Source organism: Neovison vison, chromosome 1, assembly GCF_020171115.1.
Source record: "Neovison vison isolate M4711 chromosome 1, ASM_NN_V1, whole genome shotgun sequence".
Classification (NCBI taxonomy): domain Eukaryota; kingdom Metazoa; phylum Chordata; class Mammalia; order Carnivora; family Mustelidae; genus Neogale; species Neogale vison.
The window spans coordinates 44,887,526-44,959,614 of NC_058091.1; the positions used below are offsets into that span (position 1 = coordinate 44,887,526).

Genomic DNA, 72,089 nt, shown 5'->3' on the forward strand with positions numbered 1-72,089 from the left:
TTAAGGGATGATACTTTGGTAGTTGATAGTATTTGGTGTCCACTGATAATACCGAATATATAATATTATGATTGCAATCAATGTATGTAGCTTTAAAGGTATTAAATGAAATTAAATTAAATCTAAACTTTTGATGGGTAAAGATCAGCAAGTAGTTGGGCATTTTTTTTCTTTCTCAAGAGTAAAGTGAACTGCTGCATTTTTGACATTTGTGATCCAGTTCTTAATTTGGTGGTTTTTATATCCGCCCCAATCCGGATTTCCCCAAGTTGACATCTCTGCTTCTTGGAAGGGGGATGTCAGTAAATTCAGAACGCTCTGCTGATGGGCAGTACCCCTGCTGTGAGCCATCCTTTGCCAGTATAGAGGGTCTGACGTCCTTTCAGTATAACCAGCTAGGAAATTAAAGGAAATGTATTTGCTTCTCCACATGTTTATTTTTTTGTTTTTTTGTTTTCCCTTTATTTCTAACACATCAAGATCAGTTCTTTCTCTTAGAATCCCAAACCACAAATATCTCCAAAAACGTATATTTCAAAAATTAAATCTACAGATGTAATACATACTGTGAACCCTATAAAATGCGTTTACAATGCTGACTTAAAGAAAGAAATTTATAACTTTCATATGTACCTTCCTTGTGCAATAGGCAACTGCCATATGTTTCCGACTTTCATAATTCAGTTTTTCCTGGACATCTGTAGCAGGTAGTGAGTGCTTCTTAAAGTACATTTTATGTAATATGAGAAGGAACCTGCACCAAAGACTAAAGGTTAACATAAAAAAGCAGAAGTCTTTCTAGAAATGCTAGTTATTCTGAATTTACATCACCTATTACAAATGGCCTGAGGTGGTTTTTTTCCCTCCCTCTTTCTTCATGAGGCTGGATTTGGAAATGCAGTATTGTACATGCCAAAGATTCTTTACAAACAGCATTTCTGAAACATCAAAATGTTTGGATAGAGTTCCTCTTGTTAATACCATTCTTTAGGTTTTTGCTTGAAGATTCTCAATTTGGCTCTTCCTGAAAACCCGGGTTGGAAATATGTTCTGGGAAGATTATTTTATTTAAGACAAAGTTTAATATTTTTGTATTTCTCCCTCTATTTTTAGAGGGAAAAGAACTGGATCTTCATTCTTTCATTGATCTCAGTTGTTCATGATATACTTCTTAAGGGATGAAAGAGTCCACACAGTTAAAAATGAAAAGAAAACAAAACCAGAACTCATGCAGAAACGTCATAGTTTGTTGTCAAATTTTTTGCTCACGTATTTAAATTCAGGGTTCATTCCCACTGCTAATACTATTTTTCAATAGCCCACTTCTTTTGGGGGCAGTTCCTGTGCTACCTTTAAATTACTGTTAAAAATCTTTTCATTCAGCTGAAATCGAAATGTCTCATCTGTCAGTACAAAAATATGAATAAATCCCAGTCACATTCTTCATTGTTTATACTTTCAGCAGATTATATAAATGTGCACAAAATTTCCACTGTCCAAGAACTTTGGTATCTACAGTTGTGAAAAATGAGAACAGGGCCAATTTACAGCCAATTAGAGTATGTAATAAGTTTCATAAAAAGCTAAAAACCCTAGCTAGTAATTCTTAAATGGAACAGAGTTAGGGACGCTCAGTTCCATTTTCAATTCATTTTAGTAAAGCATCAGGCTAAGATAATCTTTGTTTATAGGGAAATAGTATTACATATTTAACTCAAAGAACATGAAGGTACATATTTTAAAAATCAATTTAAACATAATTTTATATAGCATAAGCTACTAAAATGTCCATTAACTATCTGAGGATATAATTTAATTTCCCCACTCACTGTCTCAGTTTGATTTATATCTAAATCAATCTGTTGCAATGTTGATATCAGTGAGGTCCAACTACCTACCCTTGTGTATTCATTTACATCTAGATGTTAATTCCATTACTTCCTTCAAGCCACCTTATATTTGAATCAGGTTTTAGTGATAGAAAAAGTGTGGCCTTCTTGGACATTTCTGTTACTAACCCCTAACTGTATGGCTGTGGGAGGAGTGTGGGTCAGTGAATGAGGAAGTGAAGCAGCGATTTTTTTTCAACACAGGGTGAAAAATAGTTGCAGTATATTCTGGAGGCAGAGCAGATGCTGCTGGAAATAGGACATGAATGGGGAAGCTCATGAGCCCAGTGCAGTGAGTTTGTTCTGGGCACCTCTCAACCCTGGTTTTGGTAGTTCAGAGGCCCATTCTCTTCTCTTCCTTCCTTTCCCTTCTCCAAGCTGGAGAACTTGGAGGTTGGACGAAGGGGGAATGAAGACAAGATTAACCTCAGAGCTCACTTTCCCTTGGCTTTACCAAAACTTGCACCTCCTCTAAGACTCAGCGAGAAATGAGCCTTGATTTGAAAACCAACACTACAGGAGAATCTCTCTGGGTTTCCTGGAGCCCTGAAGGGCTCTTCCATAGGCTGGTGGAGTTCTTTTGTAGACAGACTCAAGTCTCAGATGATCAGAATTATGGAACAGACTGGTTGTCGAAGAGAAGATGGTAAATAGGCTCCAACCCGTGCGAAGGTGCTGTCTGTGTGTGCTATTTGCGACAGAAGCTGCAGTGAGGAATTGCGGTTCTGTATTACTTTCTCCGCTGGGCCTGGGTTTGCAGCTGGAGCCCGCGACTCCGCAGAGAAGCCCATGAGAGCGCAGCCAGACAGACCCTGGCTGCCTGCATTTATTCCTGTAGACTTTGGAATCTTGCAGATTATAATTTATTATTTTTATTAACCAAAATCAGAGGGAGAGGCACGAAGACGAGTATGTACAAGAAGGAAGGGAATGGGAGGAGACAGCGAGCCCTAGCCCACGTGTGTGGTGCGGTCCTGTGATTCCCGGGCGGCTTCTGGCATCCCTGGCCCCCAATTAGGATATGGCTCCTTCCCAGATCAAGTTACAAAGTAACACAGACAAATAAGTATCCCTCTTGGGGCTTGGATTGGGCCTTCCTTCACCCTGACTCTCCTATGTATTACTCTATTTCTTGCTAGGCTAGTATTTCAGCGAATAATAAAATGTCTTTCTATGCGTGGGAAGGAAGTCCAGATCTTGCCTGTTTGGAAATTCAGACACTACATGGTGCATCTCGAGTTCAGGGAGCAAAACACAGACCCTTCTGTATGCCAGGGTAAACCTCCTTGCGTCGAATTGTTAGTCTGGGAAATCAAACACAAGTTTGGAAATTTACAGCGATTGTCAAGTGCAAAAGAAAAAAGAAAAACTAAAAAGAAAAATTAGTCTATTTAGAGGATGAAATCCTGGCACATAGGACTTTAAAATTTGGAATTAAAAATAAGCAATTGCTTATTAACAAAACACAAAAATAGAAAATAGAAAACAAAATACAATAATATAAATAATAGTTATCTAGATAAGAAACGGTAAGCTATATCTAAACATAGATAATAGAGTCTACAGAAAGAATGAGCTTCAAAAAAGAATCTTTCTAAGAATCCAACTTTAAACTGCGAAAGAAAGAAAAGAGAGAAAAGAAAGAAACAGGAGGAAACCAGACATGCCTTTTAATCCTCCCTCCCCGCTACCCCCCACCCCAGAGTTAACTTTGCTATCTGTTTGGATACAGCCCACTAGGTACCATTCTCCCAGATGTGGATATGCAAGGCTTGTATGCCCTTTCCCTTCTCGCCAAGTCTCTGAGACAGACCTACTCTGATAATGTTCTTCCCTGGGTGGCTTTTATTTGAAATAGAGCCTGGCTAGTCTTGCCAGAGGGCTGACAGTTTAATTTAGTTTTAATCATTTCCTTAATGTAGCACAACCTGGGAAAAGACATTTTGTCTCTTAAAGTGACAGGAGGCGCATGCTCTCTGTACATAGGCACCCCACCACGTTTACACGTGCGCAGGTGCACACACGCGCATCCGCGCACACAGGCCCATACAGAGAAGTGCACGCAGAGACAAGTGCGCACGGGGGTACTCACGTGCACACAAGCACAGACATGTGCACAGGCACACACGTATTCCACCGAGCTTTTCTTCTGCCAATTCGCGTCCTGTCCCGTTTCTTTTGCTCTGTCGACAAGCAAAGTGCAAGGCCCTGGAATGGCCCCGACACGCGCAAGCCACGCTTTTGAGAAAACGCCTTCTAAGGGCGTTGGCTTTGCCTTCACACCGAAGGCCAAGAATCCTCCTGCCTATGAACTCTGGCCTGCCTTCCCTCCGGCTTCTGGGAGGGGTGGGGCGACCCCTGTCCTGGAGCATGGGTCCTAGTGCGGTGAGGTCTCCGACTAGCTGTTTTGCCGGCTCGGGTGCAGCTGGTCTTGTTAGGTCCGGAAGCCCGGACAGATTAAGCGCGAATCCGGGGCGGGGAGCGGCCGTGCGGCTCTATCGCTAGGGTTCCCAAATCCTGGTCTGGACCTGTACTGAACAGACCAACGCTTCTTCCTGCCCTGAACACCTAGCGCAGACCTGGATTATTCGTAAGGGTCACGTTCTATCTGACATCCTGGGTGTCTGCGAGACTCAGTTTTCCAGCTTGTAGTCTTTGTAGACATAACTACTCCGGTGTCTGTGAGCTCCGGGATCTGCGGTCCCTTCTGCCCTGGGTAAAGGTGAAAGAAGTGGCAGAGGGACAGAGGAGACCTTTGAGCTGCATGATCCTGAGGGCGCCGTGGCAGGCCATCTAGTCCCTGGTATATCAATTTGAGCTGCAGAGCATATAAATGGACAAGAACCCACCTACGAGGCAAGCTTCACGTCTGGAAAATGCGTTCGTCCCAGGCGGCCTCAGGTTTCTCAGGAGGAGCCGCTCCTTCTCGGGCGGCGGGACCGGTACAGGCCTGTGGTCCTGGTGACTCCACCCATTTGCTTCGCAGCCTTCTCCAAGGTCTCAAGGGCCATCCCAAGGCTCTTTGCTTCGCTCCTTCGCGTCTGGGCCTGCAGCCGGGCGCTGGGACCTTGCAGGCTGCTGGTGCGGGTTTCAGACGCCCAGCACGCGGAGCTCTAGCTGCAGCCTCCAGCGAAGTTTGCAACCGGTCCCCCGCCCAATATCCTTCCACTCCCACTCCCAGCCTAAGCCCTCCAGGTGGACTCTTTGCTCTCCCAAGCCTGCTTCCCCTTCCGCTAGCCTACAGAAATCGGGTTTGCGCTTACATTTTAGGCTGTGTTACCCGCCTGGGGCGCCCTCCGGGGTCTGCCCCGCTCCAAACTGTTTGCAAAGCCTTCTTTTACAAATGCAAAACACATCCTTCCAGTCGAATCTGTTTGTGAGTTTAAAAGAGCCGTCTTCCTCGAGGGTGTTACCCAGGCGTTTTTGACTCAGGCTGCTGGGGCCGGGTCGGGAGGCGAGATCGTGGATACGCCTAGGCACCTCCTGCTCTGGTCCGGGCTCTTCTCCTTACCTCGGAGCAACGGCGCGCTCCGCCGGAGCTAAGGTAAAAAGATCACAGTGGCGAGGCTACTCTTTATCATTCCATTGAAAGTTTAGCGAGAAGTCAGAGGTAACAAGTTGTGGAGGTTGAATTGAGCGCGAGAAAAAGACAACCCTTGTCCTGTCTTTTATACTAAAAATCTAAGAATAATATGTATCAGGAATTTTCTTCTGCACTATATTTGCTCTATTTACACCAAAACCATTTTGGGGGTTAATCCTGACCCCCCCCCCCAAAATCGAGTTGAAACTATAAACTGTATGGATGCATGATTGATGTTATTCAATTAAAACTTTTTAAAAAAATTTTGCTTTAAAGAAACAAGTTGGCTCTTTAAAAGCCTGAGAAAAGTAGTGGCAAATTGTTTAAAGGAGGACAAATATGGAGTTAGGTTAAGTCACAGAGACATTAAAAAAAAGAAACTGCAATAGAACTTTTATTGTATCTTAAAACATTTCACCTTGCGAAGTTTTTAGGAGATTTAAAGCTAAATCTTTATTGTTGAAGACATATAGAAGTAGCATCCCACGATTTAACGTTTTAAAATTATCATCATGCTTTGAAAGGAAAGGGAGGCTCTGAAAAGGGTGTGCTTTTACAGACTAGTAAATATGAGGGACTAAGCGATAATATAAAGTTTTGCTTTCTTAAATATAAAGGATTTAAATATACCGTGAATTCCCACACGCTTCCCAAGAAAAAGCCACTAAGTAAAACAGAAACATAAATAAATAAACAAGTCTAATGCCATTCTTGGCAGAGTGGGCGCTACTAAATGCGGGAATGTTTAAATGAGAAAAGACGGGCCTGGTGGCTGTAAATTGTCCCCACTCAAAAATGTTCTGAGTTGTAGCAATATTAAGTGATAAAGGAGTGGGACTGGAGTTTAAAGTTTCTTGGAAGTTCTTGATATTCTAAATTGGTGATATTTCGCTTTAAAGCCAGGAGCCTCACCCTTCCTAGGAATGGGTGAGGAAAACTAGAAACTCGGGCTGGAGTGGGATGTGGCAGCCAGAGAGACTGACCGGGTTCAGCGCCCAGGGCTGGCACTTCCAAGCCAGACGGCGGCGCTTTTCTCTCTCCCCCTCTCTCTCTCTCTCTCTTTTTTTTTTTTTTTTTGAGACCTTGTAAGGAAGTGGGCGCGGACTGTGCGCTGTCGGCGCCGCCTGATTGGCTGGACTTCCAGGTGATTGACAGGCCCCCAGACTCCACCCTCGCCACTTTATTGACACTAATGAGCAAGTTCTTCCCACCGCTCTCCTGCCTGGAAGTGCTGACAGATCAAGGCAACAAATTTCAATTACAATCCCTAATTTGTGTCCGCAGAGTGTTTTTTACCCATGTTAGTCCTCTCTGGCGCATCAGTCGAAGCAGATCTTGGAGCAGCAGGAGGAGGTGGAGGGGGTGGGAACGAAGGAGTGCATCAGTGAGAGAGCGCGCGCGAGAGACCGAGGGAAGGAAACTTGGCGGGCGCGTCGCTGGTTCCTCGGATCCCAACACAAGCGAGAAAGAGGAAACGCCAAATTTGTTTTTGCCCGCGGCAGGGAAGGGGGCAGATCGGCCTGCGGGAGGCCCCGAGAGTCGTTCAGATTTTGGTGGGAGAGTAGAGCGAGTGTGTACGTGTGCCCGCTTGAGTGTATATGCGTGAGGGGCGGGCGGGCGCCAGGCGGCGGGGATGGCCGAGAAGCGGAGGGGCTCGCCGTGCAGCATGCTAAGCCTTAAGGCGCACGCCTTCTCCGTGGAGGCGCTGATCGGCGCGGAGAAGCAGCAACAGCTTCAGAAGAAGCGACGAAAGCTGGGCGTGGAAGAGGCGGCTGTGGCGGTAGATGACGGAGGCTGCAGCCGCGGCGGTGGCGCCGGGGAAAAGGGCTCCTCCGAGGGAGACGAAGGCGCTGCACTCCCGCCACCGGCCGGGGCGGCATCCGGGCCAGCCCGGAGCTGCGCCGACTTGGAACGGAGCTGCGGCTCCCGCGGAGCCGCGGGTGAGTCGGCCCTTTCCCGCCTAACTTCTTCCCTGCGCGTCCCTCTCGGTCCCGCGGGGCCGCACGGCCGCGCGGAACCTGAACTTCTGCGAGTTAAGGGCGCGCGCGCGCGCTGTGCCCCTCGGTGCCTGAGGCAGTGCAGCACCAGCGCTTTGGCCTTGGGTGTCCGCGCGCGAAGCTCACAGCCGCCCTGGCCGCTATCGCCGCTCAACTCAGGTCGCCCTCCAGACGGTAAAAATGCCGCTCCTAGCCCCGCTTTTCGGGCTGCCGCCGCCCCCTCGGCGACCCGCGCCTTCGGCCGCGGCTCTTTGAGGCTTTCGGCGGTGCAGGTCTGTGCCTTCCGCATCTGCCTCCCTTGGGGTTCCAGCCAATGGGTGCTCTTTTTTCTTTCCTAACTTTTAAAAGCAAGGGGGTGGGGGGAGCGACGGCATAACCCCCCCGAAACCGGAACGAATGCCCTAAACAGTTTGGGCAAACCAGGAAGAGGGCGGCGTATTTGCAAACGTGGTTTCCCGAGGGGTAGCTGAGCCCTTCCCTTCCCCTCTGGATTCCCGCTGCCGAGGCCGTCGGCCCGGGTGGGCTTGCTTTTCGCGCTCTGCTCGCCCCTTCGTTGCTTGGCTAGGGAGCTAAGGGCGGTCGGGGAGTTTGGCGCGAGCGTAGGCTGAAGAATTTTCTGGAGGATGCCTCCGCCCGGGCCCAAAGCGAGGGGCCCCGGACGCCTAACGGGAAAGGAGGCCCAGGCACTTCGCACGGGGAGCCGGACGCCAGGCGGTTTCTCTGCGTGCGCTTCGGGTGGCCGGTGTGTCGGGGTCTGCAGTGGGGCTCTGGACTCGGGAATCCATCTCAGCCTCAGTTGGCCACGTATCCAAGACGCCGGCGACGGCGCGAAAACTTATTTGGGGCCTTGACCCGGCAGAGGCCGGGAGGGAGGGGTGGACGCGGCCCTCATGCCTCCGCGGTTCACGGTCCTTGGAGGCCTCGCTGGCACGTCGAGTCCCTTCGGCTGGCAGAGCGTGTGTTTACCCCGGGCCTGTTTGTTAGAAGAATCCGAAGGCACGAAAGTTTCGCCTTTTCTCCTGGTCCTTCTTCGTCTCCCCAGCCGCCCTCGGGGGTCAGTCTCCCCACCCGACTTCCTCCACGAGCCCTCACCGTTACCCCTCTTTGCCTTTGCTGCCCAGGCGGCTGTGAGGACGGGTTCCTGCAGGGCGCTTCTCCGTTGGCGTCCCCGGGGGGATCCCCGAAGGGGTCCCCAGCGCCTCCCCTGGCACGGCCAGGGACCCCGCTGCCCTCGCCGCAGGCCCCGCGGGTGGATCTCCAGGGAGCAGAGCTCTGGAAACGCTTTCACGAGATCGGCACGGAGATGATCATCACCAAGGCGGGCAGGTAAAGGGTGATCTGTCGCCAACGCCCGGGCCCTGGCCTCACCTTATCCCCCAGATGGGTTAGGAAGGAGAAGGGTCTGCAGAGCTGTGGAGTCTCTGGTTAGCATTTTTGTACAGAGAAGACAAGGCCCGGGTTGTGGTTCACTTTTGAGACTGGCGTTGCCCGCCTACAGCAGAGTGCAGTCGGCGAGGCGCACAGCCCCGCCGCAGTCTTGGGCCTTAGGGGAAATCCGCGTGGCCGCCGGTGCCGCTGCGCCAGAGGCTGCGGCTGGTATTCCGTGTGCTGGGTAGTCTCAGATTCGTGGTTATGTATACGTCCGTCCAGGCATGTGTTTAGGCTCTAGTTATCTTTTCTGGAACTACTGAACAGATGACTTCCCTTAACCTTCCCCACCCCTTAAAAAAAAAAAAAAAAAAAAAAAGAAACCTCAGTTTACTCTTTAGAAAACTATGGTTTGTTTTTTTTTTAGATTCCAGACTTCCAGGCTGGTTCTTTATCAAAAGATTTCCTAGCAATGTAAGAACGTGATGTCTTGTGCTATTTTGATATTATACTAGAATGAAAACTTACTGGAATCATCAGTAATACATTATAATCCCTGCAAAAATAATTACCCATTTTTTAAAAAAACCATTCCGTTTGTAGATCCAGTTACGTGGTTATATATATTTATTTTTTTCTAAATGAAATCCAACACATTCGTCTTAATTTGCTGAAGAATACTAAGAAAAATTGTAGGAAGTTATATGTATTTTTTGAAATTGTGAAATTTGCACATTCATTAGTTAGTAAAAAATAGATTTGTTGGCCAGATACTATTAATCTGAAGGAAGCACGGAAATTTTTGCATTTTAAAGTTTTCAGTTCGTTTAGTGCAGTGAAATCTATGAATAATAATCTTCCTTAAAAGGAGCTTTAAAAAAGCACAGCAACTCTTTCAGGGAGTACACATGGCAAAAACCTGGATAGCATAAAAGTATCCAAACTTATTAGAAATTACAAAAACATATTTTATTGAATCCATATGCTACCTTCTACGTTTTCACAGAGCTTTTATTAATGATCCAAATTCAGTCTTCAACAACACAAAGCAACGGTTGTCTTATAAAGGATGTAGTTAAAGACCTTTACTCTTTATCTTACAGGTGCACTGAAATAACACTAAAACAGCCAGCATATTAAACTGTTCTCATGCCTAGTTAGGAATAATGGACTTTCTTTTCTCTGGAAGTGGTTTTTAGTGGCATTATTGTTATAGAAAAAGTTTTTGATAAATAACAGTGCTAAAATTTGTGTTATAAGGTTAAATTAGCAAAAATTAAGTTAACTGGAAGGGTCTTAGACATAAATCATTAGATGGAAATTTAAAAAAAAAAGAACTGCTCTATTTGTTTTTCATATACAATAATTTGCTGTTAGATTCTTGCTACTGAGTCTTTTCTAAAAGATAGCCTGTGTACTTTAGCATCTCCTTTGATATGCAACTCTGGGAAGCCTAAAGAAATGTAGATTTTTATTTGTTTTAATTAGCAAAGTTTTGAGTAAGTGTGGTTAAATAGGAAAGTATTTCCAGGGTATAGTGGGGGAAGGAATGATTTGGTAAATATACATTGTGTTTAGTTTCTGCTTTCAATAAAGAAGTTTTACTATACCTTTCAAATTTAGAGCAACTTTTGCACTTCACCTTTACCATGCTGCAGACAGGAAGTCCTGTCTCAATAAAGAACATATTGTTTGGTTATAGCATGGCACATTGGCTCCTTGTGGTTTTTTATAACCCTTTTAAAATTTCACATTATAATATATTTTATCACTTGTACAAATTCAGATTTTCTATTTCTACTTTTGGAACATTTTTATAATTTGTATTATTGAAGTAAATATGCTCATTGATTTTTATTTAAAAAACAAACTGCTTTTTTCATGCTATTACTCCTTCAGCGTAAAATTCTTTTTAGCTGTACTGACATTTCAGTAAACACAGTGCATGACAGGGTGCAGCAAATTACATTTAAAAGCTTCAGTTTTGATACCTCCTGTGTTCTGATTCTTTGAATTAACGTTATCAAAGTGAATGCTCTAAATTTGTCCATATGAAAAACCGAGAGGTTTCCAGAGGTTTTTTCGCTTGCTTATTCATTCTCCTTGCTTAATCACAAACAAAAACAAAACCCATACCCTGTTTCCTCCCCCCTGTATGCATAGGCGCATGTTTCCAGCAATGAGAGTGAAGATCTCAGGACTAGATCCTCACCAGCAATATTACATTGCTATGGACATAGTGCCAGTGGACAACAAAAGATACAGGTACAGTGATCTGATGGATACAGCATAAGAATACGCTAGGATTTTCCAGGCTGTGCCTATTTCATCTGTGACAACCATGATGTTTGTTTCCAGAAGCCTGTAGAATTTCTAGATCTATAACCCAACTCCCCGACTGTACCAGTAGCCCACGCGGTGCCTTCTCTTACAGTAAATGTGGAAACTTAATTATTATTTTGCTTCTAATGGTTACAGAAATGTCCTTTAAGTATTGAGAACTTTAAATAGAGGCTAGCTTAGGGTTGCTAAACTGTGTCTTTTAAAATGATTCACTTTTCAATTAGAATTTTGGAGGAAATGTTAAGTTTGTAGGTATAGGTAATATTCAATGATATGTTTTATTTTCTTTGTGATTATTTTGAACTTTAAATAAATTCCCTTTTTCTTGTTGTGTTCAAAAATCATATTGGCAGTTTTTTTCCTTTAATTTTTATGAAATTCTTGAATTTAGAAAAATAAAATCTCATAATTCATTAAGCTATTAGGACATCTTTAAACTGGCCATGAATTTGTTAATTTACTGTTGGTTTTTGGTTAGTAGTTAACCACAGTAGATTAAAAAAAAGAACATTGTAAGATTTAGATTTTGAAAGAGGATGTATTTTTTGGATATCAAGTAAAGTTGGAAAAGATACACATTCTTCAGTTTCAAACCCACCTTTGCTCTTTTTCTTTTGCAAGTAAGCAAATCAGCAACTTTCAATGGACAATGCTTTTTACTTTCCTGAGGAGTTAAGAATGCTGACATTTAAAAAAGGAAATTTTGAGTAGAAGATCAGAAGTTGCTGGCTTTAAATTTTGGTCTTGTTTCTTTTCTTTTCTTTTTTTTTTTTTTACTTTTTATAAACAGCTAGAGCATTTATTAAGTTTTTAAAGGAAGTCAGATTTGATTTTTATCACTTTTTAAAACTTAGGGAGGTCCTTGTTTGAAACAGGCTTACCAGTGTCAAAAGTATACAGATTTAATTAGTACAGGCACATATGGAATACTAAAAAAATGGGTAATAAAAAGACAGTTTTATTGTTTGTGTTTTGTATTGTATTGCTTATTTTAATTAAATAAGTCATTAGAGTTTGCTAAAATTATCTATTACAAGGCAGAACCTAGAAGGCACTGTTTAATCTCAAAATATACTTGGTTTAAAAACCTTTATTCTAATCTGGGTTTTGTGTTGCAAAAGATAATGTAATTCTTAATGAGGTTAGACATTAGTCCTTTCTCTTCCAAATTTCTTTCCTGTTTCTCCAAATATCTTTCATTTATTTTGGATGGTTTATTTTACATAGTTGATTCTTATTATTCTCACATAATGCAAGAAAAATGTCAAGTATTGGTATTAAGATGTCAGATTTTAAAAGAGCAAACTGTAAATCATAAATTTGTTTTCACTTATAATGCTTCCCAAGAAATTTGGTTTTAGCAATTGTATTTAGAAAGTTTCACAGAGAATTTGTAACATTTAGCGTTTATTCTCTTGGTGGGTATGGATTTTCGAACTTTTGAGTATGCATACTTTCTCAAGGTTTCGATAGAGCATCTTACTCTGTTTATTTTGGGAATAACTATAGTACAGTTTTTCCTTGCATTTCTAAGATTTGCATTTTATTTTCTAACTTTTAGCTGTAGTAAAAAATAAGTTTTTGGTTTATTCTCTGCTGTCAAAGAGTGGTATTTGGTCAAATTAAAAGTGCTTGTGATTTGTTGTGAGGCAAAATTAATATTCACAGGAGCTCGTGCACTTAGGAACTTATTTACTGAAATTACACCATACCAATTCAGGGAAGTTTTTAAAAAAATTATTCTCAATTTTGTGATTATGTATTTTTTCCCAAGAAAAGGAATTAAAGAATAGAAGGGATACTGAGCTCAAAAGAGAGTGAACTATGTGACATTAGTTGAAACAGAGGGCCTCACCAGAGATGTTATGAAATTGTTTCATGCTGTTTTTTAAAAGAAATGACACATGTAGAATTCTCTGAGAATATCCACAGATTATTGCTTTAAATTGTATGTCATGTCTTAAAATACAAATGGAAGGAAAACACCTAGGTATATAACTTCATTTTATACCCTTTTCTAAGTGAATCATCATATACTAGTTTCTAGCTTTTGAATTAGTGAATTTTAAGTTAATAATTAATAAATGATAACCTGAATATATGATTAAATATTACGATATTACCTGAAACATTGTTATTTAAATGTATTATTCTTGTAGAGTCAATATATTTGACACATATAAACAAACAGAAGAGGATGTTTGGTCCCTTAATTAGAAAAATAATATTAATCAGATATACCTTCATTTTCAAAGTTTGACGTATATTTGATTAGTGATATTCGCAAACTAAAGACTTTTCTTATAAGTGTTGAGAAAGAGAAATTTAGGAGATAAATTTTTGGATTATACAAAAATTTTAAGTTAAACTTAATGTATTATCTCCAATTTTTATTTTAATAGAATCAGAAAAATATTCTAAATGATCATAGCTAAAACTCTTTTCCTAAGAAAATGAAAGTTATGGAACTTTTGACAATCTCCCCTTGCCATTCTATCATCTACCTAATTCGTTTGTACATTGCCTAAAATGGAAAGTGGTCTTAAAGAAGTGGGACACTTAAAGGTATAACTCTCAAGTATTTTTGAGATTTACTTAAAGGTGAGGTTGACAACTTTAAGCTTGACAGCAGTAGTTTCTTCATGTCAATGGAATATCCAGATGTAAAATGGAAAATCCCAGAATTCAGATGGAATGTCTAATGTGAATAAGTGATTCATAAGAATTAAGGTACTTGAATTTATGGGGGTGATAGTGTGCATAAATCCTTAACACATCACTTACTCTGAGAGGTCAGAAGGCCACTGCTGCCCCAGAGAGTTTTTGAAGAGTACTTGAAATCTTATTTTATATGTATTGGATATAAAGAGCAAATTGTTGTTTTTCAGACTTAAAAAGAAAAGATACACAGTTTGTCCGATTCAGTGGACTTGGAAATTACCAGAAAACAATAGTCTGTACACTGAGCCTTGTCATTGCCTTGTAGGTATGTTTACCACAGCTCTAAATGGATGGTGGCGGGGAACGCGGACTCCCCTGTGCCACCACGGGTGTACATCCATCCAGACTCACCTGCCTCAGGAGAGACTTGGATGAGACAAGTGATCAGCTTTGACAAGCTGAAGCTCACCAACAATGAACTGGATGACCAAGGCCATGTGAGTAGATGGCCTCCCTCATGTGCCCCCATGGAGGGGGGGGTCACCAGACCTATACCCTGTTTGACCAAAGGGCATGAATTTCTCTCTGAAGTTTGTTGATCAGCGTGTGTCTAATCTGTGCAAAATCAAAGTTGTCTTCACAACAGAGAGGATGACTGTTGCCAGAAGGGTCTCCTACGAAACACGTGATAGGTTAAAACTAGATACTGCATTTGTATTGAAATCATAGAATCTCAGGCAGACATTGTTAGCCAAAACATTTGTTTGAAAGGCTATGAGGTGCTAATTATTATGCTCCAAATGTGAATACTTGACAGTTGGGCTAACAGGGAGGATGGTTTATTGTGTCCTGCCTGCGTTAGGCCCTTTTCCTAGTTGAAGCTCATTGCTTCTCAGTAATGGCCCAGGCTTACACTATTTGTGTATTTCATCTGCATGTTCTCTGCTGTTTTGTGATGGCATCTGATGTGTCTAAATATGTTACAATAATAATTTCTTTTAGTCTTAAACCTGCAGAAACATGATTTTTTAGTCAAAGTCAGTCATTCCAATAATAGAGTGATTTTAACCCCTTATTGTTTTGCAGTATTATGCCTAGGCAAAATTTCTACGTTATTATGTTAATATAAGTAACTCTGGATACATGCTGATTTCCATCGTAAGCCAGCATTTCGATTAGGCGTTTGTTATTTGAAAGGGTTTTGGTTGAGGCAGGATTGAAATACCTTTTGTAGAGTTAGTGCACGTCATACATGCCAACTAGTTCATTTCTCGAAGGGTGACATATAGTATATTTATGAGCAAATCTTTTAAAACAAAAATGCAAACTGTCGTGAACTAGTAATATAGTTACGATGGGAAATGATTTGCAAGTTGCTAGACAGGGTTTAAGGCCAATCTTAAACAATTGGCCTTAATAAAAACATCCAAGTATCAATTTCATTGTGGTACAAATTCAGTATCTGGATTTTTAAGATACATCTATCTTACATTGCTTTTGTCTGTTGCCTTTTATGATTTAAAATGAAATCACAGAAGTATCAAAGGAGATTTCATTTCTGAATCCAACTCCATGCCCTATATTTTAGTACATTACTTCATTTTTTTTTCTTTATTTACATAGTCAAGTAGTAACAGTTGCTTTTCGCTTGACTTCAGGGAAGGAACACTAGTTTCTACTGTTTCATTGAGGGAGCTGGCTGTATTTTGCCAGCATATTCATTGAGGGGGTCTTTTGTTTTTGGAGTAGAAAATTTAAAAATAATGCCATTAAGTGTGATTTATTTTTAAAATCTTAAATATCCTCTACTTTTCTGAGTTCTACAGTTTGAGGACATATCTTTTAAAGAGGTAACTGGGACTAAAAAATATACCTGTCATAAATAAGGTACACGTCTTTAAATAATTTAAATTGGGGTGCCTGGGTGGCCCAGTTGGTTGAGCATCTGCCTTCCACTCAGGTCATGATCCCAGTGTCCTGGGATCAAGCCGTGCATTGGGCTTTTAGCAAAAACAAAAAGCATAGCAGGGGCGCCTGGGTGGCTCAGTTGGTTAAAGCCTCTGCCTTCGGCTCAGGTCATGATCCCAGGGTTCTGGGATCAAGCCCCACATCAGGCTCTCTGCTCAGCAGGGAGCCTGCTTCCTCCTCTCTCTCTCTGCCTACACATGTGATCTCTGTCTGCCAAATAAATAAATAAAATCTTTTAAAAAAAACAAAAAGCATAGCAGAAAATAGGCAAAATTTAGAGAAATGTGTCATCTATCAGTTAAATTTTTCTTTTAAGGTTGTGGTGCAGGTTGTAATACTTTAATACAGGGAGGTAATTAATGAGTGTAGAAACAGAGAGAGAGAGATATATACCTGTCCATTTGGGAAGGAAGGAAATTGCTTTTACACCTGGTGAAAATGTATGAATCAGTTGATGCTAGAGGAGAATGTAGGAGGAAAAATGCTCTTTTCCTTTATTTATTTAAAACATGTATTTTTTGAGACTTTGTAAAAGGTAGTTTAACATAAAAAGCCATAGTCTCTGCCTTCAGTGATCTAGTCTAGATGGGGAGGGAAGACGTGAGCTCAGATAATCCTGCTGTTGGCTCGGAGAATTACCGACGCCACATTACCCCAGTCAGGAGAGACTGGGAAGGTTTCATGAGAAATGTGTCTATTGTATTTATTTACTCCATTTGATGACCCCCAATGAGGTTAGATTCGAGATTAGGAATTTGTTTCTTAGTCCACTGTTGATGTGATTCAGCATCTCGGAAGACAGTAGTCCTGTTCTGGTGGGACTTTCTAATTCAGTTTTATCATTAACTGATGCGGAAACCTCTCAGGGACTCACCCCTCTGCCATCATATGGTTGAGAGTCTCCTGCCCCCCGATATTAAAGGAAGCGCCACTAATTTCTATTTAATCAATCTGTAGACTTAAATGAGAAGTGATTTTCTAATTTACTTTCTAACTTGCTTTCTTACTTTTTTTGGACTCTCAGTTCCCAGTTCTCAGCGCCTAGGTGGCTCAGTCAGTTAAGCATCTGACTCTTCATTTTGGCTCAGATATGATCTCAGGGTTGTGAGATCAAGCCCCATGTTGTGCGAAAGGTACAGAAGCATTAAAATAGTGACCTGAGAATGGCATGTAGACATGGGATTTTTATTAAACACGATGTGTTTAATGTAGGAATCAAGTCCTCACAGAGCTGTGACTGGACCTAGACCTGTATGAAACATGAACTTATAAGACATTGAGTTTCCCTCAGTGTGACTTCATCTTCCCAAATACCAGGGATTGCTTAGAGAGGAATATTGGTGAGAATCTCGAGTGGAATGTCCTATCAGTCCACAACTAACCACTGAATGTTGTAAAGACTTGAACATCTCTGCTTACTCCTTGGAGAGTCTGTAGTCAGCTTTCTGTTGGATTGTATATAATCTAAGCCTGGTCCTTGGGCTACCAGTGAACAGACAGTTAGCATGCTTGGATAAGCTAGCTCCTACTGATCGTGTGCATGCTTCCCTTTTCATTTGGAATTTATTGTCTGGAGGGAAACATTTAGATGAGCATTTCCCTAAGAAATTAGTAAGGGCGCCAGGGTGGCTCAGTCAGTTAAGTATCTGACTCTTCATTTTGACTCAGGTCATGATCTCAGGGTTGTGAGGTCAAGCCCCATGTTGTGCTCTATGCTCAGCGGGGAGTCTGCTTGGAATTCTGTCTCCCTCTTGAGGCCTCTATCTCCCCCCCCACCCCCCCACACCGTTCTCTCTCTCTCTCTCTCTTAAATAAAAAAAGAAATCTTTAAAAAAATTAGAAGACATTTAATGGTGTCTTTAAACCTTGGCAGGTCTCATAGGGTTGAAATACAGTGCTGGGGTGCTTCGGAAGGAAGCATGGCCAGTCTGCCACAGTCTGGGGACTTTCTCAGCTGCTGAGGAGTCAGTGACATAGAGTCATCCCAGCTCTAAGTTTGTCCTCACCGTCTTCCCCTTTCTCCTTGAGAATCAGGTGGGGAGGGTTGATATCACAGGGGGGATTGCCAAGATCTCCTTGATGTAAGGAACTTAAAATAGCTTGGAGATCCAACATGTTCATGTTCATGAGCATATCAATTTGGGTCTCTGAGGCTTGGTTTTCTCATGTGTTGTGTTAGAACCAGAGAATTCTGAGTGAATCAGGTGAGCTGATGAACTTGAACATGCATGTGTATAAGGAGTGTTTCACACACTGCGCATGTGAAACAAAACCAAGACCATCTTGCTACAGAGCTTGTGATCCAGTGTTACTGTCTTGACCCCTGCCATTTACAGTGAGTCAACACCAGGTGTCATCAAGAATACAGGGAGCCAGGGAGCTGCTCCTCCTTGGCCCTTTGCTTGACTTGTTCCCACACCGGCGTTTAGGACATCTAGAAAATTTCCAGAGTCAGGAGGTGATGTTTCCTTATTGAACTGTTCTGAAAGACACAGCTGGTTTGTCTGTCAACTTCAGGCACTGTAGGCCCTTCACATTAAACATAAATAATATAGGGGCACCTGGGTGGCTCAGTGGGTTAAGGCCTCTGCCTTCAGCTTAGGTCATGGTCTCGGGGTTCTGGGATCGAGTCTCGCATTGGGCTCTCTGCTCGTTGGGGAGCCTGCTTCTCTCTCTCTCTGCCTGCCTCTCTGCCTCCTGGTGATCTCTCTCTCTCTCTGTTGGATAAATGAATGAAATCTTAAAAAAAAAAAAACCCAAAAAGCACAAATAATATCATGCTTCTTTTGACTCAAAACTAGTGTCTTTATAGTGGATAAAACATGTATTAACTTGCACAGGGGACAGCATTCTTGTGTTTATAAACATTAGTCTATGTGACTATCTGTGTTACGAGGTAATGCCAAAAAGAAAAAAAAAAATCCTTCTTTTAAATGGAACAGAGAGCATAGAGCAAGCAGATCAGAAAAACTATTTGAGTTTCAGTGTTATCATTGTGGTCTCCTTATTTATAAGGCCTGTATTTCTCCTAGTTCTGCTTGTTTTATTAGCTATGTTATTGACCACTCATCATTACAAGTTTGATAGATCATTAAAAAGCAAATAATGTCATTTTATACAGGAGAACTGAAGCTTGCTTAGCATTCCCAGAAAATATCTGAGGTATAATAAGTTCCTATAGGTAATATTGAAAGCCTGTTATTTTGCTGGAAAGATCCCCAGATTACTGTCCGCAGTTGCCCTTTAATGTGCAGACCTAGGCATACATCAGCTATTTCTATACCCTACCCCAGTATACACCAACTTATGTCATTTTGGAAATTTTGTAAGGACAGAAAGAAATAAAATTTAAGTATATATAGCTATATGGAGAAATCTGCTTGAGAGAACAAAGACTTCATAAAACAAGAACCTGTGTTCATTGACAAGTAAACAGAAACCCAAGTCAGTTTTTGTTTCCCTCAATCCAAGTCAATTTATTCTAGTTTTCTGAAACTATCTATGTACTTATTTTTGTTTGACATCAGGTAGCTTTCTCCAGTTTCTCTTCTACTGTGGAATTTTCTGATCACTAGAATCATCAGAATAAATCTTCCACCTATGTTTTTGAGACTTTTACCTGGCACACGTAACCAGATGTTCATATTACGTTATGACCTGGTGTAAACACACACAAAGAAAACAGATCCTGTTTTGCGAAACAGTACTTATCCTGGGGCGCCTGGGTGGCTCAGTGGGTTAAAACCTCTGCCTTCAGCTCAGGTCATGATCCCAGGGTGCTGGGATCGAGCCCCGCATGGGGCTGTCTGTTCAGCAGGAGCCTGCATCCCCCTCTCTCTCTGCCTGCTTCTCTGCCTACTTGTAATCTCCGTCTGTCAAATAAATAAATAAAAATCTCAAAAAAACAAACAAACAGTACTTATCCTTTCTATAAGGAACATGCTTTATGTTTCTACTTTATCATTTTGTTTATTTAAAAAATTTCCAGTTGCAACCGTTTCAATTGATTTTTGTGAGCCACTAATGGTTTAGTGAAGTTCTGTCCTTTTTTTAGACCTGAAAAGAAACTTCTAGAGGTTCCACAGTCATGTGTGTACCTGCAGGTGACCAGGAGGGCTATTGTATTCTCTTATCCTTCCCTTATACTTCTGTTGTCTCCCATCGAGCATGGTGGTCTGTTGTTTTGTTCTTTTACCCTCAAATTTTCTATTAGTGGAAGAGATGCTCGCATAGCAGATCTAATGACAGTGCCCACCAGACCTGCCTGATGGGGGAGAAGAATCCTCTGGTGGCCGCAAACACATTCTCCACATATAGGGTTATTTGTTTTGGGCCTGACCAAATATTCAGAATTTGGCTTTGTGAAACTGCCCAAATCCTGAAAAACATGAGGTAGTTCAACCACTGTGTTTTAGACTTTGTTTAAGGATCTGTCCTCGACACTCCCAACTCCCCAATTCAAGTCGTGTAACTCAGGGAAGTCACAGCTCTGTTAATTAAACTCATTGATGAATACCTTAGTGTGGACTCCCAGGAGCAAATAGACAGTTTCACTGGGTAAGGCTATTTTTTTTTTTAATTTCATCTCCTATACCTTGAAAATATAAAAAGAAAAAGAAAAAAATTCACCCATTATCCCATTATCTAGAGATGATCACTGTATCTTTTTGTGGGTCCTTTTTACTGTCTTCATATCATTGTGATTGTTTATAAACAACTTGGATCACTTAAAGTTTAAAAAGAAGCATTTTATTTTGTGGTTAAAAATGTCCCAACCAGCACTTAGTAATGGCTGAATAACATCTCTCCCATTGTGTGGATTTTCAGTTACTGAGTAACTGAACCGAGTAACATGAGTAGCCAATCTACTCATGTAAGTGGTTTATAGTTTCTCCACTGTTGTAAGATGGTACGCTGCCCATCTCTCTGCATGGAGAGCTTTTTTTTTTAGATTTGAAATACGTTCTTGGATAAATTCTCAGAAGAAGAATCATGGGGTAGAAAGTAGTCAGATTTCCCTAGAAGAGTTGAGTGCAGCAGTTTTTCCATGCTCAGGTGCCTGGGTTTTGGAAGTTTCCCTCTGATGCAGACATGGACACTGGGCTTCTCCAGGCAAACCAGGGATGTTGTAAGCCACACACAAGGCAGACTCTTGGGTATCCTTAGAATTCCTTTTGCCCTTGAATAGACATGTTGTTGTCACCAGTGGAGGAAAAATGTTATCTGAAGAAACCCTTGGTGCACAAGTACTTGTTTTTAGGTGATGGGTTTGATGGAATTTAAATAATCATTTCAATCTCATTTTTAGTTTTACTGGTTTGGACTCCTATATTCCAGGTGGCTCACTGTAAATAAAATGCTGATGAATTTATTCTTGTATTTGCATAAACAGAAAATTAGATGTTAAGTTCATGGGTTCATGGTTGTACACAGTGTTCCACCAAAATAATGATTTTTTTCCTTTTGTATTTTCATGCATATTTTACAAATAACTTCTTAGCTCTCCGTTTCCAATTTTGACATGCTTTGTTACATTGACACTTTTACATCCTTGGAAATTTTCATTTCCAACTGGGATTTATTTTACACATTAAATACTTTGTCATAGTGTTGAGATTGGGCAGAAGTTGTTGATATATTTGGCTTTCTTTCCTTGACACAGATCATTCTTCATTCTATGCACAAATACCAACCACGGGTCCATGTCATCCGTAAAGACTGTGGGGATGATCTTTCTCCCATCAAACCTGTTCCATCTGGAGAGGGAGTAAAGGCATTCTCCTTTCCAGAAACTGTCTTCACAACGGTTACTGCCTATCAGAATCAGCAGGTATTGTTCTCAGAATCACTATCTTTCTAGACTTTTTGTTTCAGGTGTCAGTGGAAAGCTAGCTATCCTTTTCACTGTATCTAAAGTTATGAAGTGTCATAAAGTAAAGCATTTGCCATATAAGACATCCAGGATGTGTGTGTGTGTGTGTGTGTGTGTGTAAACAATTTTTTTTATTCACGGTTCTCCAAGTAAGGCTACTTCTAGTGAGAATTTCTTTAGAAAAGAATGTGTCTCATGATGAATAGTATAGGTTTGCTTTCCATTTTGGGATGTTGAATCATGATGTCATAATTAAGATTAAAAATCATGAGGGGGCTTATGGGTGGCTTTGTTGGTTGAGTATCTGACTCTTGATTTTGGCTCAGGTCGTGATCTCAGGGTCTGAGATTGAGTCCCGAGTCAGATTTTGCACTGGGGAAGGAGCTTGCTTAAGATTCTCTCTCTCCCTCTCCCTCTGCCCCTCCCCTCCACTCACTCTCTCTCTCTCTCTCTCTTTCATTACAAAAACAAACAAACAAAAAACAAAAAAAATGTATATTGCTAGGAAATAGATATGTAGAATATGAAACCTGGATTGTATCAGAGAGCATAAGATTTGATAATTCACATTGTCTTAAAACTATAACCCATGTATTATAAGAAATATTTCAGAAACATTTATCTTACATAGTCATTTTGGTATATATACAAAAATGGCTATTTCTTCAAGTACGCTCTAATTGTGAGAGGATGACACATATGTTTATAGCCTGAGAGATCAGCAGTGGTGGAGTAATCTTTTCATAAAATTAATAATAATTTCAAAAGTGAAATATTTCTTTCCAATATATGTAAGAGTATGTATTTCTTTAAGGCTGAGTCAAATAGGTGGAAAACTGATTTAGGGCAATTTAGTCCATGCAATTAAGGCCAGTTTTCATAAAAAATACTGATGTAGTTGAGGCCGATGTGGTCTGTGGTAGACTTTTTTTTTCTTTTTTTTAAATTTTAGTGGTCAGGAGAAGTATTTTAGGTTCTCCACTTCTCTTTACATTTATTTACATCTCAGTTAAAATTTAAGGCTTTATAATCTCTCGGCTGTGGTTTTTGTTGTTTTAAAGCTTATGAGGAGATTTGGATCCAGTCCCCTGCATCTTCCTTGGGGGCTGGGAGGCGCATCTGCTCTCGTCCATGCGCAGCAGCCAGCCCCACAGCTGAAGCCGTCCAGTCCTCTCTCTCAGGCTGTTATTCTTTTACATAGGCTTTGAGGAAGGAGCATGAAGTTAACCTTTAGAAGGATTGGATAATTAGGAAAATATTCTTAAAATATGTTAGATGCAAAAATGACTTTTTTTTCTTTGAGGAAAAACATAACACATGAGGAGAAAAGAGCAGAGACATTCAGTGCCTTTTAAGCAACCTCAGTTTATCTGTCTCTTTTTTTGTCTCTCAAACACAAACAGATTAACAATGTCAAATGTATATTTTTCTCCTAGCCTCTGTGATATAATAAACAAGATGCAGTGGGCTTGTTGGTACATTTTGGTGACTAATACCAATGGACAAACTGACAAATCTATTAATAGGGTAAAAAAATTAGAAGAAGGGAAATTGATAATGACCAAATGCAATGATGTTCATTTTTTAACTTCCTGGCTCCTATTTTAAGAACTCAGGGAAAATTGGTAAGCAGCTTAGCTTGGTGGTGGTTAACAGCATGGGGATTCTGAAGCCCAGGGTCCCAGCCTAGGTCTATGGACAAGTAACGTTATGATCACAGGAAACTTAAGCCTTGGTTTAAAAGAAAATATAAGATTGGGATGATAACTACATATAAGTTGCCATGAGAATTAAATGAAATATGCATATAAAATTCTTAGTACAGCGTACACAGAATGCACCCAGTAATAAAAACAATGGCAATAGTAACACATCTCTATTTAGACAAGGCACCATTGTATAAATCTCTACTCTTTTTTGAAATCCTATTTTAAATGAACACTTAAAGTATTTAATGTTATTTAAATATTATTTAAATGAACAAAGAATGAAGCTATAATGAACTCACAAGAATTCCTTCAGGACAGCAGAGGGGGATTATGAATGACTTTTCAGAGATACCCTTCCTTTTCCTTAGTGTTATCCAACAGTGTTCATTTGTACTAAGCCAAAATGGCACTGTCAGAAGTATGTTCATTAACTTTGTAGATTCCACTAAACCAAAGAGCATAGAAAACAAAGCATGATATGCTTCTTGGAGAACAGGCTGTAACTTCCGTGGGGCAAGGTGGAGATCTGTCAAGAAATAGATGAGATATTATTAGTGTCAATTATAAGATGGTATAACTAAAAATATATTTTAATGGAGATGATTAGACCACTTGTAAAAATCCCACCGCCAGATTTCTGTTTAAATTAAAACATTTATTTCGGGACGCCTGGGTGGCTCAGCTGGTTGGATGACTGCCTTCGGTTCAGGTCATGATCCCGGAGTCCCGGGATCAAGTCCCACATCGGGCTCCCAGCTCCATGGGGAGTCTGGTTCTCCCTCTGACCTTCTCCTAGCTCATGCTCTCTCTCACTGTCTCTCTCTCAAATAAATAAATAAAATCTTTAAAAAAAACACATTTATTTCTACTACCTGAATAAAATTGAATCTCATTAGTGCCTTCCAGTAGTCATTAGCTCTGGTTAGATGTTCACTGTAGGGCTCTGACCAGGTCCAGGACTCAACAGAAAATAGGAAAGAATGAAATTTTCAGATGAGAGCCATAAAGATGATCCAAAGAGAGACAAAAAAATACAGAGGCAGAAAAGTTAAAGAAGTGTATATTACCTAATTCTGAAGAAGAGAGGGATGCATAGGGATTTATTGGCATTCAGGTGTTATAAGGAACTTGACAAGGTAGAAGTTGACAAGTTATTAGCTGCTACTCATTACCAAGAGGAACAGGCATTAAACCACGTCACAGAGTTAAAGGGAAGAGCTTTTAGTTCAGAGGGATTGTCAAAAAAAGGACAGGTTATCAACAGATGATTCAGAATTTCATTCTCTAGTGATATTAAATGCAAAACAGATTTAATTATAGAGTTTAAATAGAGGTGGGGATTTTTTTCTAGGTGATTTTTCTAGGTGATTTCTGAAATTTTCTTCTAGCTTTGCAGCTAAGATAATAAAATACCTGAGAAATAGGGGAGATGAATGCTTTTATAATTTTGTAATTACTTGTAGTTCTTCCACCATTTCTGTTTTTAATGGCCTTACTTGACATTTATAGTATTTGATATGAATTTTTTGTACTCTGCAGATTACTCGCCTGAAGATAGATAGGAACCCATTTGCCAAAGGCTTTCGAGACTCTGGGCGTAACAGGTAAGACTTAGTGAAGAACATTCTGGTTCTGATAAATACATTCGACTTCTTGTGAATTTTCCATTACAAGGTAAACAGTTAACCACTGACGTGGTTTTGAAATAATTTTCTGATGAGGATTAAAATTTGTTGGTACCGCTGGGCCTTGGATGTACCTTATTTTTTAGCTTAGTGCCATGGCCTGCCCATTCCTAAGGTGAATTTTGATGTGGGATGCTGGGTGAAAAATGCAAGTTCTCAGGGTGCACAGTGCATGCTACCGCTGAAGGGACCTTAAGGAAACCTGTCTTTCAGGCCCCAGGGCTTCGATATTCCAAGTCAGTAGCCTCACTACACCTGCTGTTGTTCTTTAATTTACTTAGTGATGTCACAACAATCTCTTGATTCTATCTTCGGAATATGATGGGGCTCCGTTCCCTCAGATTTCCAACTAGAATACGAAACTATGCCCCATTACCAAGGGAGCTGATGTTCTTTAGTTTCCAAATTTGTCTTGGCTGCACTGACAGCCATACACTTGTTTATTTTCTCTGTGTCGTGTTTTATGGTGTTTGTACAAGGAGGGAGAGCAACCATAATGAATTCCACTCTGTTACTTTTATCAAAAAGCAGATCACCGTTGTCTGTGTGCCATGGGTTTTTAATTTATGGATGTGATTCTATTCCAATAGAGTTTGGTGCAATATTTTCTAAGATAAGTATTGATAGTAATAGAGAGTAATAACAGACTAACGTTCTCCAGATGCCTTTTCAGGGTAAAGCTTTGACTTAAATGTTTTTAAAGCTTTTAAAAAGAAATATTTGAGAAATTTTTATTACTTTCCTCCAGAAATTATTCTAAGACTTCTCGAAAATTTGGTATTCTCAAGAACTTGGTATAGGCTACCTCTACAGGAAGTCGAAAGCCCCAGTTGTTTTGTTTTAGGGACAGTTTGAATTAAAATTGTAGAGAGAGAACGGTCAGCTGGTAGTCTGGATTTTTAGTCTTCTAGCTGATTATTTTGGCAAGGCTGGTGCAGTCAGAGATCTTTTCTCAGAATACTGTGAAGTGCTTGCAGAATATTCTTGTATACAGGGACATTGTTTAAACACCACGAAGCATGAGGACTCAAACGCAGCTGAAATGCATTGAGAGTAGAGTGGCCGTTAATTTAGTGCAGGTACATCAACAAAACGATTAACAATAGCACTAATAATTCCCTCTGGAATTCTTTATTCTGTAGGAAGATTTGCAGATATTCCTATAATACCTGTTGTCTGATATATGGAAATCATTGTTTTTTTTAGATGTTTTTAATGTGAGAACAACTCTGCGTGGCTTTTGCTATGTTCCATTGGCTCTTGGTTAGCTTTGCTGTCCAGGGGCATTTCTAAAAGCTGAATAATGTAGTAACTGAGAAGGCCACTCCTGAGGGACTAATGGGAGCCTTTGGGATGATTTCTTTTCTACCTTGAGAAATGCTTTGATGGAATTTTCTTGTGGTTTTGGTGGTAGCAGTATAGCATTTGTTAAGGGTCTAGCATTTCTTTCATTTCATTATTTTTTTTAAGCAGCGAATACATTTATTAAAACTCACTGAAACTCCCTGAAGGCAGCTCTGAGGTTTGAGGAATACACAGCCAGGAACCATGTCCAGGCTCTCCTGTAGGATTGACCTAGCAGACACCTCACTGCTCTCGGCAGTAGGGGAATCACACTGCTTGGATACCGTGGGTTCAGTTTTGAAGCAATATGTTTAAAAATATTTTAAAAGGTGTATTTGGTTAGACACCAATAGTGAGTAAACCTACAAATAGAAGTGAGCTGATAAGATGCATAGGAGAAATTTTCAGGAAGAATTCTGGAAATGTCAGCATAATGAAAAGGCATTTGAATATGGTCAGTGAAGAGAATCAGTGGGATTGGTGAAAATAAACTATTAAGTCCCTTGTTGGGTATCATGAGGTCAGAATGCTAGGTTTGATAAGAACTTTTTCCTTCCGTTTGTTTTACAAGGTGTGGCATCTGTGGTTCTTGCTACTATTTTTTTCCTGACTCTAAAACTTTTAAAAGTTTTAATGGACACACAGAACATAAGGAATTGTGTTTTAACACTTTTTAAATTTTGTTAAATTTAAAATTTTTTGTCTTGCTCCAAATGTTTAAACAATATCATAGTACAAGAAAATTATGTTGCCTCTATATAGCTTTCTTATTAGTGAAATGAATAATTTCACTTTTTGTCTCATTAAAGTTAGTTTTCCTGCTTATGATAGACAGGTCTTCAGTGCTCATTTTGGAAGGCTAAATATTTATATAATATTTATATATCAATACTATTTAGAAAGCTAATTTTCATATTTTCCATTGATAAATTCAAAAACTCATGTATAGAGAAGAGGGAATTTGGTCAGCTTTACAGATTTCTAACTTATGTATTTTCCTTAAAAAAAAAAAAGTTTAAGTTATATGTAAGACTTGGATGGTGCATTGGTGTTGAGGGCTTGGGAAAGGAGTGATTTTTTTTTTTTTTTCATGTAAATAGAGAAGAAAGCCCATGAGAAAAAGTTCATTTTATTTCTTTAATACCCTTGGTCTGTTGTGTTATTGTTACTACTTTTCAATATAAACTGTTTTTATTTTTCCCCACATATGAAATAAGCAAATTAAGCAGGACAAGAAATAAACATGGACTTGTGATTTTTTTTGAAACTTTATAAAACAATTTGCTTTAATTAAAAATTATCCCTTCCTGGTTATTTATGGTTCCACAGCCTGTTTTATAGGAATCAGTAGCTTCAGCCCTTAAAAGCCCTCCTGCAAGACATTTGCTACGTGAAAGAGAATTTATGTGCTGAGAATAGTTTCATTCTTCAGTTAGGCCTTAGGTTTGACCCTATAAAATTTTTTACTCAGGAAGGTATAGAAATTTCTTTGCTTTAAATACTTCAGGAAAAACATAACCATTTTACTAAATAAACTTGGCCATTTGATAGCATAAATTAGGGTGGTGATAAAATGTGGAAATTGTTCAAAGGCATCTTGTATAAATTATCGCCTTGGCTGCACTCCTGCAGGAGGTGCCTTTTATCTTTCCTCTAACTAGATGGGAAAAGTCTCTATTACTGGAGAAAATGAAGGCCTTTTTTTAAAAAGTCCAGATTCAGCTACTAAATATTTTATAACTGTTTCCTGCAAAATATCTGAAATCCTTTCTGGAACTTGCAGTGTGAAACAGCAGCCTCAAGAAAACTGTCAGTAGCTCCAAGCCAGATCACTTGTAGATATGTCATCTTCAGAAGCTTCTCTTTAAAGCCGAAAGTTACATGTTTGTGGTGATCAGTAATGTCTCCTCAGGAATTGGGTGTATGGATTTGTCTTTGAAGCATAATGGAGTTTACACTGCTAAAACACATTATGCAATAATGCTCATCTCCATCGTTAATAAGTGTCTAAGTCTAATGGATGCTTATTAATTACCTCTTAGCAAGCTCCCCTTGAGACCACTCCATGACCACTTTGGTATCCTTAATATTTAAATCTATGATTATTAAAACTCATCTATGTGGTAATAAAAACATTCTATAGCATTTAGAAAAACTTGTTTCTAGAAAGTCATAAAACCTGACACAAACTAAATAAAGAACAATCAGATAGATGGTGTCCAGCATTCATCAGTTGAGTATTAAACATAACCTGCAGGAAACATGGGGTTTTGGGACTGAACAAGCGGCCAAACTGCCCCCAAATCAATACTTTAATGTGCATAATATATTATTGAGTCAATCTGGCTTGCATTTGGCTCATAGTCAGCCATAGATATGATGTCTGGTTTTGGAAAAATCACTTAGGAGCAGACAACTTTAGAGCTAGGAAAGGATGCAGAGCTTGGATGAAGAGCTTTCATAGTCTGCTACTGACTTTGTGGGAGACTGAAGTCCAGGGAGGTTAAAACATTGACTTAGGGTCATACAGTGAATTTTAAGGAGTTGGAGCCACACCCCAGTTCTCCTGACCCCCAATCCAGTGTTCTCACCACGGAATAGTCCTCTCTTCGTAGATCACTGATTACATCCAAAGCTAGACTCTGCACTTCACGCTCCATGCAGCCCAGGAGGAAGGCAGGTGCAGGTCCACTCTGTGCCCTGCTCTCCCCTTTGGCAGCCCTGTACTAGCACATGTGTGGGGCTGGTGATGGCTTTTGCAAGTGCTTCCACAGCAGCAGTCTCTGAACTTGTGACTTGAGAGATGAGTCAGGTCCATGTGTAGACTCATACGAGGGCTGTGTATGCACACGAGCTTGGGTGTGCCCTCAGTACCACTGCCCCCACCCACACACATACACTGCTGTCTCCTTCTAGCACTAAGATGGGGTAGTGATGCTCCATGGAGTCATGAAGGACATTTGCACATCAATGGAGTCTACGCTCTGAACACTAAGGAAGTAGATTCAGCATGTAAAGCCTTAGAACAGTGGGCCAAGTGTGTAAGGTGGTTTTATCTGCCATATCACTTTCTTTGAGTGTCTGGGGAGTTTTCACCATGCTGTGTAGGTGGTAGGACTCTGAGACAAGAGGGTTCCTCTAGCCTTGGCTCATAGTTCTTGATTTAGGGATGCAAGATACCCAGAGGAGGTAGCAAGTTGAGTGCAAGTGATTAAGGACCTGCTCTTTTTTTTCTTTTTTTAAGATTTTATTTATTTATTTATCTGACAGAGAGATCACAGGTAGGCAGAGAGGCAAGCACAGAGAGAGGGGGCGAAGCAGAGAGCCCAATGCAAGGCTTGATCCCAGGACCCTGAGATCATGACCTTAGCCGAAGGCAGAGGCTTAACTCACTGAGCCACCCAGGCACCCCTAAGGACCCGCTCTTGAACATTTGCCTTAGAAACAGATTATCTGTGTTGAATAAAACTGTTTCTAACAATCACAAGAGAAGTCTGAATATTGTTTGATACTCAGAATGCAGGTATTTTCTACAACAGAGCTCTATGTTTTGTGAAAATCACAATGTTATTAAGATTAACAAATTGCTTAGGGCTTTGGTAGTTGAGGGAAGACTAACGAGATCTTAAGAATGGGGCTAGTTGAATGAAATGCCTCATTTCCAGAACCTAGAGGACTTAGTTTTATTTATATATAAATATTATATATTGATATAAGGAAAGAGGGACTCTGGATCACTTACAGGAGGAGACACATACATTTATATATGCAGAGTAGTAGTTACCCTTGTTTTTAAATATATATAGATAGATAAATAGATATAGATAGACATATAGATATATCTGTATATATCATATAAATAATTTACAACCAACTTATCCTATCTCTCTAAGTATCCATTCACTAAGTGTATGTAGGGACCGGAAAAGAATGTTTGATGCTAATACCAGAGCCATACATGGTGCCGGCCTGTGAGATCACCTTTCTATGCTCCTCCTGCATGTTGGGCTGAGAGGACTGTGCTTTCCCCCGACTCGCCTGGACTCCCTGTTGCTGAAGGGAGAGACTATCCTGGCAGCACTGGGTGTGATGGAGATCGTGCCCCTCCCCAGAGAGAAGCTGGTTTTCTTTGGATGAGTGCTCTTCTAAAGCTGGCTACCAAGGGACCAAATGATGGACAGAAATGTCTCTTAAGAAAAAGCAGCTTTACAGGGTCAGTCTTTTTGTGGAGAAGCCTTCCGCATCAGAGAGAGAAGTAATGTTATGGGGGAGAGGGTGGATTCCAGATCACACCAGAGCCTTGGACTCCCATCAGCTAGGATGGGCCTCACCTGAGCTCCTTAGCACAGAGCGACAGCTTCTTCTTCTCCGAGGTTGGCTTAGTTTTCTGAAAATGTTAACAGCATATCTTGGGTGGTTTCCATTGTCCTGTGCTCCTGGTGACAGAATGGTGGCCCATCTCTGAAGCTTTTCTATCTGTCTCTGCCGAGCTCTTGCCCTACCAATGTGGGGGGACACTGTGAACACTAGTGAGGTGTTCTGAGCTGCTTATTACTGCCAAAAGCTCCAACTGCTCCTAATGAGGCTTCTTTTGTCCACCTCCATCCCAATCCTTCCATTTAGAATGGGTTTGGAAGCCCTTGTGGAGTCATATGCATTCTGGAGACCTTCACTACGGACTCTCACCTTTGAAGATATCCCTGGAATTCCCAAGCAAGGTAAAACACAAAGTCTCTGGGGTCAAGATGCAGGCGGTTCTTGACTGGAAGCTCAGATGCTGAAAAATACACTTGACGTCATTGACTTCCACAATGGCGACCTCATCACCAACATCCTTTTGTTATGGGATCCATCTCTTTTCTGTGAGGAATGGGGATGGGGACCAGAAAAATGGCTCTTGTGGTCATAGGTTAAGTCTTGGATGTTTCAGACTGTCAATATATTTCAGGACTTTTACCTCACACTTAAACCTCTTGTTAGAATTAGAGCCAGACTGTGGGCTCTTGTGCCAAGCCCACCTCACAGGGAATCCCCGTGCTGGTGCCAGTTCACCCTTCCTTGCCAGCTTCTGTCTTCGCTTCCTTCAGCAGAATGGCCTCTAGGCAGGGTTTGCGTTTGCCTGTTGGATTTATGCTGAGGAGGTCAGGCACGCTCAGGTAGACTTTCCTGGGCTCATCTCTGAGTGAGTCCCCCAAGCTCAGGCTAGTGTTTCCTCAGAGGGAGCTGCATGCAAAAGGATGACGCTTCCTCCTCTGCTTGGTAGGTAGGACTCTCAGCCCACCCCTGTACTCGGGCTTTTTACGCCTGATCCTGCCCAGCCCCCCAGTGACAATTAACATGCTGGGCTTTAGATACTTATCATTGACTGGATTGGGCTTTCTGATTATTTTGAGAAGCTGTATAAAACACAGTTGCTGGAGCAATGAAGGCTTTACAACCTGTCCAGTCTGTTGGAATTCTCCTCTCCCCCTACGTTCTGTCAAGTTTGCAGACATCAATCTGCCAGCGAATCCAGAGAGTGGGAGACAGCCACGACAATCATTATTGACTGGACGCAGGGTCAACCACCCTCTCCATGTCACAGGACTGTTTATCTGGCAGGCCTCTGCTCTTGCACGAGCCTGTGATTCACCAACCTGTGTCTGGTTGGAAATGAGAGTTTTGAAGTTCTAGACTATTGCCTTCTTGTAATAGCCCTGTATGGCCTAGCCATTGAGGCGCATAAGCTTTCAGTGGGCAGCTGAAGATAAGTTTGAGGCAGCGTGTGTCTTTGACCAGTTTGGCTCTTCCTTTGGAATTCTTTCCATTTTCATGCAAGAAAACATACTGATCCAGACCAAGGTCTGCTGAAGGAGTGAAATACGGAAAGAAGAGAGGTAATGGCTATACTTTTGGAGCAAGATACAGAGTAAGATGTAAGTTATAAAGATGCCAGGGAAGTCAGTGTTTGTAATATTTATTATAGAAAATCAGAAAACTCGAGGAAAACTAATGGAGGGAGAAAATGTGAAAAATCTATGAGGCAGTGTCCTGATACCTTCTGCGATTAAAAAAAAAAAATGTGGTTGCCCTGGTCGAGATCATATGCCTTGGAAATATTGAGAGGATTTGTGTCTAAAATATTTCAGTCTGGATTCAGTTAAATTGTAATTCCTTGAGAGCCAAGACCATCTCCTCTTCATCGTTCAATGTAGGCTTCTTTGTGACAAGCTGGGTCTAGCTCATGTTCACCAAACTGAAAGGAAAACATGGCTGTGGAGTCGCTGCTCTTTACATTTCAACTTCTTTTGTAGGAAATACAAGTTCCTCCACGTTGCTCCAAGGCTCTGGGAATGGCGTTCCTGCCACCCACCCTCATCTTTTGTCTGGCTCCCCTTGCTCCTCCCCTGCCTTCCATCTGGGGCCCAACACCAGCCAGCTGTGTAGCCTGGCTCCGGCTGACTACTCTGCCTGTGCCCGCTCTGGCCTCACCCTCAACCGATACAGCACATCCTTGGCCGAGACCTACAACAGGCTCACCAACCAGAGCGGAGAGACCTTTGCCGCACCCAGGACTCCCTCCTATGTGGGCGTGAGTGGCAGCGCCTCAGTGAACATGTCCATGGGTGGCACAGATGGGGACACGTTCAGCTGCCCACAGACCAGCCTGTCCATGCAGATTTCGGGGATGTCCCCCCAGCTTCAGTACATCATGCCTTCACCCTCCAGCAACGCCTTTGCTGCTAACCAGACCCATCAGGGTTCCTATAACACGTTCAGGTTACACAGCCCCTGTGCCTTGTATGGATATAATTTCTCCACATCCCCCAAACTGGCTGCCAGTCCTGAGAAAATTGTTTCTTCCCAAGGAAGTTTCTTGGGGTCCTCACCGAGTGGGACCATGACCGATCGGCAGATGTTGCCCCCTGTGGAAGGAGTGCACCTGCTTAGCAGTGGGGGTCAGCAGAGTTTCTTTGACTCTAGGACCCTAGGAAGCTTAACTCTGTCATCATCTCAAGTGTCTGCACATATGGTCTGATGAATCCTGGAAGTTAAAGCATACTCAGATTGGTCTAATGTATTTTCTTTTTCTTTTTTTCTGAAAGCAATATGAAAAGAAACTTATCAGTAGCTTGTAAGATTTACATATTGTAGGAAATGAAGGCTCCCTGAGTATTTCGACTTTCTCATGGTGAGACTGTAATTATCTATGGTATATATGTAGACCGTACATAGCACGTGGAGTTTTGCAGCCTGCAAAACCACATCCTCCCTCTTTTGTCCCCCCTATTTCATTTAGTTGCACAGAGGATTGGCATAAGTAGTATGCTTAACCCAAATTCTCAGACTCTTTTAAAAACCAAACACCAAACTTAAAACTTGGCAGTGATACTAACCAGACCAAGGCTTATAACTTAATTTATCAGAAAAATGCTCTACACAGTTTCATACTTGAGTGTTGATAACTAACAGTAACCAGCACCCAGAGTCTTGTGATTTCTGTTATTCTTGGGCACAGTGTGAGAGCCTAAAATGCCAAAGCCAGCTGAAGTCTAAGTATTAGTTCTGAGGTATCTGTAGTCATGAAGGATTAGCTTTTGTGTTCCTGCTTGCTCTTGTCTGTCACAGGTATTAGATGATCTTGGTTCTGTAAAAATTCTTGATCTATTATTATTTACTTAGGTAAGGTGGAAGAGAGCCTTGTATCTTCTTTCCACTTTCCACTGGGTATGTAAGAGGTATTCATTCATCTGCAAAGAATAAATGTCCAGTATTTTGGATGTTTCGCTCATTTTATTTAGTTAAAGTAGACCGTTAAAGAGAGTTCTGTAAACATTTTTAAATTCCGGTTTTCACTGGGGAGGGAATATATGATATGAGTGGAATGCCAAAAAGAAAATAAATCCACCTCAAATTCTTTGATTCCAATAAGAAATGTCTATCTTTTTAAATCAAGAGGAATATTGTCAGCTTTCCCTTACATTGTTATAGTGTGGTTTTTCATTGAGGATATTTTTTACATTTTGTTTTGAGATTCCTGGCCTGTGGTCTGTAAGGAAAAAGGCATTTGTGCTACTTACTTGTCTCCCCACTCCTACAAGTTGAAATCTCCCCTCCTCCTTAACCTTGTTTCTCTGTCTGAGTCTTTCCTGAAACAAATAGATTCTAGGCCTTTATGGTATTAAATAACGCTGTAAGGAATTTCAGGGGGTTATCTGCAGCAATCTGTCTTTTGGGGGTTGTAGTGCAAAGGCCAAAGCCCATTACCATAAAGACCCTCTTAGAGGATGAAGGAGGAAGATACTAATTATGATAAAGGGTCTATAAAACTTTTAACCTCAACAGCATTTCAGCCTCCAAACCGGAAAAATGGAAGGTGGATTAATTTTTGGAAAAATCCCTAAAATAATGTATACATGGTTTAAGATTTCAAAACAAGTACCTTTGATAGCACATTAGGAGATGACTAGGAAAGGCTAAGAATGCGTGATAAGGAGCGTTACCATATGTCTGTCGAGAAATTTAAAAAAATTGTATGTCTGTTCGTTGACTCATTACCTTTCATATATTTGTCAAGCTAAAGCAGACTTCCTTTCCAAGCTAAGTGAGATTTCCTTTCAGGGCTAAACAGAGTTGCTTTAACTCATCTCTAGTTTAGGAGGGGAAATGGTGTAGCTCTGATTTACTTCTTTCCGTTAAAACAGCACGGCTGTTAGATATTTAGGCAGATAACTGTTTGAAAAGTATTGGCGCAGGATGTGACTTTTGTTTATGGATATTGATAAATATCCTCGTGGATTTTTTAACAGCTCATCAAATCAGTATTGAGTTTTACATTGAAGATTAGCATAAAGGGACATAAAATACTTCTAGTAGATCGATCTATAGAAGATGATTTTGTATGGTATTAATAGCTTGACACAGATTTGGGAAAAGTCCTCATGAGCTATGGCCATGGGAAAAGGCCATCCCAGCTGGAGTGCTTACTACAATTCTAGAACAAAAGAGTTGTCTATCTTGAGAAAACATGGAAAGTAATGATCTGTACTCATATGTATTATTAGGGAGAGCATTTTCCTTTTTGCTGTTGGTGATTTGAAATGTTACAAAGATATGAGTAGAACTTATTAATTTTTTTGATTTAGCAATATTGTACAAATTGCTGTTTCCTTTAGGTTTTACTGTAAATATTAATCACCATGTCACTTCAAAGACTAGCCTTTTATCATTATGTTAAATGACATACATGCATTGATAATTATAATTATATATGTGTATTTTATTAAAAAGCGCTTAAGAAATGATATATTAAAGTGTGTTACTAAACCCTTTTATGACTTTGGAGGGTAATCATTTAAAGTGTCTATAAATGTTGTTCTAAGAATAAGCACACATAGGAACACCCCAAACACAGATTTTGTGGCTTTTGATTACAAGGCATGGAAAAATGGGACTGGCATTCATTTTTCATGTGTTAAAAATAATTTCTTGGGGCCCTGACCATGTCATTAAAGGTGAAGCCCTGACAAATGTTGAACACATGAAAATTCAAATGTAAGAAGAGGAGGCCACGGTGTGGTATGTTTTGTTTCTGGTCCAGGGGAGAAGGGCAAGGATACAAGAATGAGCTGCTTTTATACCACTGACCGGTGATGACAGATCACTTCTAGACCCCTTGACTGGAAAACATTCCAAGGGACATTGTGATGAGGTGAGGTTGTTGCTATCACAGCCAGTCACATTTTGAAAATTAACACTTGCTTCTATACAAGCTCCTTCCCAGAGGTCAACAGTTTTTCTTAAGCAGGGCACCCACTTGCTGACCCCTGATTTCTGGAATGTAGGGGGTCAGGAGACTTTCGTGGCCCCCAGAAGAGACTGAAGCCCAGTGTTGCTGATGCAGCAAAGGATCACACTCACTCCTCACATGAATTAGTGAAATTTTGAGCAAAAGAAACCTCACCTTTAAAATGTGAATTCCTCTGGAGACATCACTCCCCAGATTTAAACCTGTCAGCAACTTACAGCTTAGTATGAATTAGATAAACCGAAGATTCGGAGGTAGTTTGATTAGAAGAAAAGAGTGATTTTTGGAGTAGGGCAATTTTGGGATGATTTGGATGGGAAGGAGGAGGTGCAAGGGGAAGGATCTCTAAGCAAACTGGTGTAAAGCCATTAAAAATAATAATTTCATGAGCTTCTTTCAGGAGTCATGGTAGAGTTGGTGGATGCTATGCTGAAGCTCTCTCTAATTAGACAGCTTTGTAAAGAATCCTTTCAAAGTGCAATCGCGCTGGGTTTCCTCATGGGGAATTTATTGACTCATCTACATGGAGGTTTTCTGAAGCCTTCCACTGGAAATTAAATAATGTTATTAAGTTATTACCACTCTGTTTTAATACCCTTGATAATCATTCTTTAAAATATGTGCTGAGACAAGTTGAGAGTAAGTTAAATAAGTGAAGTAAGTAAGTAAGTGAACAGTTAAGTAGATATGCATGAATGTGGCCTTCTGGGAGTTCATTATCAGTGATGAAAAAGAACAAATAATATATATTTAAGTAGAGAAACATCCAAGAGGTATATAAACGTGTATCCATTTACATGCTGATAGACTTTCAAGTAATTCCTTTCCTTTCTTTCTTTCTCGCCCTTTTGGTATGGTGAGAACATCATTTTCTTGGGAATTAAGCAGCTTTTATTCAAACCACAACTTCCCAATCATAATTTTGGACAAAAACTTAATCAGTTTAGGTCTCAACTTTTTTTTTTTATGTGTGAAAGGAGTGGCTGGAATAAAAAATTTTACATTCCTTTCAGTTATAAAATTCATATGACATTGTATAAATACCATTCAGCTTAGGAAAATAGCTTCATAAAAATATATCTTTATAAAAATAGGTCTTTTGGAATATGATATAGATAAATAGCTAAGCATATGTATGTGTATATCTGTTTTTACAATGAACATACCATGACCTTGATCAGGGTTATTGATTATTTTAAATTTATTGGATTTCTTAGAATTTATCTTTTAAATGGAACTATGCTATATTAGTTATAGTATGTAGAATATACTTTAGTAGTTGGAGGAATCTGAACTTAATGTATTTGCTATTTTATAGTGAACAGAAAAAAGATGTTAAAAAAATTTCTTTTTCATGATGCGCCTATTGAATGGCATGAAATTATTTCACTTAGGAATAAACATGGCATCTAGCAAAATATCTAGAGATCATTCCAGGTACATTCAAAATACATTTAAAATGTCATCCAGAAAACACTTGAATTTGTTTTTTTGAAGGGTTTTATTCATGCTGAGACTCTGATAACAATAATGTAAAATAGTTGGTTATTCTGGAATTCATTGAATTTATACAAGGCTGGGTATTCATACATATTCTGTGTCTACTTTTTAAAATTATATTAATCAGTTAATTAGAATAATTTAGTGAGGCCAAAACATTTTTCTGAATAACAGCTTTGTTGAGACATAATTCACAGACCTTATAATTCACCTATTTGAAGTGAGAAATTCAAATTTTTTGTATATTCAGTTATACAACTTTCATCACAATTTTAGAATATTTATCACCCTGAAAAAACCTCTGTACCCATTTAACAGTCACTCCACTTTTCCCTCCACTCCTTCTTTACTTCAATGTCCTAGGCAACCACTAATCTACCTTCCTTCCATAGATTATTCTGGACATTTCACGTAAGTGCAATCATACAATATGTGGTCCTCTGTGATGGGCTTCTTTCACTTGACATTTTCAAAGTTCATTTGTGTTGTAGCATGGATCAGTATTTAAATTTTTTAAGTTGCTTAAATTTTTAAAAAAGAAGATTCCACTGTAGGTGATTTCCACATTTCATTTATCCATTCATCTGATAGACATTGGGTTGTTCTCATTTTTTTGGCTGTTATGAATAATGCTGTTAAAAACATTGGTGTACAAGTGTTGATGTGGGCATATGTTTTCCTTTCTCTTGGTTATATGTCTAGGAATGAAATGCTAGGTCCTGTTGTAATGTTTTGTGGAATTTCCAAGCTGGTTTTTTTTTTAAATTTATTTTTTATTTATTTTCAGCCTAACAGTATTCATTGTTTTTGTACCACACCCAGTGCTCCATGCAATCCGTGCCCTCTCTAATACCCACCTCCTGGTTCCCCCAATCTCCCACGCCCGCCACTTAAAACCCCTCAGATTGTTTTTCAGAGTCCATAGTCTCTCATGGTTCACCTCCTCTTCCAATTCCCCCAACTCCCTTCTCCTAACTCCCCATGTCCTCCATGCTATTTGTTATGCTCCACAAATAAGTGAAACCATATGATAATTGACTCTCTCTGCTTGACTGGTTGCATCATTCTACATCCTGACCTGCAATGTGTGAGGGTTCTGATTTCTCCACATCCTTACTAACAGTTGTTAAGTCTTTTTGATTATAGGCATCCTAGTGGGTATGAAATGGTATCTCATTGTGGTTTTGATTTGCATTTCCCTGATGACTGATGATGTTAAGCACCTTTTCATGTGCTTTATTGGCATTTGTCTATCTTCTTTGGAGGAGTGTCTATTCAGATCGTTTGCCCATTTGTCTTCGAACTATTGAGGTATGGGAGTTCTTTATATAGTCTAGATTCTAGTGTCATTAGATATATGATTCACAAGTATCTTCTCCCATTCCATGGGCTGTCTTTTAGCCTTACCAATGATGTCCTTTGCCTTACAAAAGTTTTTAATTTTGAAGAGATTCAGTTTACCTGTTTTTTTTTTTGATGCTTGTGCTTTTAGAGTGAGGGCCAAGACATTTCAAAACTTTTAAAATTTGCCTTTTCACATTCTTAGTAGAAGTAGTAGTAATAGAACTACATTTAATTTAATTTAATTTTTATTTTATTTTATTAATATTATTTTTAATTTAAATTCTAGTTAGTTTACCTATAGTTCAATATTAGTTCAGGAGTAGAGTTCAGTGGTTCATCATATAACACCCAGTGCTCATCATAAAAAGTGCCCTCCTTAATACTCATCACTCTCCTATCCCATCCTCCATCCACTTCCTTCCATCAACCCTGGTTTTTCCTCTGTAGTTAAAGGTCTCTCATGATTTGTTTCCCCCTCTCTATCCCCACTCCTAAATGTTCATCTGTTTTCTTTCTTTTTCTTTGTTTCTTTCTTTGTTTGTTTCTTTCTTTCAAGATTTGTTAATATACTGAGAGAGAGCGAGGGAGAAAGAACATGAGCCAGGGGAGGGGTAAAAGGAGAAGGAGAGAGAATCTCCAGCAGGCTCCCCACTGAGAACAGAGCCTTTTGTGGGGCTCAATCTCATGACCCTGAGATTATGACCTGAGCTAAAAATAAGAGTCAGGCTCTTACCCAACTGAGCCACCCAGGCATTCCTCATCCATTTTGTTTTTTAAATTCTACACAAGTGAAATCATATGGTATTTGTCTTCCTCTGACTGACTTATTTCACTTAGCATAATATACTCTACCTCCACCCACATCATGCGAATGGCAAAACTCCATTATTTTTGATGGCTGAGTAGTAGTCCATTGTGTGTGTGTGTGTGTGTGTGTGTGTGTACTATATCTTCTTTATCCATTCATCAGTTGATGGGGATTTGGGTTCTTTTCCATAGTTCAGCTGTTGTTGATAATAATACCCTGCTATAAACATCCAGGTGTATGTACTTCTTTGAATGTATTTTTGTATCCTTTGGGTGAATACCTATGGTAATGCAATTGCTGGGTCATAGGGTAACTCTATTTTTAGCTTTTTGAGGAACCTCCATACTGTTTTCCAGAGTGACTGCACCAGTTTGCATTCCCACCAGTAGTGCAAGAAGGTTCCTCTTTCTCCGTATCCTTGCCAAAACCTGTTGTCTCTTATGCTGTTGATTTTAGCCATTCTGACCAGTGTGAGGTGGTATCTCATCATGGGTTTGATTTGTGTTTCCCTGATGATGAGTGAAGTTGAACACCTTTTCATGTGTCTGTTAGCCATCTGGATGTAAAAGTACATTTCAGTAATGACTTTTGGGTGTACAAATTCAATAGTACTTAATAAATTACACCTCCTCTCAACTTACCTGAAATGTTGTTCTTGGGTAAAGAATTATTCATCCTTCAGTGTCTTATGAGTAAGGTGAAAGATCAGGAAATTTTTATTATCATAGCAAAAGTTTTGCGCTTTCAAAAATTTTTCATCAATAAGTATTTATTGAACATCTTCTGTTTGCTCAGCATTAGACACTGGTTAAAGCAGTGAAAAAACTTCTGGTGTCTTCATACGCCTTGTAAAAGTTGAAATGCTAGTTTCCTGGAAAAACCTTACAAGAACATATCTGAGTTGGCAGGAGCAAAAGTGTTGCCTCTTGGCTCCTCTATGAGTTGGTGCTCTTGCCCTTATTACAATGTTACAGATCCCAGATGGTCACTGCAAAATGCTTTCTCCTGTGCCAAGGTACAACAGGGATGCATTATCGCCTTAACTCTGAGTTTGTTTTGTGGTTTTCTTTGGAAACCCTAACATCATTTAAATGCAATTTTTTCAATTTGGCTCTGTTTACAGAACTGTAATAAGATATTTCTCTATTAATAGCAGGAAGGGAAAACCTTGCTTGTTTAGGGTTTTGGAAAACTCCTGCACATTTTTCTTAAAGGCATTTGGTGAAATGGATTGAGGGAGATTTGTGGATTCCTTTTTCTTAATTTGCCTAAATGAATTTCAAGGAAAAATTAGTCAAACTGTATGTTTCTCAAATGAAATAGAAGCTTTCACTCTGCAGCAATAAAGAGAATCTTAAAGGAACTTCCCTCAAGGAATGTTACCAGGCTCCAGTAGTGCCTTGCCTTAGGGAAGGTTGGCTCAGAATGAATGAACATCAAGGTAGGTCCCTTATAGCTTCTGCTCATTTTGTCTTTCTGAAGTTGATAACCTTGTTGTGTGGGGAAGAGAGAAACTAGTAATTGTCTATGTTTAAATATCTTCTGTCTTCTCAGTTTTACCTTAAGAAAATATAAAGACTTAGAGCCAGAAGAGCCCGAGAGTTCAAGTACGAGAGTTGTGTGTGGAGAAGCCAGTGACCTTCAGTGGTAACGCATGTTGCCCCGCCCACAAGCTTCGGACTAGCCATTCAGCAAATTCAGTGGTCATCTCCAATGTCAGCAAACATTTTCAAACTTCCTTGTCTTTTCTTCATGTTTTCCCCTCAGTCCTGAATATCCTTCAAACCTACATTCTCATTTTTCAAAGACTTACTCAAGTCTTTCTTCAGTGGAGCTTTTCTAATTTCCATTCCTTCCATCATCCTTTCCTCAGTGGAAATAAACTCTTCCTCTAAAATATTCCCACAGCACTCTGGGCATCCTTCTTTTATTTTTTATCTTTTTATTTTATTATTTATTAACATATAATGTATTATTTGTTTCAGGGGCACAGGAATATATCACAACATCTGCTTTTCACGTAGGTCAACTAGCCCAGCTACAATGGGGGAGCCACAAAGAGGAGGAGCTGTATCTCTCTCTTTCTCTGTCTCTCTCTCTTCTTTTTTTTTTTTTTGGCCACAGCCTATAATAAAGATAAAAAGTGATTAATGAAGGAATGACTACATGAATACATGTGTCAATAAATGAATAAAATAATAAACTTGGGGATTTTGTAGGCCTGGGTAGATTGGTAGTTCTAGAGGTTTTGTTTGGTGAGCTGCCAATTAGCCATTACCAATGGAGATACAGAGGACTGTGGCTTCCTCACAAAAGATGAGGAAGAAGATCTCTCTCCCTCTTTTCTCTCACTTTCTTTCCTTCTTTTCCCACCTTCCTTTCCTTCCTTCCTTCCCTCCCTCCCTCCTTCCTTCTTTCCATGTTTCCTTCCTTTCTCTGCTTGAGCTTAATTCTATAAAGAGAGGTTTGTAGCTAAAACATAATTAAGATAGTGTTCCCCAAACTGTAGGCATTTTATTATGAATATTGTTGAAAACCATTAGGACATTATGTGAATTAAAGGGGAGCTACGGCTCAGGGAAGAATGTGTTACATGCAGCCTGGAGATCACTCAGCGTATGGCGCTTCAGGGGCTGAAGACGTGGTTTCAGGAACTTGACTTTTTCTGTTACAGGCACCTTCTAGAGTCTAGTCTAGAAATCACAGGAGGGAAGTGGGCTTTCTACATCCTGTCATTGAGCTAGCCACAGATGTATCGTTTATTGTAGCAAGATGGTCAGGCTGATGGAGAAGCCTAGGCTTTACAGGAGATGGGCCTATTATATCCTGGGAGTCCTGGGTCCAGTGGCTCTAAAGGGATTGCTGTGTTGGGTTACTAACATGCTTACTTCCAGGCTATTACTTTATATATATGCAAGTGAGTTGATATTGTGGTAAATATCATTTCATCTAGAAAAAGCCCTTATTTTATAATATAAAAAATAAAATTGCAGAAGAGGACCTAGAAATCTCTCCATCTCCCATGGATTAGAGGTTTGTGTCAGGAAAAAATATGTTTTCTGTCTTGGTGGAGACCCAAGATACTTGAGAGAAAATCTTTGCTCTGAGAAAAACCATAACAATGGCTATTGACCCAGGAGCTGGTGCCATCTTAGGGGCTGGCAGTTTAGATGAGTGGGACACTGTGGGACACTGCATATTGGGGCACACATGCTCCTTCTTGTTTATCTGTCCATTCCTCTTTCTCTGGAATATAAGAGAGTACTTCGGCATGTTTGTTTGTTTTCATATTCTAGTGGTGAGATCCACCTAAGAGGTTGGGGGCAAAATAGGAATGGATGGGGGGAAAGAGTATCCATACAGAAGGAGGCCCTACTGAGTTCACAGGGTATCTCTTACCTGGCTCTGCTTTGGGGCTACCAGATATCTGCCCAGATTGATAAAACTGAATTTTGTGTCTGTTTTTTCCTATTTTCTTTGTGAGTGTGTAATGCATCTTTCTGAACACCAGGAGAAGGTTATGAACAACAGCGTGAGTTCCTAACTCATTTGTTGGATTATTACGTGAAGTCTACTCATTCATTCATCTCTGGATTTAGAATTGGTTGAGCACTTGCCCATGACTGATTCTGCTGCAAGAGATGTGGTGATGAGCAAGAAATAGTTGTTCTTTGGGGGCTGGTTCGGAGCCTCATCAGAGGGTCACGTGTTCAAACACATAGTCAAGATACAACATAGTAAATGTTAAAATAGAGGTAGTACCAAGAGTACTAAGAGGTAGTACCGAGTACCAGGAACATTGGAGGATGTGACTAAGATAATAGGGCAGGGAGGAGAGGGATCAAGGAAAGCTGTGAAGGCAAGGTTCTACTTGACAAAAGTCGGGAAGGCTGGGGAAAATGGAACATGTAAGTGCTGAATCACTAAATTCTCCTGAAACCAATATTTCACTCTATGTTAACTAACTGAATTTAAACAAAAACTTGAAAAAAATGGGTAATAGTCCAAAGGAACTTTGTGCAACCACGTAAATACTTCATCTGCATGGTCCCATACAGTAGTCACAAGTGGCTAGCACTTCAAATGAGGCAAATACAATAAAAGGCTGATTTTTAAATTTTACTTAATATTAATTATTTCAAGTTTAAATAGCCACATTTGGCTAGTGGCTACCATTTTGGACAGTGAGCTCCAAGAAACTCAGCAAGGCAGAAAGTAATGCTTGTCCTAAAAGAAGTCTGGATAATGGGCAATGGACAGAACAGCTTTTTCATGGGGACGCCTGGGTGGCTCAGTGGGTTAAGGCTCTGCCTTCAGCTCAAGTCACGAACTCAGGGTCCTGGGATCGAGCCCCGCATTGGGCTCTCTGCTCAGCAGGGAGCCTGCTTCTTCCCTTCTCTCTCTGCCTGCCTCTCTGCCTACTAGCGATCTCTTTGTCTCTGTCAAATAAATAAAATAAAATCTTAAAAAAAAACACAGCTTTTCAGTACATAGTTCATCTCCTGTGTAGAAGGTGCTTCTGGAGGGTTATTGTGAGTAGGTGGTGACTTTGTGGTCATTAAAATTTGGCTAATGCCATGTGACTCTGCCAGGCAACTCATTCATGAACCCCTTTGCAGTTTTCCTTCTGTCCTCCAAACAGCTGGTCATCTTATACAAGCACCCAGCAATGACCCAGGCCTCCCATTGTTCCCCTTCTCTCAGGGGAGGGGCCAACACCATAATTTCTGGGGAGTGTACACATTTTAATTCCCTTTGACAAGGTTTGCTTTGGAAAGAGCATTTATTAGGTCTCAAGCAGAGAGGGTTGTTTGTGGGCTCAGTCATCACCTTCCAAGGTCACGGCCACCCTGGACCCTTTCTTGCCCCTACCCCCCCCCCCCCCCCCCCCCGCTCTGGGCACTACCCGCCATTGAACTACAGGGTAAAGTGTTATATCATCTCGTCATCTCCTCTTGTCAAGCCAGACCGAAAGGCAGGTAATCATTTATTATGAGTCTTTCTCCTGTTTTGCTCCCATCAAATGAGTTAAGAAGGCACTCTCAGGGAAAGGTGAGGATGAAGCAATGCAGAATTTTCCTCATGTGAGATATAAAAAAACAACTAGAGTCTGTGCAGCATTTTCTAGTACATAATGCATATTCACATATATGATTTCACTTACAACATACATGATTTCTTTACAACAATCCCGTGAGATGCTCTGTTCCTCAGTTTATAAGTGAAGAAACTGGGGCTTGTAAAAGTTAAGGAGTCACCCATGGTCATCCCCGTCAAGTGACCAGCTGGGGCTCAGTCTTAGTCTTCCTTTTTTTTTTTTTTTTAAATAGTTTTTTTTTTAATATTTTATCTATTTATTTGACAGACAGAGATCACAAGTAGGCAGAGAGGCAGGCAGAGAGAGAGGAGGAAGCAGGTTCCCCGCTGAGCAGAGAGCTCAATGCGGGGCTCGATCCCAGGACCCTGGGATCATGACCTGAGCCGAAGGCAGAGGCTTAACCCACTGAGCCACCCAGGCGCTCCTCAGCCTTAGTCTTCTGATGCTTAAATGGGGTCTGAAAGCATGTGGAAGAAAAGAGATCAAGGCAGTAATAGCGATTGCGGAAAAATCCTTACTGGGAAGGGAGAAAGGGAAGGAAGGGAAGAAGGTGCTTCTTGCTTATTTTAATTAAAACACAAAGCTCCTGTCAGAGAAAGCAATTGGTTGGCAGGAGCAATCACCAAAACATATGCTTCAACACAACCTCCTCTTTCTACCTGTTTCCCATGAACAGGCCCCACCATGAATGGGTAACCGAGGGATTTAGAGCTGGGGAGAAGCCAGTGGGAAAGTCTCACTTTTAAGAGTAGTTAAATATTAAGAGTATTTATTAAGAGTAGTTAAAAAGATAAACTGAGGCATATTAAATATCTTAAGAGTTTATCTGAGCAAAATAATTCTGGATGGACAATACCAAATTGGAAATGGTTAGAAGCACTCCGTGGACAGGAACTTGGGGACAAACATTTACAGAGGAGAGGCAGAAGCCAAGTAAGGAAATTATTGATTGAATGTTGCTTAAAGCCTATGGGCTGTTTGTGTTTGGCTGTCCTTAGTGTTTTGATTTTCTAACTTTAGAGCTTTACAGGCTCAGATTTTGGTCTGCTGGTGTACTTTGCCACAGAATTAGGGCCACGTCAGTCCAATGGCCTCTTTAATCAGCAGAGTTTACTACTAGAGATTGGAAAGAGGACAAATGAAACTGTCAGCTGTCCCTCCTATGATCTCCCTGGAAACATGTATCCAGAACTTCTAAATGCTATGGGAAATGATTGCTAAGAGTCAGGTTTTCATTTGAGAAGATTGTTTTTTCCACGCTTCTTAAAAGAAGTAGAAAATATATTGGGAAAGTGAAAAGTCAGAGAAGAAGAATGATACCAACTTGTCTCTTGAAGGAAAAGTTTACCTTGTGCCGAAGTTCTCTGATCTTGGAACTGTCTTAGCTGAAGGAAGACCCTGTCAGCTTGAAATGTAAATCTTAAGATTGTTTGATGTCATTGCCTAGAATTCTGATAGCACGAATTGTGATCCCAAGTCTCCTTGACATGTTTTAACTTCCAAATTAACAAGTATTCACGGACGTCAGTTGTGGGGCGGGCATATTTGTGGACACTAAGAACACTGTGGTGAATAAGACACAGAATGTGCTGAACACAGTGTCTGATTGAACAGAGGAAACAGACATTCACCAACTCCAACAAATATAAAAATCACCACAGTGTAAGTGTTGTCCATGCACCGGGTATCGGGGGTGCTAGGAGAGCATATTCTAGGAAGAGCGGGATTGAAGAAAGGAATACTCTCGGTCTTGATTTTAAGTTTTAGGCTTAGATCTTCCACACGCACACACTTGTACCCTGGGCATACTGTACTACTGCCCCTAGTACAGTGTGGGTTGTACGGGCTTCCTATGTCTCTTGTTTCTGCAAACCAAGTACATTTGTGAGACTGCTTTGCCAGGAAAGGATGGGGAACATCTCTCGTGTAACGACCAGAGGGTGGTATTAAAAACACAAGCCTTCTCAGAAAAGGAGACTGACACACAGATGCAACTGGTGTGTGTTTGCTTCTCGCCTGTCTGCAAACTAGCAAGCCTCTGATTCTCCCGGCAATCATGACAGACTCTCAGTATTATTTAGTAAATCCCTCTGGTCCATTAGACCTTAAGTAAGGAAGAAGGGGAGATTCTTTTATTTACTGTGAAGAGGATACAGGGAGATTTCATCATCTCTGTAACTGAATGTGGTTCCCCTATAAAAACCCAAGTAATTCATATTTTAAAACTGTTATTTAAATAAGGAAACACATAAATTTCATCCAAGCATCCTCTGTGTTAGAAGGGAGAACAGGGGACAACTTATTATTTACCAAGGACAAGGAAGTCCCTTAGGAGCATATCACTGGAACCCGAAATAAACTGAGGGCACAAGCTCTTTACTATCTCTCCATATCCCACATTCTCGCTCTCTATCTCTATCGTCTATATCTATATTTATATATATCTATATCTATGTCTATATATAGATGTGATGATATGTATTTTTTTGGAATCAAACGTGTTATCAGTTTTGGAACCACTAAGTACGAAACATGATACTAATTAAATGTGACACAAGGGTTTCTCCATGGTCTTGTGCGACACACAAGTCAATCACACTAGTTTCTCGTTGCTTTGCAATTTCTTCGGTCACCCATTGCATTGTTTGACATGCAATAGGCTATGTTTCTTTTCAGAGGGAGAGAAAGGGGTAGGGGAGGGGCAGAGGGAGAGGGAACAAGAGAACCCCACACAGGCTCCACGCCCAATGCAGAGCCTAGTTTCGGGACTCAATCTAATGACCCTGAGATCATGACCGTGATCTGACATCAAGAGTCAGACACTTAACCTACTGAGCCACCCAGGCGCCCCTTTGAACCTGTCTTCAACAGACTCTAAGGTGACTTCTTCTACTTGTTTAGTCCCATAAAGCACTTGGTTGTTGCTTTGTAAGGGCACGTGAAATTGATGTCATTCGCCCACTGATGACTTTATATTACCAATTTATGCCCACACCTTTCTGTCCCTCTGCCTTTTTACATGCACAATAGCCTTTTGTTTCAATATTGTATCCTTATGTACTCTTCTTAAAAACATAATATTTTGCAGTTAAACTCAATCCTTGTTGTACCAACAGTGCACTCAAAGAAAGTGATTAAAATCGGACCAGCATGGCAGAATGGGCACACAGCTCACAGGCAACCTTAATGGAGCTGCTCCCTCTGGGATGCCATCAACTCTAAGAAACATCTAGGTTTGGAAGACATTAATCTTCCAATGAAGATTATGAAGCAAAAAAGTTACATATCCCCATATCTTTGAAATATGGTACATTATAAGCTACTTAAAATATTTTATAGCATCTTTATGGAAAATCTTCTCTCTGACTGAAAGTTCAATAGAAATGAAATTCAGTGTGGTATCTGCTCTGTTTGCTTGTGCCTCCCAGCCCCAGCCTCCATGCTCTTCCTCCGTTTTGCCTCTCCATCTTTCCACGACTTCTCTTGCCTTCTAAGAAAGTGGAGGCTTTGCAGATACCTCAGAGGTGTTGTCATATCCCTAAACCTGTTGCCCAGATTTTTAACGAAGCTCAGGGAAAGAGGCACCTCCAGTAAATGCTCAACAGCTTTCCTTCCTGCTCTGTGAACACTTGGCAGAAGCGTTGATGACAGTTGCAAGAATGTGAAGCACAGCAGTATTCTTTACAGCAGTTTAATCTGTGTCATCAAATCCCCAGAAACCATGATTAATAGCAGCACTTGAGTTTGTTCTCAAGTTGTATATTTGGCAGCAGTGAACTTTGATCTACGGTTTCACTTTAAAGAATCGTTATGACACAAACTTTTCTGTAATCCTTCCATCTAATTAAGCTCCACGCAGATACCATGTAAGGGAGCATTTCGTGCCATTGCTGTAAGCTGTGTGTTTATTACAGCATTTCAAGCACTTTTGTAAGGGGAGGGGGTGTGCGTGTGTCATGTCCGGGCGTTGGGTAGCCAAGGTCTCGCAGAGCAATCTCATCACTCAGAAGTAGCCAGTGCACTGTTTGGATTAGGAACAGAGACTGGAAAACGAAACCTATAGGGAATTGTGAGCCAGTGATTTGATCTCAGATAAAATTATTTTCCTTTCATGTAGTTAGATGGGCTAAATTTTTCCCTCCTCTATCTTTCTCTCCCTGCATTTCAGTAGAAACTAGTGTAGAAACTACTCTTTTTATTCTCTTTATAATTATTCTCTAGAGCATTGCTGCCCAATAGAAACACAAAATGAGCCACATATGTCAGTCGAAATTTTCTCAAGGCCAAATTAAAAAAAAAGAAAAGAAACAGGTGAACTTAATTTTAATAAAATATTCTACTGAACTCAGTATATCCTAAGTATTATTATTTAAATATGCAATTAATATTAAAATTATTAATGGGAGATTTTACTTTTTTTTTTTTTTTGGACTAAGTCTTTGAACTCCACTGTTGATTTTATACTTAACAGCACATTCTCAATTTGGATGCTAAATTTTTAGTGTAGTTCTTCCCAAACAATAATGTCTTATTTAATGGAAAATATTTTACATTGCTTCTGTTTTTAAATTTAAACTTAACTTTCTTTCATGAGTGTTCTATAGTTCCTCAAGTATAGATCCTTTACCTCTTTAGTTAGGTTTATTCCCAGGTATCTTATGGTTCTTGGTGCTATAGTAAATGGAATCGATTCTCTAATTTCCCTTTCTGTATTTTCCTTGTTAGTGTATAAGAAAGCCACTGATTTCTGCACATTGACTTTGTATCCTGCCACGCTGCTGAATTGCTGTATGAGTTCTAGTAGTTTGGGGGTGGAGTCTTTTGGGTTTTCCATATAAAGAATCATGTCATCTGCGAAGAGAGAGAGTTTGACTTCTTCATTACCAATTTGGATACCTTTTATTTCTCTCTGTTGTCTGATTGCTGTTGCTAGGACTTCTAATACTATGTTGAACAAGAGTGGTGAAAGTGGGCATCCTTGTCTTGTTCCTGATCTCAACGGGAAGGCTGCAAGCTTTTTCCCATTGAGGATGATATTTGCTGTGGGTCTTTCATAGATAGATTTGATGAGGTTCAGGAATGTTCCCTCTATCCCTATACTTTGAAGCGTTTTAATCAGGAACGGATGTTGGATTTTGTCAAATGCTTTTTCTGCATCAATTGAGAGGACCATGTGGTTCTTCTCTCTTCTCATATTAATTTGTTGTATCACATTGATTGATTTACGAATGTTGAACCATCCTTGTAGCCCAGGGATGAATCCCACCTGATCATGGTGGATAATCTTTTTAATGTGTTGTTGGATCCTGTTGGCTAGGATCTTGTTGAGAATCTTAGCATCCATATTCATCAGTGATATTGGTCTGAAATTCTCCTTTTTGGTATGGTCCTTGCCTGGTTTGGGGATCAGGGTAATGCTGGCTTCATAGAAAGAGTCTGGAAGTTTTCCTTCTGCTTCAATTTTTTGAAACAGCTTCAGGAGAATAGGTGTTATTTCTTCTTGGAAGGTTTGGTAGAATTCCCCAGGGAATCCGTCAGGTCCTGGGCTCTTGTTTTTTGGGAGATTTTTGATCACTGCTTCAATCTCGTTAGTAGATATCGGTCTATTCAGGTTGTCGATTTCTTCCTGGTTCAATTTTGGTAGTTTATATTTTTCCAGGAATGCATCCATTTCATCTAGGTTGCTAAGCTTATTGGCATATAACTGTTCGTAATAACTTCTGATGATTGTTTCTACTTCCTTGGTGTTAGTTGTGATCTCTCCCTTTTCATTCATAATTTTATGAATTTGGGATTTCTCTCTTTTCTTTTGGATTAGTGTAGCCAGTGGCTTATCGATCTTATTGATTCTTTCAAAAAACCAGCTTCTAGTTTCATTGATACGTTCTACTGTATCTCTGGTTTCTCCCTCATTGATCTCAGCTCTAATCTTGATGATTTCCCTTCTTATGTGTGGAGTTGGTTTGATTTGTTGTTGATCCTCCAGTTCTTTAAGGTGTAGAGACAGCTGGTGTGTTCTGGATTTTTCAATTTTTTTGAGCAAGGCTTGGATGGCTATATATTTTCCCCTTAGGACCGCCTTTGCTGTATCCCATAGGTTTTGGACCGAAGTGTCTTCATTCTCATTGGTTTCCATGAATTGTTTCAGTTCTTCTTTGATCTCCTTAACTAAGTTTGAGTAAAATTAAAAATCTACTTCAGCAATAGCTTTAGCTACATTTCAAGTGCTCAATGGCCACGGGTGCCTACTGGCTACCATATTAGCATAGTTCTCAATCAGTGAGAGCCAGAGCCCTGTGATTTGGGGATTTAATTTAATTCTGTTACACACTTGAGTGGATTCAGTCTTATTCCTGAATTATTGGGAAAATGAGATGCATGAGCATTGAGATCCCTAGGAGGACCTGTATGGGTCTTCGAGCTAAAAGGGCATTTTTTCTTTAGAAAGTAAAGACTGAAAAGAGAAGTTCAGAAAAGCAGAACACAGGATCACTGTAAGCAGTTAGTTAAGAAGTAATAGCCATTATTATGAATTTGGTAGCTTTATATTGACCTTATGAATTAAAATCCTTGAAGTCACAGAATGGGACTAACACCTAACAGGTACCACATATCCACTGTAGTAGCCATATAATACTTCCTTAGCTAAAGGATAAAAACAAGTCATTTATACTTATGGGCAGCTAATGGGTGTGACTCAGGATAGATTTCCATAAAGACAACCATTGGATAATTATTGGAGAAAAGAGGAATTTCTTTTATACTTTATGAAAATGATTATTGATTTATGATAAGCCTTAGGTACACCTGGTGTGCTAGAGTTGAATGTATTTTGAACAGACAGTTGAAATTGGATTTTGGATTTATTTGTCATCGTAAGAGAAGTGGAGGGGGTCTGATGGGGCAAGTGGTATAGGGGCAAGTAAAACTGACTCGTGGAGACTTGTGGGCAGCCCATGGAACAGTTCTGAGTGTGGCTGGTCCCCTGTTGCTTGGACAGTAGAGCTTTGTTCCCAGCCTGAGTCTTCCCAGAATGGATGTCTTTGGCTTCTCTCTCCACCACATGGATTTAGATGCAGTCCAGGCTTTCCAAGAGGGCACTGTGCCAAAGTTTCTAGGCTGAAGGACAAGATAGCAACTTCTGATGGAAATGTGCCTGGTCTGCGTGATGGAGCGAGTTAATTAAGGATGTTCAAAGTACTCAACTACCATCAGCTGGAATGGTTACAGAAACCAAGTCTCCATGAAGAACATTGAAGTAATGGAAATCCAATAAAAGCAAAGTTGAGTTGGCATTAGATAAGGGGAAAAGGGAGCTATCAAAGAGGAAGCTGGACTTCATGTCTGTTGAGCTGACCCACCATAAACTTCAAGAAAAATCTGTTGGGCCCTGACACCATCTTTCCTCCCAAAGTGAAAATAGGTTGGATAAGAAGGATTATCACTGTGGTTTCCAGAGACTCTGATCTCTTTCTGCTGTTGCTGAATTTCGAAGAAGAGGAAAAAAATGCGCTGTTGCCAAAGTGACTCATTTATGGGCTTCTGCATTGAGACGATTCTGTAAGTTCCTGAAACATGTGAACTGAACTGTTCCACCAGGATGAGTGTTATTTTGAGAGATCGGAACAAAGGCAATAGCCCTGTAAGGATTATAGTCCTGTTAAAGTTATTCTTTAATTCCTCCTGCTCTGTTGGTGTCTTTACCTTGTCGTTTTCAGGCACAAAGACCCGCGTTCATGGACCTTGAAGAAAACAGTGTTTTCTTCCTAAGTTCTTAGAAATTTGGTCTTCATGTTGATTCCATTATAGGTATGTCTCTGTTTTCCTGAGTAAATAGCCTGGGGTTTCTTGTTAGCCCACCCCTCTTCTATCGAGCAGTGAGGAGTAGGCTTTGCAGGCACTGTTAAGCATCTGTGGCTTGGAAGGAAGAAAGGCAGAGAGCTGGGAGGTTTCTTCTCTTTCTTCTTCCTGGTGCGGGCCATTCCTTCCTCACACTCCTCCCTAACTACTGGGCGGCCAGTGTTAATAATCACAACTGCTCTTTATCACCCACTCCCCATGTTGCAGATACTCTATTAAGTCCTTTACTTACTTTACATGGTGGTGTTTATGTCACTGTGCTAGGAAGGAGGCAACGCCGGACTCCCATGTTACCTCTGAGGAAACTCAGACTCAACCAGATTAAGTAATTTCCCGAAGTTACACAGTTAGTGAATACTCAGGACAGAACTCATAGCAGGTATGATTTGGCCCAAACCCACTTTATCAAGGCTTCTTAAATGTTAGTTAGCACTAGGACGTCAGAGCCTTAATGCCAGGACCCTCTGCCCCAGTTCACTTCTCTCTGCTGAGTGACTTCTCCCCAGGCTCCCAGGCTTCCTTTTCTTTTTCTATTTTACAGGTACAACATGCACTTTGGGTTCGGTTGCTGCATGTGTTTTGAGAGTAGAACGCTTCCAAACCTTGTAATACATAAAAGGTTGGCAAAGGAATCTTATGTTGATTAAAAGTTACACACAAGAGTTGGAAAAACAACTTTAGAATCAGGGGGTCCAGGAAAGAGTTTGGCCAAGTGAGGGCTGAAAAGAGAATGATGCAGAAATGAGAATGGCAAGTTTCGGTTTTCACATTTGATGGCTTCAACTCTGAAATAACATCTTTTGAGTGTGCATATGTGTGTGTGTGTGCGCACGTGCATACATGTGTTTTAAAGGAGCAGTTACTTACATAATACTTTCTGTGTGCCAAGTAGAATTCTAAATGCATGATACATAATTTAACATATTTGCTCCTAAGGAACCTCTGCATTAGGTTATTAATGCTATTATTATCACCTCCATCACCTGGACACTGCATATCAAAGAGGGATTAAATAATGTACCCAAGGTCATACAACCTGTGGGTGGCAAAGTCAGGATTTGCACCCAAGAGTTCTGGCTCCAGAAACCACAGTCCTCGTTATCCTGCTCTTCTGCCTCTTGCACTAGGATGGAGAATTTTAGAGTTTCCTGAGCGCCTTATAAATGCTTTCCAAGGCATCTGAGCAGTAAGTGAGGCTCCCTTACCGCCAGTTCATTTCCCAGACCTTCTCTCTGTCCAGTACTCTGTCTGTTCTATGTCACACATGGTAGTTTCACAGTAATATTTGTTGAACAAATGAATATTCTAGAAGGGAAATGGAAAAAGTGTTTTGAAACATCATGGTGCTGGAAATTGTTACTGGGAAACTATGGCACTAGGAATGGATTGTCTTAATTCTCAGCTATAGAACACAGTCTTCCCACTCCCTCCCTACACCAGCACACACAATATGCTATTTTGTTTCCAAATGGCATAATACCCAAAACCAACTGATAAGTGTCAAGCTCTTGCACAAATGCCTCTCTTGAGAGTTTCTTGCTGAGAAAGAATAAGTGTCATGTTCATGGATTGGCAAGAGGTATTTCTTATTTTATACTCTTTTGGGGGCTCACCTGCCCAGGACCCCAGTGCAAATCTTCAGAGCCCGAGTGGACAGAGAATGGCGGTCCAACAGTGTCCCTCAGGTTCCCCGGCTGAGTGGGGCCCTCCGCGGTGACCGAGGATGAAATGTGTGAGCCAAAACACATGAGCTCTGAATGCAGCCTGTTTCTTTCCCCACAGCTCTGTAAAATCAAAGTTTGAGGCACCGCAGGAGCTCTTTTTAAATGTCCTGGCCAGCTTGCTGCAGCCCAGATGTTGTTCCAGTCACTGCACTACAAGCTCCAATAATCGCATGACTTGTGCCCCCCGGCTGCACACGCACTCGCGTCCACTGGCACGGCTCCATAGATGTTACAGATGCCACAGCTCATTTCTTTGAAGTCAGGGTGTTTTTTAAAAAAACACCTCTTTCGACAGATTTGGCCCAACTTCTCATTATATAAGCTGATCTGTTGGAACATCTGTCACCATTGCGGCTCCGGCCCCCATCCTCCCCTGAAGTATAATAACTTGACATTAATAAATAATGAGGCAGTGCTGAGTTTAACGCACATATTATGAGGCATGGAGGCTAAAATGGCAGGCTTTCATCTTTCAGGAAGACCAAAAGCCCAGATTAAGCAAACAAGGGAAACACAGCTAGGGCCCAGATGAAAACTTCCAACTGTGGCTCACTTAAAAAATTATAATGTACGTCACATAATTGAAAAAAAAATTATAATGTACCTCACATAATTGTCTCTTAATAATACAGATTGACACAAGGTTAATGGGAAGGGCTGGAGTTTCATAGCTGGGTACAGATTATAACACGGTGACTTTCATTTGGCGCCCTCTTGCTTACCACTTCTCTAAATACCTTCTTCTCCCAGAGAAAGTGTTTTCTTAGCAGCAAGAGCGATTATAATTCAGTCTCACACATTGACCCTACCACCAACATTAATGCCGTAGAGCTATTATACGCTTAGGTAACACCAGCACATGAGAATCTCGTTGGTGCTGTGAAGGTTTGCTCTGTGTTCTTCTGAGGGGCATATCTCCTGTACCTGTTATGTGAATACCTTCTGGGCATATGGGTATGAATGCTCTTTGTGCAAGAAGAAAAGGAGGTGGAATCTGGTTATGCTGTAGTGTGAAATCCAGAGGCTTTGAAATTCAAATATATTTTTGTATATTAATGGCCAGAGATAACCTAACATCAAAGGAAGATGGCGAACAAGATATGGTTTCAGCTTTTGTTCTTCAGCGTGTGCGTGTGCGTGCATACACACACACACACACACAGTCACTCACTCACACAAATATTCACTCTCCGGCCCTGTACTTATGTCCCGAGATTCTGCCTGTCTTTTACATCATGAAAGCTCTCTAAAGCCAGAAACAATGTCTATCTGGTGGAGCCTGTACAGCTCCAACTTTGTGTCATGCATGTGGATGCTTAATAAATATTTAATGACAAAGGAAACGGTGCTGTAAGTGCGGACGGCTGCAATTATTCCTACTTCAGAGATGAATGAACGGAAGGAGAGAGATGAATTGCCTTGAAGCCCACACGGCAAGTCAGTCTCAAGATGCAGCTCGGAAGGCTGAGTCTCTGGACCATGCCTGAGCTCTGCCGATTCTTCAGATATGGGCATGGAACACTTATCTTTGGGGTTGGCTCAGAAGCATGCTAAACTTAAAACAAATCCCACAGAACTCTGGGAGCTTACATTTTAAACAGAAGATAGTGCAGAAGCCACGAGTAAAGTTACCCAAAAGTGGCACCAGCCCAAATTGGTAGACACTGGTGACAAAGTGGAAGAAGGAAGGGAAGCTTCTCGGCTGGTGCCAAGCCCAAGGGAGACTTTTCCTTAGTTCCTTTAAGGAATGCTGTCAGGTGTTTCAGTGTACTTATGAAAAAGACTCCCATTTCCTTCTCCCGGCAACAATCCAGCTTCATTTACCAGAGTTTTTAGAGAATGTGACTCACTCAGGTCTTGGACTGGGTCACAAAGACAATTGTTTCCATCCATCCTTACCTCTAGAGTTGACCTATCTGAAAGCAACTGAGATAATTTTTTAAAAATACCACCCTTGCGTTTATTTTCCATTTTCATGCAGATTCTCACGTAGAAAGGGATTTATATCAGTTCTGATTCTTTGCCTGCAGACTGAGGCTATGCAAATATTGGTGTGATTTTTGCTTGACTCAATGCAAAAATATCAGTCAGCTTACTGTGCCTGGGCTTAAGCTGTTTGCTAAAATGTAGGATAATTTTGATACTAATTATTTCCCCTGAACTAAGTTAATTAGAAAGAATAGCTAAGTAGTCAGTGTTCTAGTACCTTAACCCGTTTGGTGTATCACCTTCTGTTTCTTAACAGTTCATGATTTGGTCTCAGAACTCCGAAAGGAGAGCACAAAGATTACAAAACATATTTATATTTAGATGAAATGGCTTGGTATGGTTGATACTCCATCTGTCTAGGGTTGGCTTGCTATAACAAAATCCTCTGGAATTTCATAGGCTACTCTACAGGACTTGGCTCTACATCATTGTAGTATTTGTCTAACTTGTCACCAAAGTACATCGTATTTCTTGGAAGTGTTGGTTTGGGGCTCTTTGGGAGACACTGCAATTCGCCTACCCAATAACCATCCTCCCTTTCCTCCTCACTGTGAGAACTGCAGTTGTCTTTTGGGAATTACTTGCCTTCCCGAATGCCTTGGTAGCTGTTGGTGGCCCTGTGAACAGTTGAGGCCAATAAGATATACATGAATGGGCTTCAGGGATTTCTGGCAACATTTTTGTTTTCTTGGTACAGGTACCACCTTTCATTTCTTATTCCCTTCCACTTTCCTTCTCACTTAGAATACAGATATAATCCTAGAGGGGGAAGAGCCATTCTGGGAGCATCCACATTGAGGCACAGTAAACATAAGCTTGAAATTGAAGATCTGAGCCAGGCGCAGAGCGCCTTTTATGTCAGGCCATAAACCCTGAACTTTTTCCAGTGGGCCAGGCAGAGCCAGCCTCTGGAAGGTTTTAATCGTAAGAGTGGCAAAAGTAAAGTGAGTGTGGGGTCAGTTGTAGAGAAGGAAGATTTTCTACAGACTTGCAGATTAGAAACAAGAATATGAGGGGGCTGGGCTTTAATTAAAAGACGCTAAAATTGTCTCCTGAACCATATTACAGTGAACTACTGAGTCAGTATCTAAAACTGGGCTGGGGTCCACTTGACATGAAATTGAATGTTAATGGAATCTGGTATCTGACTTTTAGGTAGAGATGAAGGGTTTAGCTAAATAGTCATTATTTATGAATATCCTGTTTTTAATTCCTGCCTTCCCCCTCCCTTCTGTTCTTCCCTCTCCCCCTTTGTCCCATCCTCTCTGTCTCCCTCCCTCCTTCATTCCTGTTCACTCTCTCTATTTGTAGCTTTCCTCCAATTCAGGAATGATCATCTTTGGGGAACATAGAGGTTTCATTTTGAGTGTGTCGGCACATGCACACATCTAGCCATTGAGCCAGGGGAGAATCAACGGAGAGGGCGATTGAAGAGCTACTATCCCAGGGCAGTAGAGGATTATGTTAAGGAGGAGTTAATTACCTTTAGCCTGCAGTCCCCAAATCTCTCTTCTTGGTCTGCAAAGTATAGCGAACCTCATTGTTGGAGGGAAGCATAACCTTGTGAGCCCACAGTGGCAAAAGCTTGGCCGCGTAACTGGTGATCTTGTGATCTGCTTTCTAAAGCTGCTGTCTTGTCTGGAGTGGGAAATAACCTAGATGTGCATAAATTAAACTGAATACTACTTCCTGCCCTCACTCTTCACCCTCCGGATTAATTTTGTTTGTTTGTTTATTTGTTGCCTACTGCGTATTTGGAAGGTATTGGACTCCTTCCTGGTGAGCATTCAGTTGGTCATTATTTGGGGGTGTGCTTGGAAAGTGAGAATGTTGCTGTTGCTCTTTCTTTAGACAGCCTGAAACAAACAAACCAAGAAAATCTATAGGCTCCTAACAGATGGGTTTTAAAAAGTAGGTCATGTTTTGAGCCCACCAACTTTGATGACATCCCTGTAACAGAAACTGGATTCCTAAGTGTCAGGACAATACAAATGAGGTTCTAAAATGGTCTCTGGATCTGTTACCGCTTCCAACTACAGCTGGGAAAAAAGTTGTGGAGGGAGGTCTCTAAGGATTCAGGAAAGTAAAAACCATGCTGGGAAACCCTGAATTCATTGCTTGATCTCACCCCGCCCCCCACTATCCGCCTCGAAGAGATTGGGATTGACTCAATCCTGAAGAAATTAAGATGATATGGAGATTTCAGGGGGGGAAAAAGTGTGTGTGTGTGTGTGTGTGTGTTAGATGGGATGAGGACCATTTTACTTCTTTTCAGTGAGAAACTTACTCAAACAAAGCATATATAAAAGCTAAATAGACAAAGAGATTGTTGCTGCTTTACTTCAAGATGGTCTATTTCTGGCACCAAAAAAGCAAAAGGATGAGATGTGTGGCCCATGAGAAGAGACGAAATCCACCTATCTTCTTCCTGGCCTGGGATGTATATACCAGGGAACTCTTTTTGATAATAGAATTATGTACAGATCAAGTTGATGAAGTTGAAGCTCAGAGGAAGAAGGTTATATGTCTATGAGAATTTGCAAGACTAAGATAGAGTGCCCTTGTGTATTTTCCACTCTACAGCCCTGGAGAGGGGAAATAAAATACCTTCTTAGATCCAAATATCTGTGGTTTCCCAGGCTTCATGCCTCATTGCTGAGTGAGAACAACAATTGGAATCCAGGAGGCACATTTATACATCAACACAGTTTTGCCTCCAACAGAATGAAGGACGAAATGGCCTCCCTTGATTACCCCTTGTTGATTGTTTGGCTGATCCAAATACTAGTCCATCAGAAATCTGTTTCCTGAGCTCAACTCCCTCAAAAAGTTGTTGAGGTAGAAATACTTTTCCATTACTTTCTGTCTTGTCTAAAGAACATTTGCCCTTCCTCCCTACCTCATGATCCATCCATGGCTGAGATCCATAAATATTTCTTCTTTAATAGCTTTGTCATCTTGAATATAAATTTTCTCTGGTGTAGAAATCCAGCATTATAAACTGTTTACCAGGCATTGTTCATACTTGTTGCTTATATTTTGATTTTTGCACTATTATCTTCTAACTTGATTCTTTTATAGAAAAGGTCTACACTTTTGAAGATAGTGATTTGAGCCTTCCTTTTCCAGTCAGCCTGATTGGGTGTCAAGGATTCATGTTTGTATGGGATGAGAAAAGAAAAAGCAAGACAGTATAAAACATTAACAATAATAATTATTGCATTTAGTTGAAAAATATATACATAATATATCTTGATGGTATTTGAATGCATGGCATTATTCCCAAGCACACCCATTTTGCCTCTTTCCTCTTACATAAAACTATCATGGGGCAGAGCTTTATCGGGTGTGTGAAAGCTTTGTCCACTTGAGTGGAGGTAGTCTGTCATATCTGAAAATCTTAAAGTATAACTGCAGTTGTGTCATTGGCTCTTGAACTGTGAACCACAAAACTACTAGGCAATAAAAATGCCAGCAAGAGGAGGTCAGTGAGAAAATCACTGGCATAGAGACACCTTCTGGGCAAACTCAAGCTGTCACCCATAACATGTCTTGTGACTTTTTATGAAGAGAAAGAATCTAGAATGAGGGTGTGAAGGCTGAATGTCCAACAATTATCCATTGGGGGAAACTCTATGCTACTTAATATGTAGTCACTCAGGATCCATTCTGTAATAGTTGTTGTAAGAGTAACAGTGATAGAAGATACTTGATTCCACCCCAGCTTTTAACAGGGAAGGTGTATTTTTTTAATTTATTTTTTATTTTCAGCATAACAGTATTCATTATTTTTGCACCACACCCAGTGCTCCATGCAATCCGTGCTCTCTATAATACCCACCACCTGGTACCCCAACCTCCCACCCTCTGCCCCTTCAAAACCCTCAGATTGTTTTTCAGAGTCCATAGTCTTTCATGGTTCACCTCCCCTTCCAATTTACCCCAACTCCCTTCTCCTCTCTAACTCCCCATGTCCTCAATGCTATTTGTTATGCTCCACACATAAGTGAATCCATATGATAATTGACTCTCTCTGCTTGACTTATTTCACTCAGCATAATCTCTTCCAGTCCCGTCCATGTTGCTACAAACGTTGGGTATTCATCCTTTCTGATGGAGGCATAATACTCCATAGTGTATATGGACCACATCTTCCTTATCCATTCGTCCGTTGAAGGGCATCTTGGTTCTTTCCACAGTTTGGCGACCGTGGCCATTGCTGCTATAAACATTGGGGTACAGATGGCCCTTCTTTTCACTACATCTGTATCTTTGAGGTAAATACCCAGGAGTGCAATGGCAAGGTCATAGGGAAGTTCTATTTTTAATTTTTTGAGGAGTCTCCACGCTGTTCTCCAAAGAGGCTGCACTGACTTGCATTCCCACCAACAGTGGAAGAGGGTTTCCCTTTCTCCACTTCCTCTCCAACACATGTTGTTTCCTGTCTTGCTAATTTTGGCCATTCTAATTGGTGTAAAATGTCTATACTGCCTAGAGCAATCTATACTTTTAATGCTATTCCGATCAAAATTCCGCCGGTATTCTTCAAAGAGCTGGAGCAAATAATCCTAAAATTTGTATGAAATCAGAAGAGACCCCAAATCGCTAAGGAAATGTTGAAAAACAAAAATAAAACGGGGGGCATCACGTTACCTGATTCTAAGCTTTACTACAAAGCTGTGATCACCAAGACAGCATGGTACTGGCATAAAAACAGACACATAGACCAGTGGAACAGAGTAGAGAGCTCAGATATGGACCCTCAACTCTATGGCCAATTAATCTTCGACAAAACAGGAAAAAATATACAGTGAAAAAAAGACAGTCTCTTCAATAAATGGTGCTGGGAAACTGGGCAGCTATATGTAGAAGAATGAAACTCGACCATTCTCTTACACTGTACACAAAATTAAACTCAAAATGGATAAAAGACCTCAATGTGAGACAGGAATCCATCAGAATCCTAGAGGAGAACATAGGCAGTAATCTCTTTGATATCAGCCACAGCAACTTCTTTCAAGATATGTCTCCAAAGGCAAAGGAAACAAAAGCGAAGATGAATTTTTGGGACTTCATCAAAATCAAAAGCTTCTGCACAGCTAAGGAAACAGTCAAGAAAACAAAGAGGCAACCCACGGAATGGGAGAAGATATTTGCAAATGACAGTACAGACAAAAGGTTGATATCCAGGATCTATAATGAACTCCTCAAACTCAACACACACAAAACAGACAATCATATCAAAAAATGGGCAGAAGATATGGACAGACACTTCTCCAATCAAGACATACAAATGGCTATCAGACACATGAAAAAATGTTCATCATCACTAGCCATCAGGGAGATTCAAATTAAAACTACATTGGGTAGGTGTATTTTGTTTTTAACTTCTCATGGATTCTTTCAGCTTTCTTATTCTCATAAATAGAGAATAGAAATCCATGAAGAGAAGAAAAACTGAAGTTGATAGTCTCCATAACTTAAATTCTCCTGAGCTTTGACTTCCTTATCTTTCTTTGAAATGACCTGAATTATCATTTTTTTCATCTGACATTCTCAGATTGTTCTTTTGGTTCTATAAGTACAGAAGAAAACATTTGGTTTCTGTATCACATTCTTATGAAAGGAACTTTGTGCTGAAATTTCAAGTGCCCATTTGGGTCCTGACGCATTCTAGTTTTGAGGCTTTATGTAAGTTCTCTAACTCCTCTGAGCTTCAGGTTCTTTATCTGTAAGAAGAGGACAACAATAGTACCTACTTCACAGAGATTTGTGAGGTTAAATCTTCTCAGATGTGAAGCAAATAAACAGTGCCCGGTACATAATCAGCACTATGTAAGCACAGCATTACTAACTTAAGTGTATACGCTGACCAATGGGATTTCCATAAAGTAGAGGTTTAGGTGCCATTAGACATGAACTATTTATCAAGTTTTCTAGGGTATCTGATTAACTAGAATTAGGGTGGAAAGCTGCCAGTATACCAACTATGAAGTATACAGTATGGAAACTATTATATCTGAGGCCATTATACCTTCATTATAAAGGGTATTCATTAGTATATCAATTGGCATTTGCACATTCAAATATGGAGTGTACCTAAATATTATCTAGAATGGCTTAGATTCTAAACATAAGTGGTTCACAAGCATGAGAGGTGGAGAAACATACAACAGTAACCATCTTTCTTACATGCCCCATTGTCATATTTCTTGGGGGTCCAGCAGATGTATTATGAAAAAACCTCCATGGTTCAATCTGATGGGCTGCTCCCTCAACATCTCTCACTCTTTCCTCCTGGTTCTAGTTGAGAGTCCCTGGGAAAGGTAACATGCCCATTAGATCTCACCAGATCTGTTCATTGCTTTACTTGTCACTTCCACTTGCCACTGTAAAACATGAAATGGAATTGAGTTTTAAAAATGGGAAATCACCTAATCCAAAAAATGTTTGGCTCCTACGTTCCAAATGGAGTTGTATTTGATTCTGTCATCTTTGCCAACGTTGGTACATAACAAATTGGTAAGATTACTTCAGTTTCCTTTTTTTTAAAGATTACTTCAGATTCTGTTTCACTATTTATTCAGCCTCCTCTCTTATTTTTAAGAATGGGATCAATATGAAATTTAGTTTCCTCCACTCAATGAGTTGAACATTTCAGTATAGAAATGGTTACATATCTTTTAAAGAAATATACCTAGACATGGTCATTAGCCATACTTCCGAAGATTTTGACATCAAATATAGAAAGTTTGCAGAATTAGAAATCCAAATCCATCACTACTGGAAGTGATAGATAATATTTGGAGGGTCCTAATTACTAGGTTCAGCTTTTAATGGCTCTTAATAGAATGTGTACATTAAATTTTTCCATGCAATACATCAACAAAATCAACATAAATGAAGACTGATATTCAATTTAGTAAATATTTATTGAGATACATCCTGAAAAAAATAACAATCTCCTCCATTCCTTCCACCCCCAAAAAGCATTAATTTAAGAAAACTGGCAACAAATCTGTTAAGGAGGATTTTGTAAAGCTGGTGCAACATGATAAATCCCAAGCCTTAACATTCATTTTGATATGTTTTGGAACTTGACCGATCATTCTTAGATTCATCCCACCAAGATCTAGTAATTGGTGGGTTTGTATATTTTTATAATAAATAATTAGGTAGATTGTAGTCACTGAGAGGGCAAATCTGAGTGAAGTGGAAACCAACTTTCTTTCCCTTGGGTGCTCTCTTTTGTAAAAACTCTAAACTATGCAAATGATCATGGTTTTAAATTTTGTGATCATCATTTTCACAGTAGTCCAAAGACCTTTTATACATAAGCAGTTATCCAGCATTTAAAACATGCATCCAGCTTTATAGATTATAAACATTAGTGTACAAAGCTATTTGCTTACAAAGACCTTAGGGCTAACATACTTTGTTTAGACATAAAGCAATCATACTGCATGTTATTTATTCATTACTCTAATCTTATTAAATGAGTAATGAATATTAGGCTTTCTATTATGGGCCGAGAATAGAAGGAAATGATTACTGCCTCCAAGAAATGTATAATTTAGTACTCTAGGAAACAACTACAGAAATAGAAGTTTGGAAATACTATGAAAAAATGCATGTGGGATTTAGTAGGTTTCAAAGTAGTAAGTGATAATTTGGTCAAAATCAGTTTTGTTGAAAACAAATTAAGTGCTTATTTAGTAAAATAATAAACTGGTCAGAAATTAATATTCCCAATTGCTTCTCTTTAATGTATTGGTAATTTTGTTGCACATGGGAGCAGTTTTTAAAATTTGTTATTGGTTATGTATAGTTGCTCATAATTTTTTGAGCATTTCCTCTTCTAAAACAAAGTAAAAGTAAAAAGAAGAAATAAGGGGAAAAAAAGAAAGAAAAAAAAGAAAGGAAAGGAAAAGAAACCACGTCAGAGCGAGGAGAGAGTGAGTCCTAAATCCCTTTGGGGTAGGTAGGGACACAATAGTCATCAGAGACTTCCTAGAAGAGATGTTTAATCTGAGTTTTGAAAAATGGTCAGTGCTTTCCAGGTAGGTAAGAATCAGGAATGGAGTGGGGGCAGGAAAGCATTTTAGGCAGAGGGAGTTGCTCTTTGTCCAATTTAATGCATTTTTTCCTATATTATATTTTGTTTGCCTATCTTGAAACACATAGCATGGACAACCCGATCTTGGTTCAGGGCAGCCAGAAGACTTGGTGAGGCTGGACCAAGCATGGGTGACTGAGATCAAGACTGCAGAGGTAGGGATTAAGGTAAGAGCAATAGGTGAGTTGGAGAAGCAGGGTGTCTATGCAGTAGGGAAAGTGCTAGATAGCTGAGAGGAATGTGTTCCTATACCTTAAAGCCTATGTTAGTATAGTAACACTGTTGTGAGGATACTAAGCTTTGGAATAGTAGTGAGAAGTTGAATCTGGATCTCTAGCTCTGAGCTAAAACTCTTTAGAAAGGCAAAGGTAGTTCTAGGTTTTATGTATCCACTGATGATCAGTTGAGGCAGAATCGAACCTTCTCTGGAGGAATGTTTCCCCAAATTAGGGCTACAGGAGTTTCAAAGAATAATATCGAGCTGTGAGTCCACATGCAAAGATTACTAAACACACAAGAAGGAAGACTACTGTGAAGGAGAGTTGGTAGAAGGAACAAACAACGGATTTGGACCTCCATGGGCTACTGTTAGATATTTAAAGACAAGAAGAATAAAATTACAAAGCTAACAATGCAGCAAAAGACAACCAAAGAAGGATAAATGTTTAAAAGTACATTAATTTCTAAAATCCCGATGGATCAGTAAAAGAGCATGTTAAATACAACTGAAGGAAGAATTAGCGAACTGGAATTACGTGAAATATCTACCTAAAATATAGCAGAGGTACAGTAACATAAAATGTGTTAGCAAAATTGAGAAATGCAGAAGATAGAAATAGATCTTACACATGTTCAGTAAGAGTTTCAAATAAATTAGAGAGAATGGAGAAGAGGGAATTTATAACAAGGAATAACTATAAATTTTCCAGAACTAATAAAAATTTATGATGGCATACCTCCAAGGAGCACCATATAGCTCAAAGAGAATGTAGAAAAAAGAAACCTATCCTGATCATATCATAGTAAAACTTCAGAACACCAAGACAAAGAGAAGTTACAAAAAGTAGCCAGAGAGAAAACTTGGGTCATCTATATAGGAACAACAATTGGAATGACCTCAGTCTTCTCAACAGCAACAATGGAAACCAGAAGACTATGGAATGTTGTTTTTACAATGTTGATAGATAACAACTATAATTCTGCCCTCTTACCCAAAAAATCCATCTTCCAAAAATGAAGGTAAAATGAAACTTTTTACAGATAAAAAAAGTGAGAGAATGTACTACCAAGGATTTTGTTCTAAAGGAGCTCATAAAACATGTATTTCAAGAAAAAGGAGAATGATTTCAGAAGGTATAAAATGAATGATGGGAATTAAATGATAAGCAGGCAGGTAAATTTAAACAGTGTATAAAATAAAATAACTGTGTAATTTATGGTTCTGCAAAAGAAGATAGGACTGAAATATTGGAAAATAATAGTTTATAAATTTAATGGGAGAAGACTAGTTGTTCTGAAGTTTTCTATTGTTCAGAGGAATTCATGACTTAATTTTATATTTTGTTAAGTTAATTATGCTTACCAAAATTTTGAGCATAACTGCTAAAGAAAAATATAGTGGTCATATGATAAATAGTGTAACAATTTTCTCTCTGAAAACAAAGCCTTGATTTGTGGCATTTGCCAATTTTGGTGATGTAAATACTCCATAGCCAATTTTAAGCTACCAGGGTGAATTTCACTGTACTTGAAGTTGGGAAGAGATATGCACAGTTGATTCTCACGAGTTATTGCAAGCCAGCTTGAGCTCATCGTTGAATGGAATATATAAATCCCAAAGCCATATATTGAGAGAAAAGTGAAATGGGGGGAGGGAATAACCAAAAAGCTCATGTGAAATCAGTTAATAGAAGAATAAAGAAATAGAAAAAGTGGTACAAATGGAAACCAAAAAGTAAGATGATTAAAAACATACTTGAATATATTAATGATGACAATAAATGTAAATGGGCTGAAAAACTGAGCTATAGGCTAGCTATAAAGGACATACCTAAAGCAAAAGTAATCACAAAATATACCTAGGATAGGCTAGTGAGACAAAAGGAAAACCAAGAGAAAGTTGTATTCTGGAAGTCAAGTTAATGAAGTGTTTGAAGAAGGAGAGAGCATTCATTTTAACAGAGGCCAGTAGTGTTCACTGAATATCTGTGTTTATTTCAAGCTTTTCTATGTCCTGTAGGCACTGTGACTGGAATCTGGCCAGTAGGATGATATCATAGCTGTTCATGCTCTCCATTCATTAGGAGGGACAAAGGGCTCCTGAGATAGAAGATTCCCACTGTCTAGTGAAGTCACATAGGACACCAACCAATATCTACTGAATGTCTACTATATCCTGGGCACAGTGACAGGTACAAGGAAAGAAACACTGAATAACTTAGGCATGTTAATGCTTTTGTAGGCTTTTACTCTTGTTTTAAATGTGTTTAAGTCACAAGACCATGTATCTTGCTTCTACAAACAACTACTTTCATGGTGTAGTAGTTTTTTTTTCCCAAGAAGCATTCCTGCCGGTTACTAAACTATAGCAGTCTGTGTCTGGCCCCCACTCTTCCTCCTGTGCATCAGGAAAACACAGATCCAGGACATCCAGGATGCTTTTCTGGAAAACTGATGCCTTCAGTATTGAAGGCCATTGGTTTGTATTGCTCTGTTGTACCCTAGTCAGTCACACTGCACTTTAGTGCTGGCTGTGTGCATAGGCCCTTATGGGAAGAGATGAAAACACAAATACACATGTGAATTAATACGCATACGCATTTTGGTGGTTTCAATGCACATAAAGTAGGTTCATACTGAATAGTACTAAATGTACTAAGATCTGGATGGACCCAGAAGGTAGGCTGATCAAAATGGTGCTTGTGCATTTCACCAAACTCCAGAAGGCTAGAATTAGAGAAAACCTATGAGATCTCCTAATCCAGCACTTATCAAAACTTTTTCAAAAACACAATATACATGGAGGACTTTATTTCTTTTCAAAGATTTTATTTACTTATTTGACAGAGAGACCAAGAGATAGGGACCACAAGCAGGGGGAATCGAAGAGGAGAAGTAGGCTTCCTGCTGAGCAGGGAGCTCAATGTGGGGTTTGATCCCTGGACCCTGGGATCTTGACCTGAGCCAAAGACAGACGCTTAACAATTGAGCCACCCAGGCACCCCGATGGAGGACTTTAAGACACATGCACACATACACACACACACACAATCAAATAACTGAAATAAAATTTCATGAAACAATATGTGTATTTTTAATCCTATCCTATCCTATTTTATGCTTATAAAAATTACCTGTTGAAGCTCACTAAATTGATTTTCTATATTCCTAATAACTACAACTCACAGTTTGAGAACTACTGTTTCAGACCAATCCTCTCATTTTCTAGGAGGGAAAGCTGAACCTCAGAGACACAGAGTTATCAAAGTCATGGAGTTATTGCAGATCTGGAACCAGAGTTCAGGTCTCCTGGTGTAGAGGATTATATTCTCTTAGGGCAATCTCTCTTTGATTCCCCTGGAATAAGGATCAGTATAAGCAGAACATACACTTATGGCTCTGCCTTACCTTCTCTATCCTGCTTCCCCCCTGGCAAAGATGGCTAGAGAATGAGGACCTTGAGAACCAGTTGGTCTCTTCTGATGAATGCTGAGTGGTTCTTCAGCTCCCGTCCTCCAGGAATGCAGGAACTTGAAGACAGGCTGCATTTTTTCTAGACAACTTGGTCTCAAGGCAAACCAAACCATAGCCCAGAATGTGAGGTGAGTTTGCCCTGGCCCTTTCATTTATCTTCCTTTAATCAAACAGACGAAACGTTTTCATTGGAGAGAGGAGATTGTTATCCTTGGCTTTCTTGTGTCTCCAGCAGTATTTTTCTTAGGAATGTGTTAATGGCTGCAAAAATTTTAACACGTCTTCAAGTGCCTCTCACTTCGGGAGATTCTTCTCAGTTGTGGGAAAAGTGGTTGTCAGTTTGCCTGGTGTTTAAGTGAAATCAAAATGTTTCTGACAGGTAGATTACGCTCTTACTTTAAATGTCCTGTTTGACTGAATGTGCAGCTGGAAGCTTCAGAGGGGGAGACATTTTTCTTGCCAACTCTGATTCCTTCAGTCCCCATTTACTCCCAGGCACTTGGGCCCCAGCAATGGTTAACTTCAGGGCCAGTGTAGGAAAATATTTGGGAGTTTTTGATTTCAGAATCATGTGTTGTTTGGTCTTTTTGTAGAGAGGAACTTTTGCCTGCTGATCAAACTTTTTGACTTCTTCTTCTTCTTCTTTTTTTTTTTTAAATGAGAAATAAGAACAATTAACAAATAGGAAATCTATGTAAGGCAAAAGCCAAAAGTACAAAAAAAGAGAGACGATTCCTAAAAATAGCTATGAAAGTTTTTTGTTACATCTTCAAAAAATATTTGTTTAATGGAATCAAAAGATACAGTGCATGGTAGATTTGAATCCATCCGAGGTTACAATTCCTGCATTTGCCATTGAAAGCGATTTTCTTCTGGGACATAATAGAATAATAATTGGCCTCCTGTGTTCCTATATCCCTTCCCTACTCATATTGCTTCAGCAATGAATTCTTTGGGAAAGATGAATAGATGCTTCCAAATGTATTTTTAAAATCTTTCTGTGGGTCAGCTGGACAGTTTTACTGGGTAACTTAAGTAATCTCAGCTAAATTGCCCACTCTTGCCTCTGCAGACAGCTAGATGATCTAGGATGGCCTCAAGCACATGTGACAGTTGGGTCTTTGTTGGTTGCGGTGGTGGTGGTGACTGGATCTTGTTTTCCCAACCATCCAGCAGACTGCCTCCAGCTTCTTTTTTTTTTTTTTTTTTTTTTTAAGATTTTATTTATTTGACAGAGAGAGGTCACAAGCAGGCAGAGAGGCAGGCAGAGAGAGAGGAGGAAGCAGACTCCCTGCTGAGCAGAGAGCCCGATGCGGGACTCGATCCCAGGACCCTGAGATCATGACCTGAGCCGAAGGCAGTGGCTCAACCCACTGAGCCACCCAGGCGCCCCCTGCCTCCAGCTTCTTAATGGAGGTTGCAGGGTTCTGAGAACAAGAAAGCGAGTGCCCCTCCCAAGTGCTCTTCAAGTCCCTGCTTATGGGACAACAGTAGTTATGATGCAAGCATTATAACTGGCCAGCCCCAGAGTCAGTGGGGGAGGGGACTACCTCCTGGTGAATACAAAGAAGAGTAAACAGATTGGGAATCATTGCAGCCCCAATCTGCCATACCTGGTGAAAGATAATACAGTGGTGTCATCAAGTTAATGAGGGCCTTTAGTCCCAACAGCATTCATAGACTTTCTTAGATGAGTCTAATAGGAGAAACTATTGAATTACAGGATGTGAAAAGTACTCACAGATAACCTCATTTCACCTTGTTATAAAATGGATTTTAAAATTTAGGTGACTTCATAGGTATTGAATATCTACTAAGTGCCAGCCTTGGGGCATGACAGTCCAAATACAAAGATGACTAAGAAATGTTCTTGCTCTCTAGGAATTTACATTGTAATATAAGGGCCATTAGGCATATATCCAGGTCAGATTTTATAAAAGTTCCATCCTGGACATGAGAAACCAGTTTAGTGAGGACCCTCAACTGGTTCAAGATAAAAACATAAAATTATTTCTTTTAACAGTGTACCACCCAACCGTACTCTACCCAACTTACCTTTCCTGCAATATATCTGCTTTTGAAAGAACAATTGGCGATTCTCTTGGCATCCTCTTTAAGTTATCAGAACAGTTATGTGTGATGTTTAATACTCAGCCCTGTGCATTTTAGAACAATTGTCATCTATCTGAGCTGAAGCTCCCTACCCCCCAGGCCAGTGCAGACTTGAGCTGTGGTTCCAGCATCATGAAATAGAGACACGTGCAGTCTGGTTCTGACACCTGCACATGCCTGCTTCAGGGCTCTTGTTCCCCTGGTGGGCTGCAGAAGAGGAAGAGGGAAAAACCTTTCATCAGTCAGCAGGGCAAGGCTGGCATTCTTCCCTTCACTGATGGGAGGAGACCAGTGTTCTAGCTGATGTTCTCTGGGCTCGATGGGAAAAGGAGTGGTGCGGATGTGCCACTTTAGCTCCCCCAACTCTATATTGTGAATCAGCTGGTCCCTTTAGAGATTGCACTATGTCTTCCAGCCCTAGGTGGTAGAATTCCACTGTGTTCCTCTGTTGCATGTCCTTATTTACCCCCCCAACACTTGCCTCTTTCTGGTAAGCCAGAAAGACTATTTTCTTTCTTTCTTTTTTTTTTTTTTTAAGATTTTATTTATTTATTTGAGAGAGAGAGAGAGAAAGAGAGAGAGCATGAGAGGGGAGAAGGCCAGAAGGAGAAGCAGACTTCCCACGGAGCTGGGAGCCCGACGCTGGACTCAGTCCCGGCCGGGATCATGACCTGAGCCAAAGGCAGTGGCCCAACCAACTGAGCTACCCAGGCGCCCCCAGAAAGACTATTTTCTATCTCATTTTCCCACAAATGCCAACTGCTGGGTCTTCCAGGTCCCATAGGACTGATCGTCTGTAACTTCTGAAAAAGCCAAACCATGCTATTTGTGCCCCCTCCCCCTAGCAATCCTTTACCATTCCATCTTTCCTTTTTCTCCCTCTTCCCCCATTCCAGTGGTACAACGTCAGGGTATTATATTCAAACAATATATAGGAAACAAAATTCCTCTAAGCATCACCAAACTTCCAGAGTGGTTCTTTGAGGACTTCATCCTCCTGTCTTCTGGGGATGGGTAATAGCTTCTCTTTGTGAATATCGAACACTTGACAAGTTCCCCGTAGATCCATTGGGTGATGCTGATGATGGCATTCACTTGGTTCTGGGGCCTCTCATGAGAGGAGTGTGGTGTCTGCTTCTGATTCCTAGGATTGAGGATTTGGGTACCTGAGACCTTCTCCCACCCTGGGTAGATACTGTAGTTACAATAGGAACAACGGGACAATAGGAGAAATTCTGTCTTCTAGCAGATCTGAACTCAGTGCTATAAGAGCACAAAGCGAACCATGCCCTTGGAGGTTGGGGAGGGCTTCAGGGAGGAGATGATATTTCTCTGGTGACTTTTTAAAGCCCGAGGATATTGCATTTATGTTTAGACTGATCTCAACAACAGAAAATCAATACTGCGAGAAGAATAAACCACAGGATTGTGATCTGAAGGTGGGTTCGCCCAGCATCTAGACCGTCAAGCTTAGTACTTCATCATTCTTTCACTTGTGACCTCTTTCGTCCAAATGGCTATTCTCTAATTTGTCTTTTGAGCTCTTTTTTTCCTTTTATTCTTCCCTTCCACTCTCCTCATTTCCTTTTTCACTTCACTACATTCTAATTCCTTCCTTTTAATTTTTTTTTTTCCTTTT

At 40.3% G+C, this 72,089-nt stretch overlaps 1 protein-coding gene across 1 annotated transcript; it reads left to right on the forward strand.

Annotated features, from left to right (window-relative positions):
* Positions 1 to 6,559: 6,559 nt before the first annotated feature.
* Positions 6,560 to 35,350, forward strand: TBX18 (T-box transcription factor 18). The gene is made up of 8 exons (XM_044246218.1): positions 6,560 to 7,412; positions 8,591 to 8,795; positions 11,001 to 11,102; positions 14,167 to 14,338; positions 21,472 to 21,639; positions 24,930 to 24,994; positions 31,043 to 31,137; positions 32,713 to 35,350. Exons 1-8 carry the CDS (start codon positions 7,106 to 7,108, stop codon positions 33,435 to 33,437), a joined length of 1,839 nt encoding a protein of 612 aa, XP_044102153.1. The 5' UTR covers positions 6,560 to 7,105; the 3' UTR covers positions 33,438 to 35,350.
* The last annotated feature ends 36,739 nt before the right edge of the window (positions 35,351 to 72,089 follow it).

What these genes read in the sequence shown, in the direction of transcription:
- TBX18 (XM_044246218.1), top strand. Translation starts at nt 7,106, where the DNA reads ATGGCCGAGAAGCGGAGGGGCTCGCCGTGCAGCATGCTAAGCCTTAAG. An exon ending in GTGGACAACAAAAGATACAG is followed by an intron (nt 11,103 to 14,166) that starts GTACAGTGATCT and finishes ATTGCCTTGTAG; the next exon opens with GTATGTTTACCACAGCTCTA. An exon ending in CTGCCTATCAGAATCAGCAG is followed by an intron (nt 21,640 to 24,929) that starts GTATTGTTCTCA and finishes TGTACTCTGCAG; the next exon opens with ATTACTCGCCTGAAGATAGA.